This window comes from Hordeum vulgare, chromosome 4H (assembly GCF_904849725.1).
Source record: "Hordeum vulgare subsp. vulgare chromosome 4H, MorexV3_pseudomolecules_assembly, whole genome shotgun sequence".
Taxonomy (NCBI): Eukaryota; Viridiplantae; Streptophyta; class Magnoliopsida; order Poales; family Poaceae; genus Hordeum; species Hordeum vulgare.
Genome location: NC_058521.1, coordinates 92,618,642 through 92,690,730, shown reverse-complemented (window position 1 = coordinate 92,690,730; position 72,089 = coordinate 92,618,642). Strand labels below are relative to the sequence as shown.

General features: G+C 44.5%; 1 protein-coding gene across 1 annotated transcript; it reads right to left on the bottom strand.

Moving 5' to 3' along the window:
- Nucleotides 1-33,192: 33,192 nt before the first annotated feature.
- LOC123447988 (abscisic stress-ripening protein 5-like) lies at nucleotides 33,193-34,173 on the bottom strand. The gene is made up of 2 exons (XM_045124744.1): nucleotides 33,850-34,173; nucleotides 33,193-33,741 (listed from the first exon to the last, which is right to left on the bottom strand). Exons 1-2 carry the CDS (start codon nucleotides 34,078-34,080, stop codon nucleotides 33,556-33,558), a joined length of 417 nt encoding a protein of 138 aa, XP_044980679.1. The 5' UTR covers nucleotides 34,081-34,173; the 3' UTR covers nucleotides 33,193-33,555.
- Nucleotides 34,174-72,089: the final 37,916 nt, after the last annotated feature.

Here is a 72,089-nt window from a genome sequence, read left to right as displayed (position 1 = left end):
TTTGCTTCAGAATACACATCCACATCACTCTCTTTCTGCTTGGGGCACCAATGATAGTGGCCCACTCATCAATCGTAGACTCATATTTGTGATCATCAGTCATCCATACCAAAGAGACATCTCCATAGGAATGAACAGTTGAGTAGAATTTCATGATCATCTCATCAATCCATGGGGTCATCTATTTTCCAACAAAGTCTTTAATGTCCACTAGCCTGAAGTTTTCTTGGACATGGGGAAAGAAATTCTCATTCTCCTTGATATATTCCCAGTCAACATATCTCATATCACTGACAATGGGACTCTTGTCAAACAGGACAGACTCATAAAAATCTTGTTGTTCCTTGGTGTAAAACCTTGGATCAACAACAGTTCTTTTTCTGACAGCATATGGGTCAACAGCTCTCCACTTCCTGAAACTTGTATCTTTCCTCTTCCTCATGTCTTCTGCTGTTGGGTGAGCAGCATTGTGTACTGGCAGGATTGCTCAGAGCTTCCTGAGAATAGGTGCATTCTCATCTTCTACCTCCTCTACAACAGGGTACTAGAAGCATGGCCTTTCTCCTTGGCAGCTGCAGGAATATCCTTTGTAGTCTTTCGACAAGCTACAACCTTCTTTGCCTTGGATGGAGGCTTAGGAGCAGATTTCATGGCATGAGCCATGAGCTTCTTCTTCTTAGGAGGAGCTGAGATCTCATCTTCTCCAACATCTTGTACACGATCCTCATACATGGAAGTCTGTCTCCCACCAACATGAACTATCCGTTTCCTGGGTCTCTTCACACCAGCCTTCTTGGCCAGCTTGTCAATGGAAAGTGCAATGCTCTGCCTTGCAGATTCAGGTGTTCTAAGATCATCAGGTTTAGCGTATTCTTTCCTGACAGACTTCCTTGGAGCCTTAGGAGGAGCTGATGTTTCCTCCAACACAAGTTTGAGTCTTCTTCGTCTGAGTTCAGTTTCTTCCTATGCCTGGTGGCTTCCTTGGGCAAGCCATGGGAGCTGTAAGATCCAGGGTCAGAGTCAGTCTTCTCTGAAATCATTCTCGCTATTATCTGATCCAAACATCTTGGCAGACAAGCAGAAACTCAGCAGCAAACAGCAAAACCTATGATGTAGTTATTGGAAAGACAGAAGGGTTGACCATCACAAAATTCAGATGTTCTCTAAAATTTGAACAAAGAAATCCTTAGTTTTAGCTTTCTCCAGATCACATCTCGATAGCACCGAGTTTGAATTTTTGAAATGACCGAGACAAATGAACTCCTTTACAGAAACTTGGTCATCACTTCGGTGGCACCAAAACCGACAACTCGGTCTCACCAAGTTCATTCTCTGTAACCCTAGATTCAAATCGGTGGAACCGAGTTATGCAACTCGGTGGAACCAAGATGGGTTCCGCGGACGGCTAAACCTAAAAACTTCTAGTTCGCTAATCTACAGGAACTTCTGGTGGATGGAGAGGTTTGCACACTATGGCTTGTGGATAAAATTTCTAATACGCATGAGATAGATCAGGGGAGTGCAAGAGAAAGGGGGATCCATACCCTAACTCGGTGATGGTCCGGCTACGGCGGCGACGACGGTGAAGAATCCGTCAGCAGTGGCAATTACCAGCGGCGGAGACGCACGGGGAGTGAACGGCGACGTCCAGGGGTCCAGGGAGCAACTTAGGGCTTGAGCGAAACAGTTTTGACAATTTGAATTCAAAGATCCGGTCCGCTGGAATATATACCCTTTCGCTATCGGTGTCACCGAGATTATGAAATCAGTGTCACTGAGTTCCTCTACTGTCAGCTAACACAGAAACTTGGTGTAACCGAGTTTGTGATTTCAGTGGTACCGTCATGGAAAAACCAGATCAGCTTTGGAAATTCGGTGGAACCGATTTTGTGAAGTTGGTCTCACCGAGATTTTCAAAGAGGTTTTGCAAGGCAGCCTTTGACGATACGGAACTCCAAGTGCACCTTCACACAGAGGGGTCGACAAGTGCTTGTTCAGGTCTTGTGATGAAGCATGAATAGAACTTGAGATGAGATAGCATAGATAGCTAGAGAAGGGTCCTAGGCATTCTTGTCCATCCAATTGGCAAAAGATAAATCAAGAGCCAAATAAAAACAATTGGATGTCCTCGAATGAGCAAACACATGCAGACCAACATGCTCACACGATAAGAATGATGGATAAAAACATGGTGAACATGCACAAACATCTTAGCAGCTATCAAGCACTTGGGCGATGACAAAGTGATCTATATATGAGTATATTGACTTAGGAGCCAAGTAAGAATACTTTATCATAGGTCATATTCATCGTTAAGCACAAGTGGGGATACCGCTTTTACATAAGCATTAATGTGTTCATATCCTTAGGAGATGCTTATACTCAAGATTTAGAGTAAAGCTCCCCCTTGATATGACATCCCCCTAAGAGGGATCAACTAACCTTGGGTTTTTTCATAGAAGACTTCAAGTAGGTGAAGTATTGGTTGATGCTCAATGTTGATGAAGATCATCTTGAGCTGGGAGCAATCCTTGTTGTTTCTTACTCTTCTCACCTACATGGGTTAGTCCCAAAGAAAAAGGAACATATGCACAAATATCTATGGACATGGAGTGAAACACACATGGGATGATGTCCAAAGATGCATTAATTACCTTGTTCCTTGCTTACCTTTGAGGGAATGTGTGACTCCTTGAGCCAATGCATATGGTTGAGGTTGATTTCATATAGTTCTTGCCAAAATGAATAAGAGTGAATTTCATTGGCGGAGTCACCCCTCAAGAACTTTCTAGTTCTTCCTCTTGGGGATCCACATCAAATTGATGGGCATCCTTGGATTTGTGGTAGCACTTGTTGAGGTAGAGCTAGTAGTGTCCTTGGGAATCCACTTGACCTTGGCTTGGGGTTCTTCTTCAAATAGGTCAATGTCATCTTGAAGCTTTCCCTCGCCTTTATGGTCTTGTGGTAGAAGGCCATCTTGTGAGCTTGTTCCTTCGGGAGGAGTAGGATCATACTTCTCCTCTTGGGGAACAAACTTAGGACTGGGGTATGGACCTTCTTCCCAATCATCTCCGTTGATGTTGAAGTAGCAAACACCTTGTTTCTTCCGATGTCCTCCTTGCTTGCGCAAAATTTCCTCAAATTTCTTACTTCCGGCAAGACTCTTGAAGACACCTCTCTCTATAATCCCTTTTCATATATCGTTTTCTTCCTCAAGTGTAACTTGGCTAAGAGAATCATTAGTGGAATCAAGAGATCCACTAGCAACAACATTATTGGATTTAGCTTTAGCGTTGTTGTTACTAGATGAGAAAACTTTCTTGCCTTTGTTACTAGTGTTCCTAGGTTTAACTTGTGGAACAAAATTAGACAAGAGTAATCGTTTGGCTAGATTAGAAGAACTCTTCTTTCAAAGATCATCATTGATTGCTTTTAAGAACTCATGTTCTTGCTCCAAATTGAGATTCTCAAAGCGTAGCTTCTCATGGGTTCTTGCAAGCTCTCTATGATCTTCTAGAGTAGTCTCATGAGCTAACTTAAGAGTTTTTAATTCTTGGATTAGCCGTTCATTTTCTTTATTATCATCATCACTCGATTTCTTTTGACTAGCATGATAATTAGCAAGTTCATTTTCATTGCAATCACTAGTTTTATAAAAGAGCAAGTCATCTTATCCTAAAAAGTCATCCTCGTCACTATTAAATCAAGATACTCGGGGTGTGATACCTTGGGGACTTTAGCCATGAAGCAGTTTCCGAACCCCCCATTTGGTGAATCAAATAGGTCATAGGAGTTGCAGGAAACAAGTGCAATGCTGGCAACACCTTCATCATGACTATAGTCGGAGTTGGAGTGATAGCTTCTGTCGTAGTAGTCTTCTTATTGAGCTGCTCTTGGTGTATTTGTCCTTCTCTGATTCCTTGCCTCCCCGTGAGTGTCTTCGTTCATAGTGATCTTCGGTACTCCTTCTTTCTCTACGAGGTGATTCATCTCTTGATTGTCTTCGAGGTGATGATACGTCCCAAACGTATCTATAATTTCTGCTTGTTCCATGATCTTTTGGGTGACATTGTTATATGTTTTGCTACACTTTTATATCTTTTTACACATATTTGGACTAACCTACAAACTCAGTGCACCCAGTGCCAGTTTCTGTCTGCTGATGTCTTTTTTGCCGGGACTTTTACCCAAATTTTTAGAGTCCCAAAAATCCCGAGAAAAATATATGAAAATCAGCGTGACAGAAGATTCTAGAGCACCGAAGATGGGCCAAAGGGGAGCCAGGGGCTGCCCAGGCGGCCTCCCTGCGCGGCCTACCCCTGTTCGCGCCCATAGGTAGCCTGGGTGGGCCCCACCTCCTCTAACGCCCTCCTTTGGCCTATATTTACCCCTCCGATCGGAAACCCTTCCATCTTATCCAGAATCATGAATTTGCCATCGTTCCGCCGCTGCAGCGCTTCCAAGATCGGGAGCGTCACGCGACCTCTTCCCGGCACCCTACCGGAGGGAGGACTGACCTCCGGGAGCTTCTCCACCGCCATGGACGCTTCCCGGACGTGCGGTGAGGATTCCTCCTTGGACCATGAGTCCATGACCAGTAGTTATGTGATGTATTCTCTCCAATCTTGTGCTTCAATGATTAGTCCTTGTGAGCTGCCCTACATGATCAAGGCACCTATGTAATTTTCCTGCTACTGCTATGCTTGGTTTGTTGGGATCCGATGGATTATGAGATTATGTTCAGATTGTGATGAGTTATATATTTAATTATCCTTTTATATTATGTTCTTTAGTGATTCATGCATGTTCTTCGTTGCTCTTTATTGATTTGGCCGAGTAGTAGATTGTAACTCCAAGAGGGAGCGTTATGCATGATTGTGGGTTCATGCCCCCTGATGTCTAGCTTGAGTGACAGAAACATGAGACTAGGGGATGTGTTGTTGCCACCAGGGAGAAAACAACGGTGCTTGTGACCGCGGTTGCAAGGATTGTTTACCTTATGCAAAGTTCGTTAATGCAGTTGTCCGTTGCTTTGAGTTTACACTTTGGGTGGAGCTCGCAACTTAATACCAGCGAGATGTTCTGGATAGATATCTCAATATGGATGATTAATAAGTAGACACTGATGAATAAATGGTCTACTTGTCTTGGCGTATTGCCCATTACTATTGAGCCTCTAACTTTCAAGTAGCATAATTAGCATTGCGGTGCATTTATAATTCTCTCAATTGCCCAGCTGTAATTTGTTTACCCATGCATAGTTGTTTATCATCATTTGGGAGAGATACATCACTAGTGAACATCATGTGACTCAGGTCCATATCATCACCATTGCTTACACCTCCATCATTTACTGCTTTCATTTACTTTTTCGTTGCAATCACTATCACTATTGTCGCTTGTGTTTTGATCCTTTGCAAACTACAAGGCCGGAGAGATTGACAATCTCTCTGTACTCGTTGGGAGCAAAGTTATTTGTTGTGTGTGCAGGTCCACGTCTTCTGCTAGCGTCAGAGGAGAGGACACCTACTTGTTGATCCTCGGAGTCCTCCTGGTTCGATAAACCTTACATTCCCCATGTAAGGGAAATCTGTTGCTGACTACATCTCCACCTTCCACTTGGGGTAACCAACGAGGGGCAAGAAGTATATCCATCAACTTGTCATCAGGTGACTCTTCTCTTTAGTTGTAGGGAGCCGAGCACTCATTGAAGTAGTGTTCGGGCTTCGCACAATTGTAGCAATTTCGGTCACGATTGGATGAACGCTTCTCATCATGTCTTGAGCTTGAGCTTCTCTCTTTGCCTCTACTCTTGTAGAACTTTTTGAATTTTGTGACCATGAGACTTATCTCTTAATGAGTGACAAGATTTTCCTTTGAAGTAGTGGGAGCATCACATGAAGCTTTGTAAGCACCGATTGACTTGTTGTGCAGCTCATCTTTGTCCTTGAGTGACATCTCATGAGCAACAATCCTACCAATGACTTCAGTTGGCTTGAGATATTTGTAGTTTGGCATCATTTGGATCGATGTGCACACTCTGTCATACTTTCCATCAAGAGCTCTAAGTATCTACTTGATGATGAATTTGTTGGTCATATCTTCTCTTCCTAAGCCGACAATCTCATTGGTGATGAGAGCTTGCCTAGAGTATATTTCAGCGACACCTTCACCATCCTTCATCTTGAACTTGTCAAGCTCACTTTGAAGCACATCCAACTTAGATTCTCTGACAAAATCAGTACCTTAGTGCATATCAACCAAAGTGTCCCAAATTTCTTTTGCATTCTCAAGATGACTAATTTTGTTGAATTTTTGGGGCATAAACAGTTGAAGATGATGTCGCAGGATTGAGCATTGAGTTGCAACATCTTCAGTTCATCAGTTGTCGCATCACGATTAGGTTCATGCCTTTCTCCAAAGAAGTTACCTTCCACACCAACACGAATAACAACCCAAACATGAGGATTCAAGTGAAGAATATGCATTTTCATCTTATGCTTCTACCTAGCAAAATTAGTGCCATCGAAATATGGACCTCTATAGTGATAATTTCCCTCACTAGACGCCATACTCTCCTAGGTTGTGAAACCAATGCGATGGAGACCAAAGCTCTGATACCACTTGTAGGATGAAAAGTATGTCTAGAGGGGGGATGATTAGACTACTTGACAAGATATATTTTTTGCCTTTTCCCAATTTTAGTTGAGGCAGCTTTGGCAGCTATAGCAAGTCAAGTACACCCTACACATGCAGTTCTAAGAGTATAGCAGCGGAATGTAAAACATGCAAGTGTAAAGTAAAGGAGTAAGGTAGGGAGATCAAACGCATGAGGTTGACACGGTGATTTTTGGCATGGTTCCGATAGGTAGTGCTATCGTACGTCCATGTTAGTGGAGACTGTTGGAATTATGACTTCAACCCACGGAGGGTAACGGTTGCGAGAGTCCACGGAGGGCTCCACCTACAAGGGGTCCACGAAGAAGCGGCCTTGTCTATTCCACCACGGCTTCCGCCCATGAAGGACTAGCCTTACTCACGGTAGATCTTCACGAAGTAGGCGATCTCCTTCCCTTATAAACATCTTGGTTCCACTCCACATCATGAAGTACGAGGCTCTCACGCGACACCTAACAAATCTAGGAGGCACCACCCTCCAAAAGGTAATAGATGTGGTAGATTGATACGTCTCCATCGTATCTACTTTTCCAAACTCTTTTGCCCTTGTTTTGGACTCTAATTTGCATGATTTGAATGGAACTAACCTAGACTGACGCTGTTTTCAGCAGAATTGCCTTGGTGTTGTTTTTTGTGCAGAAATAAAAGTTCTCACAACGTCCTGAAAATTTACGGAGAATATTTTTGGAAAATATGAAAAATACCTGCGCAAAGATCCACTGAGGGGGTGGGCCAGTGGGCCACAAGCCCTGTAGCCGCCACCCCCCTGGTGGCGGCTAGCAAGCTTGTGGGGCCCACGTGGCTCTACCGCCCCCAATCTCAGCTCTATAAGTTCACTTTCGTCCCAGAAAAAATCAAAAGAGAATATTTCGTCGTGTTTGCGATACGGAGGCGCCGCCAGATCCTGTTCTTCATCTGGAGGGCAGATCTGGAGTCTGTTTTGGGCTCCGGAGAGGGGAAATCGTCGCCATCGTCATCATGAACCTTCTTCCCTCTCCAATTCCATGAAGCTCTTCGTCGTTCGTGAGTAACCTATTCGTAGGCTCGCTGGGCGGTGATGAGTAGGATGAGATCTATCATATAATCGAGTTAATTTTGATGGGGATTGATCCCTAGTATCCACTATGTTCTGAGATTGATGTTGCTACTATGTTGTCATGCTTAATGCTTGTCACTAGGGCCCGAGTGCCATGATTTCAGATCTAAAATTATTATGTTGTCACCAATATATGTGTGCTTTAGATCCGATCTTGCAAGTTGTAGTTACCTACTATGTGTTATGATCCGGCAACCCCGGAGTGACAATAACCGGAACCACTCCCGGTGATGACCATAGTTTGAGGAGTTCATGTGTTCACCAAGTGCTAATGTGTTGGTCCGGTTCTTTATTAAAAGGAGAACCTTAATATCCCGTAGTTTCCTTTTGGACCCCGCTTCCACGGGAGGGATGGACAATAGATGGCATGCAAGTTCTTTTCCCTAAGCACGTATGACGACACACAGAATGCATGCCTACATCACATTGACGAACGGGAGCTAGCCACATATCTCTCCGTGTTATAACGGTTGCATGATGAATATCATCCAAACAAATCACCGACCCATTGTCTACGAGTTTGTCCTACTGCTGCTATTACTTGTCTTGCTCTACTGTTGTTACTTGTCTTGCTCTGCTGCTACTGTTGCTACTACTGTCGTTTGCTACTGTTGCTACTTGCTACTGTTGTCACTACTGCTGTTCATTGCCACTGCTATTACTCGTTACACTGCTGCTACCTGCTACAATACTTTTTCTCGCGCCATTGACGGGAAAGAATATTTTCCGTCCACGGGCAACTTCTGGCGCCTTTGATACAATTGTTAGGAATAGTCTGTCGTCGACAAATCGTTTCTGACACCGTTGTTATCATACTACTTTGTTGTTACTACTTTGCTTGCAGATACTAATCTTTCAGGTGTGGTTGAATTTGACACATTCAGCTGCTAATACTTGAGAGTATCCTCTCACCTCCTGCCTGGCGATCAACAAATTTGGGTCGAATACTCTACCCTCGAAAACTACCGCGATCCCACGCACTGGTGGGCCGTCAACAACATTCTTCTAGTTTTGATTGCCGAAGAGTGCTAGCAGCATTCTTCTGGTGTCGTTGCAAGGGAAGGTTTGTTGTCACGGAGTCGGCATTTTTCTGGCGCCGTTGCCGGGGAGGTATTGCTATATTCTCCGAGTCACTTGGGATTTATATCTGCTGATCACTATGAAGAATCTAAAGGATCCAAAAACCAAAGTCTTGCCCTCAACTACGAGGGGAGGTAAGGAATTGCCATCTAGCTCTGCACTTGATTCACCTTCAGTTATGAGTAAGTTTGCGACATCACCTCCTGCTATGCTTGATACCGCTAGGATGAAATACGACCCGAAGTTTGCCACTTCACCTATCTTTATCACCGATAAGGATTATGAATTCTCTGTCGATCCTGAGATAATCTCTCTAGTCGAATCTGATCCTTTCCACGGTTATGAGTCTGAGAAGGTCGTAGCCCATCTTACCAAACTACACGATATAGCCACCCTTTTCACTAGTGAGGAGAAGATCCGCCACTACTACATCCTTATGATGTTTCCTTTCTCTCTAAAGGATGACGCTAAAGCCTGGTTCACCTCTCTTGCTCATGGATGTGTGAGTAGTCCCCAGGATATGGTATATTACTTCTGTGAGAAATATTTCCCTGCCCATAAGAAGCAAGCTGCCTTGCAGGAAATATAATACTTTGCTCAACTCAAAGAAGAGAGTCTCCCACAAGCTTGGGGGAGGCTCATCCAGGTACAGAATGCTTTGCTTGATCACCCTCTTAGGAAGAACGAGATACTTGATATCTTCTATAACGGACTTACCGATGCTTCTAGAGACCACTTAGATAGTTGTGCCGGTTGTGTTTTTAGGGAACGAACTATTGAACAAGCTGGGACCCTTCTGAATAACATCTTGATCAACGATAATGCTTGGACTATTCCCGAACCACCTCCTAAGCCAACTCCTAAGAAAAGAGGTATTCTATTCCTCAGTCCCGAAGATATGCAAGAAGCCAAGAAATCTATGCAAGAGAAAGGCATTAGATCTCAAGATGTCAAAAATCTACCACCTATCGAAGAGATCCATGGTCTCGATAACCCGATACAAGTAGTAGAAGTGAATTCTCTGCGTAGGTTTGACGAGAGTGATATTCCTTTTGACAAACCTGCTAGCCTATGCTTTGATGAATTTGACAACTTTGTTGCCAAACAACAGAGTTTCAATGATTAGTTAGCAGACATTTGGAACAAAGTACTCGTATGCTTAGCCATCTAAGTGCTTGTGTAGACAGAAATGTCAATGATCTGAAGCTTCTGAGTAAACATGCCTCTATGATTACTACTCGGGTAGAACAAGTACTTAAAGCTCAGAATGACCTGCTCAATGAATTAAATGACAACTCTGTCAGAGTCATTACTAAAGGAGGCAAAATGACTCAGGAACCTTTGTATCCTGAAGGTCATCCTAAGAGAATTGATCAAGATTCTCAAGGAATTAATGCTAATACACCCAGTCATCCTAAGGAGAAGAAGAAGGATGATAGAAACCTACATGCCAGTTCACCAAATACTGTCACACCTGAAGAATCTAATGATATTTCTGCGTCTGATGCAGAAACACAATCTGGTGATGAACATGAACCTGGTGACAATAAGGACAATGATTGTTCATAATAATGCCCAACCTAGCAATGATGAGGATGTGGAGATTGAACCTACGGTTAGTCCTGATAACCCACAACCTAAGAGATACGATAAGAATGACTTCACTGCTAGGAAGCATGGTAAAGAAAGGGAGCCATCGGTTCAGAGATCTATGCCCTTTCCTCCTAAGCCATCCAATAAAAAGGATGATGAAGATTTTGAGCGCTTTGTTGAGATGATAAGACCCATCTTTCTGCAGATGCGGTTAACTGATATGCTCAAGATGTCTCCGTATGCCAAGTACATGAAAGATATTGTGACTAATAAACGGAAGATACCAGATCTTGAGATCTCCACCATGCTTTCCAACTACACTTTCAAAGGTGGAACTCCTAAGAAACTTGGTGATCCCGGAGTGCCCACTATACCTTGCTCCATTAAATGAAACTACGTAAGAACTGCCTTATGTGACCTTGGAGCCGGTGTTAGTGTTATGCCGCTCTCTCTTTATCGTAGACTTGAATTGGATAAGTTGACACCCACTGAAATTTCTCTGCAAATGGCCGACAAATCAACTGCTTTCCCTGTCGGCATTTGCGAGGATGTGTCTGTTGTGGTTGCTAACACCACTATCTTAACAGACTTTGTTATCTTGGATATTCCCGAGGACGATGCCATGGCTGTCATTCTCGGAAGACCCTTTTTAAACATTGCAGGGGCTGTTATAGATTGCAACAAAGGCAATGTCACTTTCCATGTCAATGGTAATGAGCACACGGTGCACTTTCCTAAGAAACGATATCAAGTACATTGCATCAATGCTATTGAAAAGACTTCATCGATTCTTATTGGGAGCTTTGAATGCCCTATTCGTTGTGTCAAGATGAAGTACGATTTGCTTGTTGGGGAGATACATATCCCCATTGAGGTGACTTAGTAGCTATCCGAAAATTCTCTGTTCTCTCTTGCGATTTGAGAAGGTTTTTTCATGAGGACTTGATCAACCCCATTGACGGATTTGTTTCGATGACCATGGAATGGATGAATCAAAGAGTCACCTACCTCTATTTTGAGATTTCATTTTCTGTTGCTTAGAAGAAAAATGATAGATTTAGTTCAGTTTTCCTGTTTTCTGTTTTAGCGTCCCGGAGAAAAATACCCCGAAAATAAAAGTTCTCCGATGGTCCTGAAAATTTAGTATGAATTTTTCTGGAATATTTGAAAAATATTGGGCCTGAGAGCTGGCCTGGGGGCCAGACCAGTGGGCCACAAGCCCTGCCACCGCCACCCCCCTGGTAGCGGCTAGCAAGCTTGTGGGGCCCGCAGGGACCCCCTCCACTCATTCCAGCTCCCATACTCTTCTTCCACCTCTAGAAAAAATTGTTTCGCAGCTCAAACCCGTGTTCTTGCTCATTTGGCTGTGATTTTTGATCCCCTTGCTCAAAGCACCATTCTCCGAACCGTTTTGGGGAAATTACTCCTTGGTAAGTGACTCCTCCATTGGTCCAATTAGTTTTTGCTCTAGTGCTTTATCCTTCGCGTATTCTTGCTACCTTGGTGACCCTGTTCTTGAGCTAGAAATGTTGATTTTAGCTGGTCCCAAGTAGTTTTAGCGCGTGATACGGTCTCTAGGCACTAGTAGGAGTAGTTGCTACAAGGTGTGGTTGGTCCTCATTCAGTTTTCTCTTGAACTTCAAAAATTTCAGCAAAAGGAAATTATGTTCACGAGGAAGTTTCATGGTGGTTCCTCAAGTAAGAAGGGTCCCCGTCTTTCTTTTCGGGAGCCCGGACCTTTTCAACTAAGGGACGCACCAGTACAACCATGTGAATGGCCTTCCGATGAGTTCATGATCGAAGCAGGTTTCAAGGATGAGTTTGATACACTTGTCCGCAATGCCGGGTTAGAAGAATTCCCCTCAGATAAATGTGAATAGTATGCTATGCTCACTGCCTCTTTCGTGCGTAGATTTAAATTTTCAGTTAGCCGTGACTCATCCATACTGTTTGATCTGTACAATAAATCCTACGCCATGGATTTGGAGGATTTCAATAGGATTTGCAAGATACCTGATGGGGGTAGTATTAATGATCCTTCTAAGTCTTCGGTCAGAGACTTTGTCTCCAGTATAACTGTTGGAGAAACCAGAGATATCACGCAAGCTACCATAGGAAGCATCCATTTCCCTGCCTTGCACTACTTTGCCCTCTTCATAGGTAGGTGCATTAACGGCAAGGGTGCACATTGTCACCTATGCGCTTCCGACCTTAGTATCCTTAAGAGCACAGTAACAGGTGACAGGAGCTTCAATGTGGGAGCTATAATAGCAAGGAGGCTGAATAATAATGCCAGTGAGGGGGATTTCTTTGGTGGAGTTTATGCTACACGCTTAGCAAATTTTCTTGGAGTATCCATCCATTCAGAAGACCCTCCTCTCCGTACAGCCTACCTTGATCGTGTCGCTCTAACACGCTACCAGTTCCTTGAGAGAGATCATGGATCTCTCCTATACCGTTTTATATTTAACCGGTAGCGTGTTTTCCATATTACCCTTTCTGCTCCTGCTTTCTTTGACTTTCAGGTAAAACGAAGATACTACATAACCATAGGAGAGGCACAGGAGTATGAGAGGGAGGCGACGGTTGCTCGACTACGTGAGGCAGCTATTCAGGCAGTGGCTGCAGCACTCCCGTATAACACCCATTATGATTTTGGGTTTCGCCAGGACCATCCAAGGGAGTAGACCAAGCTAGGCCAAAAGCCTAAGCTTGGGGAGTACGTGTTCTCACCGACTTTACATTCATGCTTATGCTTTCACTTTGTTAGTCGGTGTTCACACTTTGCCACTGTATTACCCATGCTAGTTTATTTTCGTTTTCTTGTTTTCTTGTTTTGTGTCCTTTTAAGAAAACCCAAAAAGATTTTTCTTTTTTCTTTTGCTTGTTGGGAGTTTTCCCGTGTAAATAGTTTCCTTTTTCTTTGGGTTAAGGTAGAAGATATTGGTTACAATGTTTAGTGGTTCTTGCTTGTCTACCTGTTTAGCTTTCAAAGAGCCATATTACTTTGTCTTCTCCTTTGTGTTTGCCTGCAGATTCAGCTTAGTCCAATGCACGAGCACTCTTATTATTGTACACATCGTTCGATCGTGCAAGTGAAAGGCAATAATGATGATATATGATGAAGTGACTGAGACTGAAAAGATGGTATGAACTCTATCTATTTTGTTTTTGTAAATATGACTAGCTTGTCGATCGAGATTCAGCTTTGTTGTGAGAGAACCATGTTTGCAATGAAAACTTAGAGATCATAGTTTCTGATGCCATGCTTATTTAGCTAGGAGCTTATAATGGTTTGTCTTGAATGCCAACATAGATTTTGAGATGACTATGATGTAGTATGATAGGATGGTATTCTCCTTTGAATGATTCGAGTGGCTTGACTTGGCGCATGTTCATGCATGTAGTTGAAACAAAATCAACATAGCTTCTATGATGTTCGTGTTCATGGTGATTTATATCCTGTTCATGCTTGCATTCAATGTTAGTCAAACTCATTGCATCTTGACGACTGTTGTCGCTCTCTAGTTGGTCGCTTCCGAGTCTTTTGCTAGCCTTCACTTGTACTAAGCAGAATACTGCTTGTGCATCCACTTCCATAAACCCAAAAGTTTTTCCATGAGAGTCCACCATACCTACCCATTTGCGCTATCTACCTGCCGTTCCAAGTAAATTTGCATGTGTCACTCTCTAAACCTTCAATAAATAATATGTTTTGCATGCCTGAACCGCTCATGTGGTGACAGGGGGCTATTGGTAACTTCCATGCTAGGAGTGTTATCCTCGACATGTGTTTATTCACTATCATTCAAGAGAAAGGGGCCCGTAATTGGAATGCCCAGTTCCACGCTTATATCAAAAACATAACTGTAAAACAAGACTCCCCCCGGATTGATGTTAGTATGGACGGTACCCGAGGATTCGGCTACCCGTGGAGTGTGATTGATTGGTGGTGGGGGAGTTAAAACTTTACTTTTCTGTTTGGGAACCGCCTATAACATGAGTAGCATGGAAGATATTGAGAACTCTTGGTCATTGCATTGACAATGAAAGCATGCCACCCAAAATTATTATCTCTGTTTTCAAAGCTTGAGCTCTGGCACCTCTGCAAATCAATGCTTCCCTCTGCGAAGGGCATGTCTATTTATTTTCCTGTCGAGTCATCCTCCTCTTTTATAAGCACCAATTAGAGAGCACCTCTGACATTTTTATGCTTTGCTTTTGATTGATATTGAGTATGACTATGACTGGATCTTCGTTGATATGAATTACAATGTCTAGTCAGCCCTCGATCTTTGAAAGTGCTCTGCATTTATGTTTTGCGGTCTCAGAAAGAGCTAGCAAGATACCACCTATTCATGTTGCATCATGCTTGTTTTGATTGAAGTGTTGGTATTTGAAACTCATTATTATTTGCTCGTTAGCTGATTATGCCATTAATATAAGTTTACCATGAGCCCTTTGTGTCACTTGCTTATATGGTTAACTTGTGATCTTGCTGAAATTCTGGTTATGAGTCAGACATAGTTGCAACAACAAGATCAAACAGAGTTTGTCAAAGTTTTTCTTTCTCTCTCAGTTTGTCAACTGAGTTGTTTGAGGACAAGCAAGGTTTTAAGCTTGGGGGAGTTGATACGTCTCCATCGTATCTACTTTTCCAAACTCTTTTGCCCTTGTTTTGGACTCTAATTTGCATGATTTGAATGGAACTAACCTGGACTAGCGCTGTTTTCAGCAGAATTGCCTTGGTGTTGTTTTTGTGCAGAAATGAAAGTTCTCGGAACGTCCTGAAAATTTACGGAGAATATTTTTGGAAAATATGAAAAATACCTGCGCAAAGATCCACCTGAGGGGGTGGGCCAGTGGGCCACAAGCCCTGTAGCCGCCACCCCCTGGTGGCGGCTAGCAAGATTGTGGGGCCCACGTGGCTCTGCCGCCCCCAATCTCAGCTCTATAAGTTCACTTTTGTCCCAGAAAAAATCAAGAGAGAAGATTTCGTCGCGTTTGCGATACGGAGGCGCCACCACATCCTGTTCTTCATATGGAGGGCAGATCTGGAGTCCGTTTTGGGCTCCGGAGAGGGGAAATCGTCGCCATCGTCATCATCAACCTTCTTCCCTCTCCAATTCCATGAAGTTCTTCATCGTTCGTGAGTAATCTATTCATAGGCTCGCTGGGCGGTGATGAGTAGGATGAGATCTATCATGTAATCAAGTTAGTTTTGATGGGGATTGATCCCTAGTATCCACTATGTTCTCAAATTGATGTTGCTACTACTTTGCCATGCTTAATGCTTGTCACTAGTGTTGGGTAACGTAGCATAAATTCAAAATTTTCCTACGCATATTCAGATCTGCCTATGGAGAGACCAGCAACGAGAGAGGGGTAAGAGCATCTTCATACCTTTGAAGGTCGCTAAGCGGAAGCATTGCTGGAATGCGGTTGATGGAGTCGTACTCGCAGCGATTCCGATCTAGTGCCGAACTACGGCACCTCCGCGTTCAACACATGTGCAGCCCGGTGACGTCTCCCGCACCTTGATCCAGCAAGGAGGAGGGAGAGGTTGGGGAAGAACTCCAGCAGCACGACGGCGTGGTGTCGATGGAGAGACGAGGTCTCCCGGCAGGGCTTCGCCAAGCACCGGCACAGAGGAGGAGAAAGAAGAGCAGGGCTGCGCTGAGGGAGAGGGAAAAGTGTGTCTCTCAATGGCCAAAACCCCTCTATATTTATAGGAGGAGGGGGAGGGTTGCGCCACCCCTAGGGTTCCCTACCTAGGGGCCGGCGGCCACCAGATGGGAGAGGGGGCGGCGGCTAGGGTGGGAGGGGGTGTGGCGCACCACCTGGTGGGCCTAAGGCCCACCTGCGCCTAGGGTTGCCCCCTCTCCCCACCACTTGCGCATTGGGCTGGGTGTGGGAGGCGCACCAGCCCACCTAGGGGCTGGTTCCCTCCCGCACTTAGCCCATCTAGCCTCTCGGGGTCGTTGCCCCCCTTCGGTGGACCCCCGGGGCCACCTCCGGTGGTCTCGGTGGTCCCGGTACTTTACCGGTGACGCCCGAAACACTTCCGGTGTCCGAAACCATCCGTCCTATATATCAATCTTTACCTCCGGACCATTCCGGAGCACCTCGTGATGTCCGGCATCTCATCCGGGACTTTGAACAACTTTCAGTAACCTCGTATAACAATTCCCTATAACCCTAGCGTCATCGAACCTTAAGTGTGTAGACCCTACGGGTTCGGGAGACAGGCAGACATGACCGGGACACCTCTCTGGCCAATAACCATCAGCGGGGTGTGGATACCCATGGTGGCTCCCACTTGCTTCACGATGATCTCATCGGATGAACCACGATGTCAAGGATTCAATCAATCCCGTATACGATTCCCTTTGTTTGTCGGTATAGAACTTGCCCGAGATTCGATCGTCGGTATACCTATACCTTGTTCAATCTCGTTACCGGTAAGTCTCTTTACTCGTTCCGTAGCACGTCATCGTGTGACTAACTCCTTAGTCACATTGAGCTCATGATGATGTTCTACCGAGTGGGCCCAGAGATACCTCTCCGTCACACGGAGTGACAAATCCCGATCTCGATTCGTACCAACCCAACAGACACTTTCGGAGGTACCCGTAGTGCACCTTTATAGTCACCCAGTTACGTTGTGACGTTTGATACACCCAAAGCACTCCTACGGTATCCGGGAGTTGCACAATCTCACGGTCGAAGGAAAAGATACTTGACATTAGAAAAGCTTTAGCATACGAACAATACGATCTAGTGATATGCTTAGGATTGGGTCTTGTCCATCACATCATTCTCCCAATGATGTGATCCCGTTATCAATGACATCTAATGCCCATGATCAGGAAACCATGATCATCTATTGACTAACGAGCTAGCCAACTAGAGGCTTGCTAGGGACACATTGTGATCTATTTATTCACACATGTATTACTGTTTCCTGTTAATACAATTATAGCATGAATAATAGACGATTATCATGAACAAGGAAATATGATAATAACCATTTTATTATTGCCTCTAGGGCATATTTCCAACAGTCTCCCACTTGCACTAGAGTCAATAATCTAGTTACATTGTGATGTATCGAACACCCATAGCATTATGGTGTTGATCATGTTTTTCTCGTGGAAGAGGTTTAGTCAACGGGTCTGCAATATTCAGATCCGTGTGTACTTTACAAATATCTATCACTCCACTCTGGACATGGTCCTGGATGGAGTTGTAGCGGCGTTTGATGTCCTTCGTCTTCCGGTGAAACCTGGGCTCCTTGGCTATGGCAATGGCCCCAGTGTTATCGCAGAAGAGTGCCATTGGACCCGACGCGCTTGGAACCACTCCAAGGTCGGTGATGAGCTCCTTCATCCAAATTCCTTCATGAGCTGCTTCTGAAGCAGCTATGTACTCCGCTTCACATGTAGATGCTGCCACGACTTCTTGCTTGCTGCTGCACCAGCTCACTGCCCCACCATCAACAGATATACTTATCCGGTCTGTGACTTAGAGTCATCCGGATCTGTGTTGAAGCTAGCGTCGACGTAACCCTTTACGACGAGCTCTTCGTCACCTCCATAAACGAGAAACATTTCCTTAGTCCTTTTTAGGTACTTAAGGATATTCTTGACCGCTGTCCAGTGTTCCATACTGGGATCACTTTGGTACCTCCCTGCCAAACTTATGGCAAGGTTTATATCAGGTCTGGTACACAGCATGGCATACATTAGAGAGCCCACGGCTGAAACGTAGGGGACAGAACTCATCTTCTCTCTATCTGCTGCCGTGGTCGGCGACTGAGTCTTACTCAATCTCATACCTTGCAAAACTGGCAAGAACCCTTTCTTTGAGTTTTCCATATTGAACTTCTTAAATATCTTGTCAAGGTATGTACTTTGCGGAAGTCCTATGAGGCGTCTTGATCTATCTCTATAGATCTTGATGCCTAATATGTATGCAGCTTCTCCAAGGTCCTTCATTGAAAAACTCTTGTTCAAATAGGCCTTTATGCTCTCCAACATCTCTATATTATTCCCCATCAATAATATGTCATCCACATACAGTATGAGGAAAGCTACAGAGCTCCCACTCACTTTCTTGTACAGACAGGCTTCTCCGTAAACCTGTATGAACCCAAACGCTTTAATTACCTCACTAAAGCGAATGTTCCAACTCCGAGATGCTTGCACCAGCCCATAGATGGAGCGCTGGAGCTTGCACACTTTGTTAGCACCCTTAGGGTCGACAAAACCTTCTGGTTGCATCATATACAACTCTTCCTTAAGGTTCCCGTTAAGGAACACTGTTTTGACGTCCATTTGCCAAATTTCATAATCATAAAAGGCGGCAATTGCTAACATGATTCGGACTGATTTCAGCTTCGCTACGGGAGAGAAAGTCTCTTAGTAGTCAACTCCTTGAATTTGTCGAAGCCCCTTTGCGACAAGTCGAGCTTTGTAAACGGTTACATTACCGTTTGCATCAGTCTTCTTCTTGAAGATCCATTTATTTTCTATGGCTCGCCGGTCATCGGGCAAGTCCACCAAAGTCCATACTTAGTTCTCATACATGGATCCTATCTCGGATTTCATAGCCTCAAGCCATTTGTTGGAATCCGGGCCCGCCATCGCTTCTTCATAGTTCGAAGGTTCACTGTTGTCTACCAACATGATTTCCATCACAGGGTTGCCGTACCACTCTGGTGCGGAGCGTGCCCTTGTGGACCTTCGCGGTTCAGTAGTAACTTGATCCGAAGCTTCATGATCATCATCATTAACTTCCTCTTCAGTCGGTGTAGGCGCCACAGGAACAACTTTCCGCGCTGCGCTACTATCCTGTTCGAAAGGGGGTGTAATTACCTCATCAAGTTCTACCTTCCTCCCACTTACTTCTTTCGAGAGAAACTCGTTCTCTAGAAAGGATCCGTTCTTGGCAACAAAGGTTTTACCTTCGGATCTAAGATAGAAGGTATACCCAATAGTTTCCTTAGGGTATCCTATGAATACGCATTTCTCTGCTTTGGGTTCGAGCTTTTCTGGTTGAAGTTTCTTCAAATAAGCATCGCAGCCCCAAACTTTAAGAAACGACAACTTAGGTTTCTTGCCAAACCATAGTTCATACGGTGTCGTCTCAACGGATTTAGACGGTGCCCTATTTAAAGTGAATGCTGCAGTTTCTAATGCGTATCCCCAAAATGATAGCGGTAAGTCGGTAAGAGACATCATAGATCGTACCATATCTAATAAAGTGTGATTACGATGTTCAGACACTCCGTTGCGTTGCGGTGTGCCAGGCGGCGTCAGTTGTGAAACGATTCCACACTTCCTTAGGTGTGTGCCAAACTCGTGACTCAAATATTCTCCTCCACGATCAGATCGTAGACATTTGATTTTTCTGTCACGTTGATTCTCAACCTCACTCTGAAATTCCTTGAACTTTTCAAACGTCTCAGATTTGTGCTTCATCAAGTAGATATACCCATACCTACTCAAATGATCGGTGAGAGTGAGAACATAATGATAACCACCACGAGCTTCAACGTTCATTGGACCACACACATCAGTATGTATTATTTCCAATAAGTCGGTTGCTCTCTCCATTATTCCTGAGAATGGAGTCTTAGTCATCTTGCCCATGAGGCACGGTTCGCATGTGTCAAATGATTCAGAGTCAAGAGACTCTAATAGTCCATCAGTATGGAGCTTCTTCATGCGCTTAACGCCGATATGACCAAGGCGGCAGTGCCACAAGTATGTGGGACTATCATTATCAACTTTACATCTTTTGGTACTCACACTATGAATATGTGTAACATCACGATTGAGATTCATCAAGAATAAACCATTCACCAGCGGAGCATGACCATAAAACATATCACTCATATAAATAGAACAACCATTATTCTCTGACTTAAATGAGTAGCCGTCTCGCATTAAGCAAGACCCTGATACAATGTTCATGCTTAAAGCTAGTACTAAATAACAATTATTAAGGTTTAAAACTAATCCTGACGGTAGATGTAGAGGTAGCGTGCCGACGGCGATCACATCGACCTTTGAACCATTCCCGACGCGCATCGTCACCTCGTCCTTGGCCAGTCTCCGCTTATTCCGCAGTTCGTGCTTTGTTGCAAATGTGAGCAACAGCACCGGTATCAAATACCCAGGAGCTACTACGAGCGCTGGTAAGGTACACATCAATAACATGTATATCACATATACCTTTAACGTTGCCGGCCTTCTTGTCCGCTAAGTATTTGGGGCAGTTCCGCTTCCAGTGACCCTTTCCCTTGCAATAGAAGCACTCAGTCTCAGGCTTGGGTCCGTTCTTTTTCTTCTTCCCGGCATCTGGCTTACCGGGCGCGGCAACAGTTTTGTCGTCTTTCTTGAAGTTCTTCTTACCCTTGCCTTTCTTGAAACTAGTGGTCTTGTTGACCATCAACACTTGATGCTCTTTCTTGATTTCTACTTCTGCAGACTTGAGCATCGAGTACAACTCGGGAATGGTCTTCTCCATGCCTTGCATGTTGTAGTTAAGCACAAATCCTTTGTAGCTTGGTGGGAGAGACTGGAGGATTCTGTCAATTATAGCATCATGCGGAAGTTCGACTCCAAGTGAAGTCAGACGACCGTGTAACCCAGATATTTTGAGTATGTGCTCACTGACAGAACTGATCTCCTCCATCTTGCAGCTAAAGAACTTGTCGGAGACTTCATATCTCTCGACACGGGCATGAGCTTGAAAAACTAGCTTCAGCTCCTGGAACATCTCATATGCCCCGTGTTGCTCAAAACGCCTTTGGAGCCCCGTTTCTAAACTGTATAACATGCCACACCTAACCAGAGAGTAGTCATCACTCCGCGTTTGCCAAACGTTCAGAATGTCCTGGGCTGCTGCGGGAGTGGGGGGGTCACCTAGCGGCGCATTAAGGACATAAGCCTTTTTAGCTTCTTCAAGGATGAGCTTCAAGTTGCGAACCGAGTCCGCATAGTTGCTACCATCATCTTTCAGCTTGTTTTTCTCTAGGAATGCGTTGAAATTGAGGTTGACGTTGGCCATCTACAATATTTATAAAGACAACTTTTAGACTAAGTTCATGACAATTAAGTTCATTTATTCAAATTAAGTATGAACTCCCACTTAAATCGACATCCCTCTAGTCATCTAAGTGATACATGATCCATGTTGACTAACCCGTGTCCGATCATCACGTGAGACGGACTAGTCACCATGGTGAGCAACTCCATGCTGGTCGTATTCAACCATACGACTCATGTTCGACCTTTCGGTCTCTTGTATTCGAGGTCATGTCTACATGCTAAGCTCGTCGAGTCAACCTAGGTGTTTCGCGTGTGTAAATCTGGCTTACACCCGTTGTATGCGAACGTTAGAATCTATCACACCCGATCATCACGTGGTGCTTCGAGACAACGAACCTTCGCAGCGGTGCACACTTAGGGGAATACGTTCTCGAAATTTAAGAGTGATCCTCTTATTATGCTACCGTCGTTCTAAGCAATAAGATTTAAAACATGATAAACATCACAATGCAATCATATAGTGACATGATATGGCCATTATCATCTTTGCTCTTTCGATCTCCATCTTCAGGCATCGCATGAACATCATCGTCACCGGCGTGACACCATGATCTCCATCATCATGTCTCCGTGAAGTCGTCACGCCAACTACTACTATCACTACTACTATAGCTAACCGTTAGCAATGAAGTAAAAATAGTAAGCACATGGCGTTGCATCTCATACAATAAATTAAGACAACTCCTATGGCTCCTGCCGGTTGTCATACTCATCGACATGCAAGTCGTGAAACCTATTACAATAAAATGATCGTCTCATACATCATACATGCAACATCACAACTTTGGCCATATCACATCACATGCCAAACCCTGCAAAAACAAGTTAGACGTCCTCTAATTGTTGTTGCAAGTTTTAGTGGCTGATTTGGGTTTCTAGCAAGAACGCCTTCTTACCTACGTGACAGCCACAACGATGATATGCCAAAGCTATTTACCCTTCATAAGGACCCTTTTCATCAAATCCAATCCGACTAGAGTAGGAGAGACAGACACCCGCTAGCCACCTTTATGCACGGTGTGCATGTCTGTCGGTGGAACCAGTCTCACGTAAGCGTACGTGTAAAGTCGGTCCGGGCCGCTTCATCCCACAATACCACCGGAAAAGAATAAGACTAGTAGCATCAAGCAAATTGACAAATCATCGCCCACAACTTTTGTGTTCTACTCGTGCATAGAATCTACGCATAGAAAACTTGGCTCGGATGTCACTGTTGGGTAACGTAGCATAAATTCAAAATTTTCCTACGCATATTCAGATCTTCCTATGGAGAGACCAGCAACGAGAGAGGGGTAAGATCATCTTCATACCTTTGAAGATTGCTAAGCGGAAGCGTTGCTGGAACGCGGTTGATGGAGTCGTACTCGCAGCGATTCCGATCTAGTGCTAAACTACGGCACCTCCGCGTTCAACACACGTGCAACCCGGTGACGTCTCCCGCACCTTGATCCAGCAAGGAGGAGGGAGAGGTTGGGGAAGAACTCTAGCAGCACGACGGCGTGGTGTCGATGGAGAGACGAGGTCTCCCGGCAGGGCTTCGCCAAGCACCGGCACACTGGAGGAGAAAGAAGAGCAGGGCTGCGCCGAGGGAGAGGGAAAAGTGTGTCTCTCAATGGCCAAAACCCCTCTCTATTGATAGGAGGAGGGGGGAGGGATGCGCCACCCCTAGGGTTCCCTCCCTAGGGGCCGGCGGCCACCAGATGGGAGAGGGGGGCGGCGACTAGGGTGGGAGGGGGTGTGGCGCACCACCTGGTGGGCCTAAGGCCCACCTGCGCCTAGGGTTGCCCCCTCTCCCCACCACTTGCGCATTGGGTTGGGTGTGGGAGGCATACCATCCCACCTAGGGGCTGGTTCCCTCCAACACTTAGCCCATCTAGCCTCTCGGGGTCGTTGCCCCCCTTCGGTGGACCCCCGGGGCCATCTCCGGTGGTCCCGGTGGTCCCGGTACGTTACCGGTGACGCCCGAAACACTTCTAGTGTCCGAAACCATCCGTCCTATATATCAATCTTTACCTCCGGACCATTCTCGAGCTCCTTGTGACGTCCGGGATCTCATCCGAGACTTCGAACAACTTTCGGTAACCTCGTATAACAATTCCCTATAACCCTAGCGTCATCGAACCTTAAGTGTGTAGACCCTACGGGTTCGGGAGACAGGCAGACATGACCGAGACACCTCTCTGGCCAATAACCATCAGCGGGGTCTGGATACCCATGGTGGCTCCCACTTGCTCCACGATGATCTCATCGGATGAACCACGATGTCGAGGATTCAATCAATCCCGTATACGATTCCCTTTGTTTGTCGGTATAGAACTTGCCCGAGATTCGATCGTCGGTATACCTATACCTTGTTCAATCTCGTTACCGGTAAGTCTCTTTACTCGTTCCGTAGCACGTCATCGTGTGACTAACTCCTTAGTCACATTGAGCTCATGATGATGTTCTACCGAGTGGGCCCAGAGATACCTCTCCGTCACACGGAGTGACAAATCCCGATCTCGATTCGTACCAACCCAACAGACACTTTCGGAGGTACCCGTAGTGCACCTTTATAGTCACCCAGTTACGTTGTGACGTTTGATACACCCAAAGCACTCCTACGGTATCCGGGAGTTGCACAATCTCACGGTCGAAGGAAAAGATACTTGACATTAGAAAAGCTTTAGCATACGAACAATACGATCTAGTGCTATGCTTAGGATTGGGTCTTGTCCATCACATCATTCTCCCAATGATGTGATCCCGTTATCAATGACATCTAATGCCCATGATCAGGAAACCATGGTCATCTATTGACTAACGAGCTAGCCAACTAGAGGCTTGCTAGGGACACATTGTGATCTATTTATTCACACATGTATTACTGTTTCCTGTTAATACAATTATAGCATGAACAATAGACGATTATCATGAACAAGGAAATATGATAAAAACCATTTTATTATTGCCTCTAGGGCATATTTCCAACAACTAGGGCCTGAGTGCCATGATTTCAGATCTAAAATTATTATGTTGTCACCAATATATGTGTGTTTTAGATCCGATCTTGCAAGTTGTAGTTACCTACTATGTGTTATGATCCGGCAACCCCGGAGTGACAATAACCGGAACCACTCCCGGTGATGACCATAGTTTGAGGAGTTCATGTGTTCACCAAGTGCTAATGCGTTCGTCTGGTTCTTTATTAAAAGGAGAACCTTAATATCCCGTAGTTTCCTTTTGGACCCCGCTGCCACGGGAGGGATGGACAATAGATGTCATGCAAATTATTTTCCCTAAGCATGTATGACGACACACGGAATGCATGCCTACATCACATTGACGAACGGGAGCTAGCCACATATCTCTCCGTGTTATAACTGTTGCATGATGAATATCATCCAAACAAATCACCGACCCATTGCCTACGAGTTTGTCCTACTGCTGCTATTACTTGTCTTGCTCTCCTATTGTTACTTGTCTTGCTCTGCTACTACTGTCGCTTGCTACTGTTGCTACTTGCTACTGCTGTCACTACTGTTGTTCCTTGCCACTGCTATTACTCGTTACACTGCTGCTACCTGCTACAATACTTTTTCTCAGGCCGTTGACGGGAAAGAATATTTTCCGTCCACGGGCAATTTCTGGCGCCTTTGATACAATTGTTAGGAATAGTCTGCCGTCAACAGATCGTTTCTAACACCGTTGTTATCATACTACTTTGCTGTTACTACTTTGCTTGCAGATACTAATCTTTCAGGTGTGGTTGAATCTGACACATTCAGCTGCTAATACTTGAGAGTATCCTCTCACCTCCTGCCTAGCGATCAACAAATTTGGGTCGAATACTCTACCCTCGAAAACTGCCGCGTTCCACGCGCTGGTGGGCCGTCAACAACATTCTTCTAGTTTAGATTGTCGGAGAGTGCTAGCAGCATTCTTCTGGTGCCGTTGCAGGGGAAGGTTTGCTGTCACGGAGTCATAGATCAATGAACTCCTTGCTCTTGTGCTTCTAAAGATAGTCTCCTCAACACAAAATCACTCTCTCGTCGAATATGCATGGGTAAGAGAGATTTTGATTTGGTGGAAAACAGTTTCGGGAGGCTATATATCAAGTTTCAAATGGTTGGATTGGAATATCTTGGTCTCAACACATGAGTAGGTGGTTCTCTCTTACAAAATGAATCTGGCAATGAAGTGTGTGTTCTGAGTGCTTCTCTCACGAGTGAGAGGTGGTGAAGGGGTATATATAGGCAGCACACAAAATCCAACCGTTACACCTAAAGTGGCAAACTCGGTGACACCGAAGTTACAAACTCAGTGGTACGGATTAGCACAAAGGGCAGAACTTCTGAATCTCGGTGAGACAAATATACACAACTCGGTGGCACCAAAAAGTTGGCTAACAGTCATATGCCCAAACTCGGTGGCAGCGATACTCAAACTCGGAAATTCCGATTTTGTCTACCGATGCAACAGAATGTTGGTCGCACTGAACTCGGTAGCACCGATATGGATTCGGTTGCACGGATTTGGTGGGAATGGAAAGAGTTTATGTGTGAGTTCAAACTCGGTGGGTCCAAAATGTGAAAGTTGGTGACACCAAACTTGAGTATGTGGAATTTGACAGCATGGATATGTGGGAAAATGACTGAGTATTTTGGTGACTAACTTTGAGCACTTTGAGCAATCAGTTCATTTTACTACCTCACCCCCTTTTAATAGTATTGGCTTTTCTATGGACTCAAAAATGATTTCTCACAAATATAAAATGAAGAGTCTTCTAGCTTGAAGCTTGAGCCAGTATTATTCCTTTCTTGCATCAAGGGGCATCTCCACATAAGCCTATAGCCATAGCATCTTTTGAACTTTTCTAAAATATACTTAGAAAACATATTAGTCCAATGATGCATATGTGTGATCAATTATCAAAACCACCCTAGGGAGCAATTGTGCTTTCAGCCTCGTGAGGTATCCTCAAACACTCCTCGTTGTGATGCCTTCCTCGCGCCCTCCCCGTCATCTGATCTTCCCACGCGCTCCACACCGCGTCTATTTCCTCAGGGTCCATGGCACATGTCACCTAAATCCGATAAATCTCTAGGTAGAGGGTCCCAAGCTAGATGTCTTGGAACGGTGGTAATAGTGACACAAAATTTAACTATGAGCAATCAACTACTATCAGAGAGTACAACTTATACAACATGGGAAATACACTTCACGTATAAGAAAAATGTGACCAAAACCTATCTCTACGATATCTAGTGTCAAAAAATCTATCCAGGGGCACAATGGTGAAAAATAGTCAGAATTTGAGTGCCCGTTTTAAATATATTTTAGTTTAAAATTTAAAAATCCAAACTAGTTACAAACAACGGCATGTCCATCTCCTACTAGTGGGAAAATCTTACGAGATGACCCCAACACATTTTGGAGGGAATGACCCTAGCACCATGAAGCGACCACATAACATAACTACAGCGCATCGTGCCCTTGGTCAGTGATTACAAAAAACTAATATGAAAGGAAATAGGAATTATAAACCCATAAACCTTCCTTTATTAGGTCGGCCGGATTAGCGTTGGCTAACAAAGTCTCCTTCAATGTGGCGAGTCGAAACAAAATAGAGCGCTACAATTGGCATTTTTGATAGTTGGATTGTTCACACATCTCATGCCATCTGTCTTCCTGCATTTTGTAGACATTTTTAAATTCATTATTTTTTAAATAAGTGAACATTATGCAATGTTTGTGAATTTTTTAATCCACAAACCAGATTTTGCCGCACGATTTAAAAAATAAAAGATTGTGGCTGGTATTTAGAGCTCGAGCAACAAAGCAAAAGGAAAGCCGAAAATAAACAAAGTAAGAATGGGACCAGGCAGCGAGCGGGCATGCGAGAGGAAGTTGGTGCTACTAAGCAGGCGCTCATGAGTTATTAGGGGCGAATGGCCCCATAAAATATGAAGTAGGAGCTTCCCTTCAATATGGGAGTCCTATTCTCCACGTACAACGGGGGATACCCATGTATCACAAGATGTTGATTTACCTCGCTTCTAACGAGACCGAGTGAAACGTCATCCAAATACAATCACGAAATGGGCTGGCCCGGGTGCCCGGGAGGCCTTCGCCTTGCATTTTTAGGTTTTTATTTTGGTTTTATTTTAACTTTTTTATTTTTTTTACAATTCCAAATTATGTAAATATACTAAAAACTAATTCTGTAAAATATTTGAAAAGAATGTTAACAATGCATTTTACTAATATTAAATGTGTATAGAGAAAATGTTTCTTATGTATATAAAAAATACAATTTATGTGAAAAAATTGACCATGTATTTTCAAAATATTAATAAAGCATTTGAAAAGTAAATTGTATTTTATTTTTTAATCAACCATTTGGAAAAAGTTCAATATGTATAAAAAAGTGTTGACCATATATTCCAGAAATGTTAATCTTGTATTTGAAAAATGTTAATCAAATGTTTAAAAATATTAAATGTGTATAGGAAAAATGTTAACCATGTAATAAAAATGTTAGTATCCTATTTGAAAAATATTAGCCAAGCATTTTTTAAATGTGTATGAAAAACATATCTACCATGTGTTCAAAAAATATTAATCTTGTATTCAAAAAAGTTAAATGTGTATTAGAAATGTATTAGATATGTACTCTAAATATGCAATTTATATGGAAAAACGAAACATCTAAAATTATTTTCTAAAAATTAAATCATTTATTTCAAAAATATTTAACATGTATCTACACAGGGTTTCTGATGTATAATAAAAAATATGAACATGTACTCAAAAAAGTTAACATATGCTAAAAATGATGATGTTCCAAAAAATTACAAAATTGACAAAAAGAAAAGCAAAGAAACAAAAAATGAAACAAAGAAAACCATAATACAACGAGGAAATATGTAAAAGCGGAAGACGGAGAGTGGAAAAAGAAAATAAAACCAAATTTATAACAAAGAAAGAAAAAAATGTTGAAAACCCAAAATGAAGCAAAGAAAAATCAAAAACAAAAAAAGGAAGAAGTAAACCGGACCGGTGCAACTATTGTACATGAAAGGAAAATACAATCCCTAGAATGAGCTAGTGACCGAGCGAGGCAAGTAAATGTGTTACTCGGCCGTCCAATACGTGCGTACTCTTCACGCGAGACGAGAGTTACACTCATTATCACTGAGATCAGGATGCCATCTAAGGTCAAGATTTTCCTTTGGAGGTTAGCTAGACACTCTTTGCCAACCATCGACGTTCTTGAGAAGAGGAACATGTCTCCATCTGATGCTTGTGCACTATGTGGTTGTCAGAATTCATGGCGCCACGCGCTTATGGGCCGCAGTATGGCTAGATGTATTTGGGCGCTCGCACATGAGGCCCTAGTAGAGAGTATCACCGAGAATCATGAGCCTAGTGCGAAAAAATGGCTGTTTGAGCTTCATGAGAATCTAAGCAACGATCAATTCACAAGACTAGTAGTCACCCTTTGGTCCATCTGGTATGCACAGAAGAAGGCAATATATGAGTTTGTATATCAAAGCCTGCAACAAACAGACTCTTTCATCAAGTACTATTTGCACAACCTAGGAGTAAGTGCAGCTCCAGAGAAAAATCAACCATCCAATGCCCAAGTGGCTCCAGTGGAACGTGGAAGGTGGTTGCCACCTCCTACAAATTCTTCAAAGTTTAATGTTGGCGGTGCAGTCACAACAAACGGCCAGCGTGGAGCAGCCGCTGTCATATGCGGTGATGAAACGGGCACGTACTTGGGAGCTTCAGCGGTACTATTTCATGTATCCGACCCAACCAGGTTCGAGAATTTTGCTGTCAGGGAAGCTCTTTCTTTAGGGGAAGACTTGAATCTTTTTTTTTTTTGAAACGGGCAAAAGATTTGCCGTATATATTAATTAAAGAGTAAATATAATGTTTTTATTACAAGCCCGCAGACCACAAGGATGTTGCTCTCCCGAAATGATGCTCCCTAACTTTTTGGCGTCGACGCTCACCCAAAGCCTAGCTTCAATTTGGATGTTGTTGAGCAAGATTGTTGGTGGTGAGGACTTGATGCGGAAGACCATTGCGTTTCGTTCATTCCACACAACCATGATATTAGCATGGTAAGGGGGGCTCATGCCTTGCGATTTGGCATGGTGACGATGGAGCGGTTAACCCACCATTCTTTGATCGATTGCTCAAGATGCCATGTAAACGTGTCTAGGTACTCAATATGCAGCCATTTATTGACCAAAGTCCACAGGCAAAGAGTAAACCTACACTCGTAGAAGAGGTGAGCATGTGTCTCTTACACTCTCTTGCAAAGGGGACAAAGGTCGCAATTTGGCCACCCATGCTTTGCCAATCTGTCGGCAGTCCAAATACTATCTTGGATAGCCAGCCACGTGAAGAACTTAACTTTAGGTGGTGCCCAGGCTTTCAACACCGCATGTGGCATCGAAGAGTATGTGGTGCCCAATAATTGGGTCAAGTAAGCGGTGTCCGACAAGTATTCTCCATTCTTCACATGCTTCCAGATGATCTCATCCTCGACGCGCTCCTCAATATGGAATCCATTGATGAGATCCCAAAGATTTGTGAATTGCCAAATGTGCTCAACGGTGAAGTTTATTGTGACCTTGATCTTAGAGATCCAAGCATCATTGAGGAGTGCATCCTTGACTTTTCAATTTTTCCTCGTGGAAGCCTCGAAGATAAGGGACGTGATTTCCTTTGGCTTCCGGTCTTGTGACCAAGGAGCTTCCTAGAAGGGGGTTCTCGCCGCGTCACCAACCGTGATTGTTGTGTGTGCGTAGAAGAGGTTTAGGTCCATCTCGTCGTGAGGGTTTCCAATGAAATTGCACATTCTCGTTGGTTCTTTCCACTCGAAGCAAGGACATCTCAGTCTTAGGGCTCTTGCAAATTTTGTTGTGTTAAGTAGTCCAAGACCCCCCCCCCCTCTCGAAAGGCCGGCATACCATGTCCCAGTTGACCTTGCACTTGGCACTAGTCATCTTGTCTGCTCCAGACCAAAGGAAAGCCCTCTTAAAATTTTTTTATATTTTGCAGGGTGCTCGGGGGACTCTCAATGGCATGATACAGTAAACCATTTGCGATGCGAGAGAAGATTTGACAAGCGTGGTGCGCCCAATGGTGATGATGTTGTTACCCTCCCGAGGAATGAGCTTGGCCGCCACCTTGTCCTCAAGAAATTGAAAGTCCACTTTCTTGAGTTGCCACACAGAGAGTTGTAGGCCCAAATATCTCATGAAAAATATGTCCTTGCCGCCGGTAAGCTTTGGGTGATATGCTCGAGGTTCAGGTGTGTATATTTGATTGGAACGATTGAGCTCTTGTTGAAGTTGGTTTGAAGACCTGTGACCTCAGCAAAGCCTTTGAGAATGGCAGCAAGGTTATCAATGTCTTTTTTAATGGACGACATGAACACTCAACATTGTCCGCATATAGGGAGGTTCGCATAATAGTGCCTCTATCCCGAATCAACGATTATATGTTGCATTAGACTGCTTGGGAGTCATCAATGATATCTACAAACGAGCTGGAGGAAGCAATGGAGCAATCATAGCAGAAATTGTTGAGCGGTCAACCTTTTTTCAGTCATGTACTTCTGTTCATGAGGGTAGGAGTTTAATTTTCAAGCACACAATCTCGCAAAAATCACACGTAATGTAGATATGGTTGGGTTCTCCCCCGGACCAGCTTGTACCCTTGAACATTATTCAATAAATAGATGCGAGATTTCTCAAAATATATATTTATCAGTGTGATATAGCACTAGCATTTTTTTAGAATCAGCTCTACCGCATATCGCACACCCTTCAATGGTGCCGCTACATCAGTTGGCCCGCCCAACTAGCTGGGTCTTTCGGGTTCTGAGAACGTTCTATCGCTTTTCTTTTCTTTTTCTCTTTGGAGTAATTTTCATTGTTTTTGTTCTTCTTTTATTTTCGGTTGTACTTTTCCTTTTGTCAATTTGTGAACATTTTTAAGAACTTTTATGGTTTTTAAATGCTAGGACATTTCTGTAAATTCACAAAATAATTTTTGAAATCCAATGATATTTTTTGAAATCACGAACATTTTTGGAAAATTCTCTAAATAATTTTTGAAATCCAAGGCTATATTTTGAAATCATGAACATTTATCAAAATGTGTTAACATTTTTGAATCCTAGAACATTTTTTAATATTCAAGAATTTTTCGTATATTTTCAAATCCATGAATTTTTTTTGTTTGTGATTTTTTAGTTTACAGAAAAAAAATCAAATTACCACCCTACGCAGGAAATAGTAGCCCCCTGCAATAGGCCACCTATAGTGGGCAATACACCTTTCTGCCCACGCCTTTGAGATAGTTCAATACTAAAAGTTGGCATCAAAACAATTATGCTTTAAAAGTTTCAGAACTGTATGGCCATCAGAAGGTAATTTTTGTATCTATTTTATTTGTTAAGAATTGATTATTGTAGAAATTGTGGTTTTATAAATACGTTCATGTATTTTTTTAAAAAAAATTATGAAATCTAGAACATATTTTAAAGATGTTCATTAAAATGTATTTACCTATTTTGAGAAAGTTGTTCATTCATTTTTAGAAATATTGCCCTGTATTAGAACATAATTTTTAGTATGAATTAGTTATGAAGTTTTTAAATTGACGATCAAACGGTTAAGGAGCAAACGCATAAGAACTGCAAAGAAGTTTGGACAGACCATGTGAGTTTCTGGAATTAGGAGTAAAACAGCCGATGGGGACACAACTAGGGGCATAAAACTAATTATCCCATTTAAGAATGCTTAAGGGAATTTGGAAAAAGTTCATGTATTTTTACAAGATAATTCATGTATTTTGAAAATATGCTCATAAATTTTAAAAGTGTTCATCTTTTAAAAAATAGGCATTTAAATTTTGAAGAACTTTACTTGCTTTTAATAAACATACCACTGCATTTTAAAGAAAATTTGTCATGTCATGTAGAAAGAATGTTCTTGGAATTTGAAAAACTGTACACATATTTTAGAATTACTCGTGTATTTTTATGAATTATACACATGTTTCTAGGGAATGTTTATGTAACTCAAATTGTATTTTTTGTCCAAAATTATCTGTATGCGAAAGTGCTATCCAATCAGTCTGTTGCAACAAAATCATTTCTACTTTTGGAAAGAGTGGATGCCCTGTCAAGCTTGTCAAACCAATCGATTTGCACAAATTTCGCTTTGTTTATGCAAAAGTGCTAAGCAATCAATCTTTGTCTCTAGGATTAGGTGATCTTCGTGAGGTGATAAAAGAGTCTGACTAAACAGAAAGTATGAATCTCCATTAGGTTATAATCACCATGTTATTTTGTCTTCTTCACGTTGATGCTGATTCCAGATGACATGGAGAAATACATGGATTTTTTATTCTTGCGGCGAGGGACACGTGAATTAACACTGACTCTACATTCGTGCACTCGTCGTCTAATTAATCAGTTTTTGATTTGGTAAGCAGATTGCTCTGTAACAAAATTTATTGTAGGCATGAACTCAGTTATACTCCCCACAAAAACAAAAACTAAACTCAAGTATACAAAACTTACAGCAAAGAAAATCAGTATCCGAATTCGAACACACATATGCAATTTGATCCGATAACATTATGAGAGCAAATTTTGAGATAGATGGGCCACAAAAGTTTCATGAGGACTGCATCATAAAGTGAAGTTACAAATCCCCTGAAAGAAAAAAAAAAGGTGAAGTTACAAATACAGGGCGCCGGTAGAATTGAAACACACACACCGACACGCGACAAACACCGACGCATGAGGTGTGGGAGCCACTGCATGAACAGCAACCCCGCTTATTCAGCACGCGGAAGATAGCACGCAGAGAAAATCACGCACAGGCGAGCACGAGACCGGGCCCACGTCCCAGCCTCTCTCGCTTATGGAACACACGTAAGCACACGCACGCCGGCGGCCCGCGCGTCGGCGACGATCTAGCCGAAGTGGTGGTGCTTCTTCTCGCCGCTGGCCTCCTTGGCCTCCTTGTGGTCCTGCTTCTTCTCGTGGTGCTCGTGGAAGACGAAGCCGCCGGCACCGACGGCCGCGGCGGCGGCCAGCTCCTCCTCGATCTTGTGCTTGTGCGCGTGTTCCGGGTCCTTCTTCGCCTCGTGCTTCTCGTACTGCACGTGGACAAGCAGTTCATTAGCCAAGCCCGGAAAGACATGAACTACGTATATATCTATATACGCGTATGGGTAAATAGTTACGATGAGAGAGAGAGAGCGTACGAGGGCGAAGGCTCCGGCGGCGACGGCGCCCATCTCGCCGAGGTGCTCCTTGTGCTTGTGGTGCTTCTCCTCCTTGGTGATCCGCTCGTACTCGCCCTCGTTGCCGGTGCCGGTCACCACCGTCTCGGTCGAGTACCCGTACACGTCGGCGCCGCCATCAGCGGCGGGCTGGAAGTCCTCGCCCTCCTTCTTGTGGTGGAACAGGTGGTGGTGGTGCTTCTCCTCCGCCATGGCCGCCGGCTGATCGATTAACTAGCTTGTATGTGTGCGTGTATGTGACAGTGGGACAGCTTCTTATCTGCTTGGTCTGTGTAGGCTTCCTACTGGCCGGGTTTTATAGGCTGAGGCGACTGTTGGAATGGACGGTGGAACTAACCGTTCCGTTCCACGGGTTATGGATACTGGATCCATCAAATATACAGTACGTATGCATACGATTGTGATCTGCTTTATGTACGTGTCCCGGAGTCATTGGAGGCTTGGAGCCCAAGCACTCAGGCAACCACAGGACAGGGGGCCACGTTCTGATGGCCAACGGTGCAGCGCCCCACCACCTTCTTGGCACTTGGCAGAGTTGCAGCTTGGGGTAGCTTACATGTGAGTAACAAAAGTTTAGAGAAGTGTCGGCATGCACGGATTGGCTGACGGTGATGTGGCACCGCGCACGCCTTTCCCTGCTCCCCGCGTCCACTATCCAGCAACCTTTACTCGTATGTAATTACGTGTGCGCATTATTACTTTTTCTTTTTTGAGAAGTACTCCGTAGTACTATTTGTGAAAAGTAAAAACGAGAGAGAGGATAAAAATGATGGAACCGTTGCTTTCATTGATGGATTGGGAGTATATATACCCCTGATACAAGGCAGTTACAAAGAGGCAGTTGCTACTAGTAGCAACCGACATAGCGGGGATTAACCCTTTAATTAATCTAATTAATTTATTTCTAACACTCCCCCTAATCACTGCTTGTCTTGGATATTTATTATCTTGATAAAGACTCCTCTTTGTATGTGTCTTTAAGAATGTCCATCATCTTCGTGAAAGCCTTTGTATAATCTTGAAAGTCTTCCCAAAAAACCCTGTGGGAAAAAATATGAGGAGAATAGTGTAGGTATGTTGCTAAAACTCCTTTAAACCCGGTGGGAAAATAATAAGGAGAAAATAATGCAACATATAATGATTATTGTCTCTTGATAACTCAATCGAGAAAACCTTTGAAGAAGGAGAAAAATCAATTGTGAGTTTAGAGAACAATTAATATGTCTTTAATACTTTCTTTAAAAAAACCCAATAGGGAAAATAGAAAGTATGGCATATGATTTTGATAATATATTGCCTCATTAAAAACCTTTTTATGAGAAAACTGATGCAAAACTCATAAAGGAAAAGAGTACAATTATTATCTGATGATAATTAATGGGTTATGAGTCTAGGAATTTCTCCCCCTGAAATTTGCAAATCTCGAAAACGTCTCATACCAATTCCATGAATATATTTCTGGAATGTTGAATTTGGTAAAGACTTTGTGAACAAATCTGCTAGATTGTCGCATGATTTGGTTTGCAAAATATCAATTTCTCCATCCTTTTGTAATGCATGAGGATAGAATAACTTAGGAGAAATGTGTTTTGTGATATTACTTTTCACATAACCCATTTGCATTTGAGCAATGCAGGCTGCATTATCTTCATATATAATAGTTGGTGATCCTAATGAACCAACACCACATGAAGTTTGAATATGGTTAATCATCCTGCGAAGCCATACACATTCTTTAGATGCTTCAAATAATGCAATAATTTCAGAATGATTAGTGGATGTTGCTACGAGAGTCTGTTTTGTTGACTTCCATGAAAAAACAGTTCCACCATATAAGAATACGAAACCTGTTTGTGACCTGGCATTGTGAGGATCAGATAGATAGCCAGCATCAGTATATCCTACCATAGTCATATCTTGGTTTTTCTGATAGAATAAGCCAAGATCTTTTGTGCCATGTAAATATCTAAGGATATTCTTTACTCCCGTCCAATGACGTTTTGTTGGAGCAGCGCTATGTCTAGCTAGTAAATTTACCGCAAATGCAATATCAGGCCTGGTGCAATTTGCAAGGTACATTAGCGCACCAATGGCACTGAGATACGGGAACTCAGGTCCTAATATCTCTTCGTCATCATCCCGAGGTCTAAAAGGATCTTTATTCATATCAAGGGATCTGACAACCATGGGTGTTTTGGTTGGATATGATTTATCCATATTAAATTTTTCCAAAACCTTTTGAATATATGCAGGTTGGTATACTAAAATTCCTGAGGGAAGATGCTCAAGCTGTAAGCCTAAGCAGAATTTGGTCTTTCCCAAATCTTTCATCTCAAATTCCGCCATTAGATGATTGCGTGCTTCTTCGATATCAGGTCTACATCCAATGATATTGAGGTCATCAACGTACACTGAGATGATGCAAAATCCATTTGGGGATTTCTTTATAAATACACAAGGGCAATCATCATTATTTGAGTAGCCTTTTTGAATAAGGAACTCACTCAGCCGGTTATACCACATTCTACCCGACTGTTTTAAGCCATATAGTGACTTTTGTAATTTTACACAATATGCGTTGCGATTTGCTTTTGGATTCGGCATTTTAAGTCCTTCAGGGACTTTCATATATATATCCGATTTGAGTGACCCATATAAGTATGTTGTCACTACATCCATCAACTGCATAGATAAATTCATTTGTACTGCCAAAGATATTAAGTATCGAAACGTTATTCCACTCATTACAGGAGAGTATGTATCATCGTAATCGATGCCGGGTCTCTGCGTGAACCCTTGTTCTACAAGCCTCGCTTTGTATCTCACCACCTCATTGTTTTCATTCCTTTTTCGAACAAAAACCCATTTTGCTCCAACAGGGAAGACATTGTGAGGAGTAGGTATTACTGAGGAAAATACCTCTCTTTTGTTGAGCGAGCGCAGTTCTGCCTCAATTGCTTCCTTCCATTTAGGCCAATCAGGACGCTTGAGGCACTCCCTGACGGTCTTTGGTTCTGGATCCAGTTGAAGGGTTTCAGCAATTTCAGAGGCGAAATATATGTCGACAATTGTAGTCTCTCTATTATATGATTCTCCTAATTCTGTATAGTTTATGGAAATTTCTTTTATACCTTCAGACTCTATGTGATTTCCCACAACAATAGAATCATGGTGTTCCGATGTCCCAGCAATTATGTTTTTATGCGCATTTATGCTTGGTTCAAGATGTTGAGCATCTGGTTGGTGTCCTTCAACTTGAGGTTGAATTGCATTTACTGGTAGAGGATTTGATTTCCTCTGTTTCCGCGGAGGCTTTTGAGAAGCTATATTCCGACTAACCAGATTTCTCCCCCTCTTACTCTCATTTGGGGTTTGAGTGGTTTTAGTTGGTACCTCCACTCGTTCTGGTGCATTAACAGCGGGAATATGTGATTTAGTGACACCTTTATGGTGAGTAAATGCATCTGGCAGATTATTTGCAATGTGTTGCAAATCTATGATCCTGTGAACTTCAGTTTCAGATTCTTTAGTACGTGGATCTAAGGACTGAATGCCTGTTACATTCCAATCTATTTCCTGGCATTCTTTGTGGTTTGATTCTCCCCCTAATGCCGGGGAATGGTCCTCATCAAAAATAGAATCAGCGTAACGGGCAGTAAACAGGTCCCCTGTAAGAGGTTCAAGATATTTAATAATTGACGGAGAATTATAACCCACATAGATCCCTAGTTTTCTGTGGGGGCCCATGGATGTACGCTGCGGTGGTGATATCGGTACGTATACTGCGCAACCGAATTTTCGCAGATGGGAAATACTTGGCTGAGTGCCACGTACTAGTTGTAGCGGGGAGGTTGTATGATATGCAGTTGGTCTGATTTGTATCAGATCTGCGGCGTGTAATACCGCATGTGCCCAACAAGATGCTGGTAAATTACAATTCTGTAATAGTGGTCGAGCAACTAATTTTACTCTTTTGATGAGAGATTCAGCCAAACCATTTTGAGATTCTGCGGCGGTTCTGGCGGTGGTTCCCGGCGAAGAAGCGGCGATGAGGGCCACTCCGGTTCTGGCGGTGGTTCCTGGTGAAGGAACGGCGGCGAGGGCCATTCCTTGCACCAAGGCCCTCACGGCGACGTGCAATGCGGTGGCGCTGCGTGCGAGTGAAGCGGCTGTCTTCTTTCTGCAGGAAACGTGCGAAAGCAAAAGCAAGCGAGGACAAATCTCTCCCTGCCATTCTCACCTTTCTCTTGGCTCTCTGTCGCTCTCGGCAGAGCAAGTGCTGATAACGTGTGAAAAGTAAAAACGAGAGAGAGGATAAAAATGATGGAACCGTTGCTTTCATTGATGGATTGGGAGTATATATACCCCTGGTACAAGGCAGTTACAAAGAGGCAGTTGCTACTAGTAGCAACCGACATAGCGGGGATTAACCCTTTAATTAATCTAATTAATTTATTTCTAACACTATTATTGGAAAACATGCATACACATGCAGATGTTTGGATTTTTTCACTGTTTTGACCTTACATGTAAACATGAGCACAAAATGAACTCAGTCTGAAAATATTTTTGGATCTGACCTTTCTTTAAAACGCCAGAGTCCGTCGCGTTGCTGCTCCACGTAGAAACGCCAGACTAACGTGGCGTTTTTGATCTACATTCAAACGTCAGTCTACTGGACGTTGCAGCATATATAGAAACGCCAAGTTCAGTCTGTTGTAAGTTGAATCGAGAGAAACAAATGAATCAATTGTCACTTTATTCCTTGATGATTGAACACTTTATATGCCAGGGAAAGACGGTTCCCGGAGGCGACGCTCCAGGAACAATACGCCGGTTCCGCATCGTGGGGGGAATTCACGTGCGGTTACAAGTAGAGATTAATTTAACTAATTACATAATTAATTAAATTCTAACACTCCCCCTAATCTATACTTGTCCATGAGCGTGTCCATCATCTTGAAATAGTCTCCTCCAAAAACCCTGTGGGAAAAATATAAGGAGTGGTGTAGTATATGCGGCTAAAACTCCTTCAAACCCTGTGGGGAAATAAGGAGAAAATGATATAGCATATAATGCGTATTGCCTCTGTTAACTCTATATGAAATGTATCCATAGAATAAGAGGACAATAAATATGTCGTATATACTTTCCTAAAAACCCCGGTGGGGAAAACAGATAGTATGACATATGATCTTATGTTGATATTACCTCATTAAAAACCTCGATGAGAACCTATAAAGTAAACTCATAAAGGGAAAAGAGTGTAATATGATGCTTTGAACAGGAAGAGTTCAGGAAGAGACTCCCCCTGACTCTTGCAAATCTCGGAGCCGTCGCATACCAATTCCATGAATGTATTTCTGGAATGTTGAAGCTGGTAGAGACTTCGTGAAAAGATCAGCTAGATTATCGCATGACTTGACTTGCAAGATGTTGATTTCACCACTTTTCTGGAGTTCATGGGGATAAAACAACTTAGGGGCAATATGCTTAGTGATATTGCTCTTTATGTATCCTGTTTGCATCTGTGCAACACAAGCCGCATTATCTTCATAGATAATGGTAGGTGATTTGATAGAACCAATTCCACGTGACTGTTGTATGTGGTTTATCATTCTGCGAAGCCACGTGCATTCACGTGATGCCTCATATAAAGCAATTATTTCAGAATGATTGGTAGATGTTGCAACTAGGGTCTGTTTTGAAGACTTCCATGATATAGCAGTTCCACCATGTAGGAACACAAAGCCGGTCTGCGATCTGGCATTATGGGGATCAGATAAATAGCCAGCATCTGTATATCCAATTATACCAGAGTCTAGTTTTTTCTGGAACTGAATAGGCCAAGATCCTTTGTGCCTTGGAGATATCGAAAGACATTCTTGACTCCCGACCAATGGCGTTTGGTGGGAGCTGCGCTGTGTCTAGCAAGTAGATTTACTGCAAATGCGAGGTCAGGTCTCGTGCAATTTGCTAGATACATAAGCGCTCCAATTGCACTGAGATATGGAACCTCGGGTCCAAAAATCTCTTCACCATCATCCCTTGGCCTGAACGGATCTTTCTCTACGTCTAGAGATCGAACCACCATGGGAGGTTTAGATGGGTAGGATTTGTCCATATTGAATTTCTCCAATATTTTCTGGATATAGGCAGCTTGGTGTACCATTATTCCTGAGGTAAGGTGCTCGAGTTGGAGACCCAAGCAAAATTTGGTTTGGCCCAAATCCTTCATCTCAAATTCCATCTTTAGGTGATTGCGTGCTTCATCAATATCTGGTGTACAGCCGATGATGTTGAGATCATCAACATACACAGAAATGATGCAAAATCTTGTAGACGACTTCTTGATGAAGACACATGGGCAATCATCACTATTGGAGTAACCTTTCTGAAGAAGGAACTCACTTAGTCGGTTGTACCACATCCGCCCCGACTGTTTTAAGCCATACAATGACTTATTCAGCTTTACACAATACATGTTGCGTTTTGCATTGTTACTCGGGACAGAGATTCCGTCAGGAACCTTCATATATATGTCCGAATCTAGTGACCCGAAAAGATATGCGGTCACGACGTCCATCAACTGCATGGATAGACGATTTTGTACTGCCATAGATATAAGATATCGGAAAGTTGTTCCACTCATTACTGGAGAGTATGTCTCATTGAAATCAATGCCGGGTTTCTGCGTAAAACCTTGTGCTACGAGCCTTGCTTTATATCTCACCACCTCATTGTTCTCATTCCGTTTCCGGAGGAAAACCCATTTGAATCCCACAGGGAAAACATTGGGAGGTGTAGGTATTGCTTCAGTGAATACCTTCCTTTTGTTAAGCGAGGCAATTTCTGCTTGGATTGCATCCTTCCATTTAGGCCAGTCGGAGCGCCTTTGGCATTCGACGATAGACCTTGGATCATGATCAGTGATAAGGATATCTACAATCTTTTCAGCAAAATATATGTCGACAGTCGTAGTCTTGCGGTCAAATGATTCTCCAGAATCAACATAGTTGATGGAAATTTCTTGCACCCCTAGAGACTGTTCGTTATTTCCCAATACGATTGAGTCTAGGTGTTCCGATGTTCCAGCTAGTTTGTGCATACTGGAGCTGGGTTGTGAAGGTCTCCCTTCCACTGGGTGTAAACTACCCATAAGGTGTTCATCAACGTTGAGTTGACTTGCATTTACTGATTTTGAGGATCTTCTCCTCTCTCTCCTTTGCTGCTTGCGAGAAGCAGGTTCCGGGTCAGAGGTCGTACTACTCCCCCTCTTTTTAGGAACAGGGAGTTGAGTGGTTTTAGTTGGTACCTCCACTCTTTCGGGCGCATTTCTGGCTGGAATCAAGGATTTTGTAACACCTTTTAGATCAGTAAATGAATCTGGCAGATTATTTGCAAGATGTTGCAAATTGATAATTTTCCGAACTTGTAGTTCGGTCTCTTGAGTACGTGGATCAGAGGCTGAAATGGCAATGGCATTCCAATCAATTTCCGAGCATTCTTTCTGGTACTTGAAATCTCCCCCTAATGCCGGAAAATGTTCCTCATCAAAAATGCAATCAGCGTGACGGGCTGTGAATAGATCCCCAGTAAGGGGTTCCAGGTACTTGATAATCGACGGCGATCTGTACCCCACATAGATCCCAAGTTTCCTGTCTGGGCCCATGGATGTCCGCTGTGGTGGTGAGATTGGGATGTACGTAGCACATCCGAACTTACGCAGATGGGAAATGCTGGGAGGATTTCCACGTACCAATTGCAGAGGGGAAGTACTGTGATATGCAGTAGGTCGCAATTGGATTAAGTCAGTAGCGTGTAAAATTGCATGACCCCAACACGAAGTTGGTAAGCTGCAATTCATTAACAAAGGTCTTGCAATGAGTTTGATCCTTTTAATTAGAGATTCGGCCAAACCATTTTGAGTATGAACGTATGGGACAGAGTGCTGAACTTCAATCCCCAAGGCCATGCAATAGTCATTGAAAGCACGTGAACAAAATTCTGCAGCATTGTCCATGCGAATTGATTTAATTCAACTTTCTGGATAATGGGCCTGTAACTTAATTACTTCCCGCATTATCTTGGCAAATGCATGGTTTCGTGTGGATAGAAGGCACACGTGTGACCATCGTGTAGATGCATCAATCAGAACCATGAAATACCGAAATGGTCCAGATAATGGTTGGATAGGACCACAAATGTCACCTTGAATGCGTTCAAGGAAGTGAAGTGGTTCAGCTTGTATTTTAAGGTGTGATGGCCTTAAAATTAGTTTCCCTGTGGCGCAGGATGTGCACACAAAGTCTGATGACTGAGGAAACTTTGACTCGAGCAAATTATGACCAATAGAATTGCTAGTAATTTTCCTCATCATCCCAACACTGGGGTGGCCAAGGCGATCATGCCAAGTTTGGAATGCATTAACATTCTGAAAAATTACCTTGTAAGCAACATGTTCTACGGGCTTGATGTACGTATAGTACAGTCCGGACGATAGTGAAGGAATTTTTTCAAGTACTTGCTTGCCATATCCGTAATCTTTTGTGAAGAGTAGAAACTCTTCTGTGTTGTCCTCATGGGTTTCAATGTGAAAACCATTTTTACGGATATCTCAAAAACTGATTAGGGTACGGGATGAATCAGGATACAGCAAGGCATCCTCAATTGTCACTTGTGTACCACCTCGGAGGGTAAATATGGCACGTCCAGTGCCAACAATTACCGTATCGCGTCCAACGATTGTCAAAATATCTCCATTCATCTTTTTCAGAGTCTGAAAATATTTCAACTCCCTTGGTATGGAGTTTGTGGTAGCACTGTCCACAAGGCATAATTCCTCTTCCATCGGATTGTCCCCATAGAAAGCTATATATAAAAATGAGGAATTTTCAATAAGAAAGCCTTATTTCAATACATAGAATACAATCTTATTATATCAAAGTGCTGATACAATATATAAATGACAACAATACTTATGTTCTATTACAATCATCACACATGGATATGATTTATTTAATAAATCGACCACTAAGGAGATAATGGGACTAATCGAAGTCTCCAAACATGTCGGTTGAGGTGTACTCAACCATCATGTTCTCCGTGTCTGTAGGATCCTCTAATGTATGGAGTGTCATGGTGTTGCTAGATCCGGGAGGAACATCTTGCGAACAACCAGCTCCATTGGTGCCATCTGGATGAAGGTTGAAGTTGGCTTGAAACCTTTTCCCTTGAGGTACTTTGCGTCCCTGAGATTGCTGATACAGAATTGCCAGATGCTTCGGGGTCTTGCACTTATTGGTAGGATGCGTGTAGCATCCACACTTGTCACAAAGCTTAGTTTGGTCAAACTTGGGCTTTGCGGTGCCTTTCCCATGGTCCGAGTTTCTAGGCTTTCTGTTCCGGTTGCGCTTGCATTTACCCTTGAAGTTCGATGGCTTGCCATGGGACGCACCATCAAACTTTCGTCTGTTCACGACGTTCATATGAACTTCAGGCAGAGGTTGGGAACCAACCGGACGCTGAGAACCATTCTTAGCGAGTAGCTCATCATGCTTTTCAGCCTGAAGTAGGATATGAATGAGGTCGGAATAGACTTGGTAGTCATGAGCGCGGTACTGTTGCTGGAGGACCCTTTCATATGGGAGCATAGTAGACATAGTTTTTTCTATCTTTTCCGCATCAGTAGGTTCCTTCCCGCAAAAGCGTAATTTGGAACATATCTTATGAACCTCGTGATTGTACGCCCCGATGGACTTGAAATCCTGGAGTCGGATATGCGTCCAATCATGGAGTGCTTCCGGCAGGACAACTGCCTTTTGCTGTTCATACCTCGTCTTGAGGGCCTGAAACAGAGTAAGTGGGGATTCCTCCTCCAAATATTCAGATTTGAGATCTGGGTGGATATGGTGCCTTATGATGTATAAGGCGGCATATTTCTGTTCATCTCTCAGCGGCGTGACTCCATCCGGAAGAGGATCTTCCGGAGTCTGGATTGCACACACTAATCCACGAGATGCAAGAGCGATCTTGATGTCCATGGCCCAGGTAGGATAGTTGTGGCCATTGAGGTCGGGTGCATCGAACTCTCTTCCAGCCATTGGTTACCTACATGGGTAAACCAGAGATTATTAATTTACACCAGGTAAATTAAAACCTTCATGGTTACGTTGTATTGAACGTTGCAAAATTAATGATAACTTCAAGAAATGGGCTTGAAATCATTAGTGTGACTTTCAAATTGTGAAGTTTGACACATTGTAGATACGCCCCAAACGAAAATTCGGGGTCCATCTCTCAGAACTAGGGAGTATAATCTGATAAAATCAGTAGATACTCATGTTTCTAGTACCTTATGTCATAACTTAATAAAATGTATCGGAGGGCACAATATTAAGCAATCATCATATCAATATGATAGAATGTAGGCTTAATCGTAGTGGCGATAATCTGCTATGCATTAGATCAACACACTTCTTTGTGGTCCCAAAACATCAATTTGAAAGAAAATCACTTTGGAATTTTGCATATCAACTCGTGCTCGTATTAAGCCAAAGGCTCAATTAAGACGAGGGGTTGATTTTTATTTGCAAGAAATTTGAAATCTCAATTACAAATAATAGAGGTAATAAATCTCAACATGTAGCAAACATGGAAATATATATTACATCACATATGTTCTAGAATACAAAGTACTCTACAGAAAACAAAACAGTACTAGAAATAGACGTACTGAAAACAGGAATTAAACAGGATCTAAGACAGGGATTAGTCTACTGCTAGATCTACTGTTGATAGTACAGGAAGTAATCTAAAACAGAGAGCAAATAGTGCTGGAAAATACTACTAAAGTGTGCTGGAGTGCTGCAAGACCACATGTGCCATCGAACCAAGGCCACATGTGTCCCAAGGATGTGCACATGTCGTCTGCAGCGTCCACTTTATTCAAATCACGGGAGGATAAGGCAGAGCCAGCTCTAAAAAAACAAGAGCGGCACCGCATCAGGCAGAGCCCCGCGCCAGGGAGAACTCCGCGTGTGCTGCTTCACAGCGTTCACCAGGGACGGGCGAGAGAGCCTCCGCCGCGCTCGTCCTCGTCTTCGTCGGAAGGCCCGCCCGGGGGCAAGGAGCGAGGCGAGGTGCCGTCCACGAGCCCAAGGGCGGCCGGGCTCCAGGATCCAGCGCGCGGGGCGCGGCCGCTCGACGGAGGGCTCGAGGCCGCGAAGCCAAAGGGCAACAGCCTGCGGCGAGGCGGAGTCGCGGCCGGCGCTGCGGATGGCAGGCGCGCGGGGGTGGCCGGCGTTGGAGACGGCAGGCGCGGGGGCGTAGCCGGCGTTGGAGACGGCAGGCGCGGGGGCGTAGCGGGCGCCGCGGGCGCGATGGCGTCGACGGCCGCCGCGCAAGAGAAGCTCCGGGCGGCGGAGCCAAAAGTGAAGGCGGAGGCCCCGGTCTGCGCAGGCACGTGCGCGGAGGAGCCGCTCCCCATCTCGACAACCGCGAGGGTCAGAGACGGGAGGCGCGGCGCGACGGCGTTGGAGTTGGCAGCCGCGGCGCTGGTGGAGCCCAACTCGAAGACGGGTCCGGGCGCCTGCTCGACGGTGGCGGCGTCATCCCCATGAAGTGGGCAGATGACCCACCCATGGGCAGAGCACCAAAAACCCGGCGGCGGTGCTCCCTGTGCCGCGTCGGCCCCGAGCATTGGCGGGGCAGGGCCGGCGAGGAGCCAGTCGAGGGCATCCAGCGCGAGCGGGGCAAGGGACGCGGCGCCGTCCGCCGGATTAGCACCGCTCAGGGAGCGGGTGCCCAGGCCGTGGAAACGGGGCACTCCTTGGCGGAGCGCACGGTAGCCACCGGCGCCGTGGCGGCAGCCGATGTAGCGACCCTCTCCGAGGCGCCGACCGTCGAAGCGGCGGCGCTCTCCAAACCTGCGGTGGAGAGCAGCGAGGCGGCGACGACGGACGTAGTTCTGCTGCAGGCGGCGAAGGTTCGTCGGCGTTGAGCGAGGCATCCTTCTCACCTTTTGCTTCTTGCCTGTCGATCTCATCGATCTCGTCGAAAGCACTCTGGAAGAGCAGTGCTGATAACGTGTTGTAAGTTGAATCGAGAGAGAGATAGCGAGAGAAACAAATGAATCAAATGTCACTTTATTCCTTGATGATTGAACACTTTATATGCGAGGGAAAGACGGTTCCTGGAGGCGACGCTCCAGGAACAATACGTCGGTTCCGCATCGTGGGGGGAATTCACGTGCGGTTACATGTAGAAATTAATTTAACTAATTACATAATTAATTAAATTCTAACACAGTCTACTTAGCGTTTCAGGCTATGTAGCAACGCCAAGGCGCATGGCGTTTCAATGCATGCGCTACTGTTCGCAGCATGCAGGCAGGCATGCACGCATGCGCCGCTGTTCGCAGCTACTGTTTGCTACTGGTCACTGCCCCTCTCTGCTCGTTTTTGAGTCTTGCATGCCAGCTACACTGTGTATGGAGTCTTGCATGCGAGCTACACTGTGTATGGGAGAAAAAATAATGCCCAGTAAAGAGGATCGGAGGGAGTACACTGCATCCATGCATGCAGGCAATGCAGAGGCAGGCACGCACACACACATAACTATGGGATGTGGCTATGGTGTGGCGTAGAGTAGCATGGATGATGAGCAGGAGTAAAATAAACTATTGTTGCTCCTACTGGCACGGTGACACCGGCACAGTAGCTCATGCATGGTTATTTGCCTCAGAAACGCCAACTCGCATGGCGTTTCACTGAAGGCCAAAAACGCCACACTATACAGGCATTTCTTAATAGGTCTGCAACGCCACGTTAGAGTGGCGTTTCTTAATAGGGCTGCAACGTCACGGACTATGGCGTTTTAAGAAAATGATCAAAACGTGAAATTGTTTTCAAACGAGTTCGTTACGTGATTATCGTAGCCCCCTCGGATCAAAACAGTGAAAAAACCCCAGATGTTTCAAGCTACTGGCTTCCTTTAATCCTTTCCAACATGATTTTTTAGGAACTTAAAAGCAAACAATTTAATTGCAAATCAATATATATATGGATGGTCTGAGCATCTACAACCACGGATCCACCCCTCAAAAGTCCGCGGACGCGTCCGCGGACATAGACCGGGCGCGTCTTATTTTTTGCCTTTCACATCTGCGTCTCTCATATTCGAAACCTCATATCCATACAAATGCATGCAACGTCACGTAAAACAAGAGATAACCATTCTCCATTGGATTGGATTGATTCGTCGAACAAAAGCATCATAGTTCATCGAACTTCATCGGCAAATTAATACTAGAAACTACTTAAGCATAATTAAAATGTACACAACACGGGGCGCTCACGGTCGAACGTCGCGCGGCCAGCGCCTCCCCCTTTCCCTCTCCCATTGCCGCTCTAGACGCGCTGCACGCGTCTTGGACTCCGACGTCCTCTCGCGCCCCGTCCCCGACACGGGCACGAGGACCTAGCGTGGCCGGGTACCGCTTTCGAAGCAGAAGGTGGTGGAGGTGGGCAACGTACCTAACCTGGAGCGGACCGGCCGGAGCGGGAGCGACCAAAGCTGTATGCCTTGCGGGAAGGGCCTGCTACGTCGGCGTGCGATGAGCCCGAAGGATGTAGGACCACAGTCGGGGCCGCCTTGGTCCTGCAGCAACCGGCGTAACGCGATACGGAGGGCCACCTCCTCTACATCGACGTTTGATCCATCAGAGTTGCTTCTGTCGCCGATCATCGGGTCGGAGGGTGGGGGATTTGAAGTGGAGTGGACAGAGAGTGAACTGCTGGATGTCTAGAGTTTTTGGATTGGGGTATTTAGTGGGTCCGTGGTGGGCGGGCTAACATGGCCACGGGGTCGACGGTGGGCCAGACCTGACAGACGGGGCATGCCCAGGCGCGCCCGGGCTTTCCCATATCCGTCCTATATTTGAAATGGACATGAGGAGTACCGCTCAGTCTAGACGTTTGAGACGAGTTTGAGAGACTCGTCTGGATCGAATTTTTGTGACCGGACAATGACCGGACGGCCAGCCCGATATTTTAAGGAGCATTTAAAGGGTCTGGCTATAGATACTCTAATACTCTCTTGGACCCTTTTATACGTTTTAAAAACCATAAAGTTGATCGTTCAATTTCTGGGAGCAGTCGTTCATATGAAAACACCCTCGTTATCGGACTAAGGCGGCCACCATATTCTTTACCAAAGTGTTCATGTGTTTTCCTATTTTTTGTATCACGTTTCCTGACTTATCCGTCCTGGTGCGGCCGTCGTGGGTGATGCATGAGAGCCAATGGTTTTAGTACCACATATGGTGTTCTTGTGGATAGGTATCTTATGTTTAACTTGTCTTGAGAGATGTGACGGTGTTAATGATGTCTACATGCTCTTTTTTGTCCGTTCTTCCTTTTTTCTACTATGATATTTATCTTTTTCCTTAATAATATGAAGGTAAATTTATTGATGCCAGTTTGCCATGTGTGGGATGTCTACCTCACAACAAAATATTCAACGGCATTAGTTTCCCCAACTCTTAGGGCAGATGGCTCATATGGCTTGAAGACCTATGAGGTTAGTCGAGGTTATGTAGGTTTTTTTTTGGTTTTAATTATTAGGATATACCTTGTGAGGGCTTCGGTTGCCTTTGTTATTCACTTCAATCAAATGTGCCATTTTTATGAAACAAGCTCCTTATGTTCTTCTTAATAACAAATGAATCGAGGTGGTCTTTGAAGGCATCTTCGGGTGGAATGGACGATGCGGCTTGGTGTCTTGGTCCTATGGCTCCTTCACGAGCGGCGATGTTTGGCATGCTTCTAGTAGCTTGTGGTGTAATCTCACTTCATATCTGTCTGGTGTAATTTGTAGTAGTCGCTCTACCTTCTTCGTCCTCTTCTTCTCTAGGATGGCGAATTATTTCGCAGATCTTGCTGGCGTTGGCGTTTGCTTCCTCCGACCATCGACTTCCTAGTTGTTGCTTAACAATGTCCTCCTGACATTGATGGGTTTTGAAGGTAAAGAGAAAGCATCGAGCTTTTCTCACGGTGCGCCGCTCGCGAGTTCACCAGAAAGATGACGACGATTTGTCCAAAGACAAGTGTGTAACTATTAATTTCTATAAGAATGACCTTTAAGGGTTTGTGGACTTCAATATATGGTCTTTGGCCTTCTTATGGAATTGTTTGTTTGAATATGCCGAAAAGAAATCATAAACTTGTGGGTCACACACATATTTCCCCAAGGAATTAAGCTCCACGAAATTCCATTTTGCAGTTCGGAGCAAAGCCACAATGCAAGAGAGAGATCTAATACCATGTACCAAACAATCTAAGAATGAAAATATGATGGTCGCACTTGAAAGCAAGTTATAATTATCATAACATGAAAACTATTAGTGCAAAAGCCCCTCAAAGGTTATAAAAGTCCATAAACCGCCTAATCGACACCACCATGTAAAACTTTCTTGTGCTTTCACTCCCACCCTCCTTTATTAGCAACAAAGAGTGTTAAACAATTGAGAGCATCTCAAACAGCAGCTGCAAAAACCGCACACGCGGGGAAAATAGTCTTTTAGCACGTGTGGGGCGGTTGCGTGCGCTCCAGCAGCCGCGGAATAATCGGCCGCGCGGGAAAAGGTAGCCCGCCGCGCGATAGATTTGGCGTGCAGCGCTCGGCGCGCCCTATAAATGCAGTACTCGACCACGCGTCCTTCCACCGCTCTCACTCGCCTCTCTCCCGCCACGCGTCCTCTGTCGATGTCTCTCTCGCCTCGTCGCCCTCGCGCCGTCGCGGAACTTCGGGATACCGTGACGTCCGTTCTGCGCTTCGCCAAGATCCGCTCCGGCGACATGCGCCTTGGCCTCGACACGTTCGACGCCGCCGACGATGACGTCCGTGCGTATGACGCGGCAGCGTTGCGCCTCAACATGCCTCTTAGGGAGATGAATTTCCCCGAGGTGATGACGCTGGAGTGGGCGCAGAACCCCACGCCTCGTCCATAGGTTGTCACCGAAGAGGACCATCGTCGGAACCGGAGGCGGGAGCGCCGCCTCAGCATTGTTGAGATGGACGAGCATGCCATGACAGAGTGGCGCCGACAGTTCCTGCAGGACGACCTCGATGAGCGCTAATTCTTCACGCAAAGGAGGATGGAGCAAGCCGCCTATCGTGAAGATAGGCGTACGCGGAAGCAAGCTGCACTGTTCTAGATGGAGCTGAAGGAATCGTCGATTTGGCCCTCCGACGATGAACGCTGGGCTGACACCTTCATCATGACGGAGGAATAGGATACCGGCCCGTCGGAATCCGATAACGACGACGAATAGTCTTCTATCTATCTAGACTATCTATGGTTTGTATGTACCTTTTTTTATCGTTTTCTATCTATCTAGGCTATCTATGTTATGTATCATTTATTAAAAATTATGCTATGTATCGTTATGTATCGTTTAAAAATATACTATGATCAAAAATGCATATTGCAAGCGCTGAAGTTTTTACGCGTTTGCTGGAGTGTCCCGCGCGCGTCAAATTTTGCGACTTACGCTCGAGCCAGCGTTTGCTGGCGCGCTAAAATTTGTTGTCTACATGATGTAAACTCACTTTTTATGCGCCGTGCGTTGCGCACGTGTTGGAGATGCTGTGACACAGATAGAAACTATGCAATTAAGAAATTACAACCTTCCAAATTAGAGCTGAGCAATCCATGGTTATACCACGAAGTTACAATAGTTATCTCTATAAACCAACCCACTAAAAAATAAACAAAAGGGAAAAAGCAATACGCCAGACCATCCTACAAAAATGAGACGGTCTCTTGATAATTAGTTATCCATAGTATTAAATAGATCTTTTTTTTCTTTAGGAACTCTACAAAGGGCTATAAAAATTACATTGCCATGTTCATTTTAGTTATATTATTTTCAATAATTTTAATAAAAAAGAAGAAAATCCTGTTTTTTCTTTCTAAAAATTGGCATTGGCCGAGAGTGAATCAAATGAATTTTCTCTTTAGTTGGCATTTCTATATAGAACTTAATATAATAAAACAATCAAGTTACACATAGAACACTTTTTTGTCGATTATATTCATCAAGAAAGCAAAACTGACCAACTTGTGTTGTAACAGATCAGCTAAAACAATAACTAACTCAGACTAGGCCCATATATATATTGTTTATTATACTGTATATGTCGATATCATCTGAATGCGGATTAAAGTTACTTCGAGAAAATAAACGAATAATGGGTACGGGCATACGGTACCTGTTGTGGCAGAAATAAAATCGTTGCATGTGACTGAAGTAATCGTCGGCTATTGGAGGTGTGGGAAAATTGCAGCGAATCTGATCTGCTGAATAATTAAAGCATCATTTTATAGCAAAGTTGATTTAGTAGTGATCACGATGTCCAACGACTTCAAGCTAACAGCGATATGCTCCACACATATATAGTTTCTTTTGGGGAAGAATATACACACTAGTGAGGACGGGGCCTTTAGCCCCGGCCCGTAAGGGGCTTTAGTTCTGGTTCACCAATCGGGACTAAAGGGCGGGACTAAAGGGCCAACCTTTAGTCCCGGCCCTGTAAGGTGCTTCACGTGGGCGCCTCGTAGCGCTTCATGGGCAGACCCTTTAGTCCCGGTCCGTGTACGGACCGGGACTAAAGAATTTCAGATTTTTTTTTTTTGAATGAAATTAGTTTTGGGTTTTAGGGTTTTAGGGTTTAGGTGTTCGGAAGATTAACGTGATGCCTCGTTTGGTGTTCGGTAATTAGTTTTCATACAATTTAAATAGAAATAATTATGCATATATATATATAAGATTTACTTATCTTACAAGCGAGCATATATATACAATTATATGGAGATCTGAATTATCGGGACTAGAGCCCGTCTATTCGATTACATGGACGAACATCAGTAATGGCCCCTAGCTACACTAAATCGTCTATAGCTCCGTCCTCAGAAAGGTCGCAAGCTCCTCTGCAACAGCAATCGCGCGTTGCTCTGGTAGGACCTTCGTCCTCATGGCCGTGTACTATATAAGAAGAGGAGATGAATATGAATATCAATCATGACAACAAAGAATGACGGGTAAAAATAGAGGTGTGAATGTTCATTGCTTACGTCGAATCTGTGATCCTTGTGCTCAGAGGTAAACGTACGAATGGTCTCGCAAACATAGTATCCGCATAGATGCGTTCCCCGTAGCTGCTGGTCGCACTTTCCGAGAATAGAATATATATAATCAAAATAATAATCTAGCATCATAAATGTATTGAAAATAGAAGTATATCATACTACTACTTACCTGGGCCACTCTAAAGGTCAGCTTCTCAGGCTCGATACCGGGAGTCACGCACTTGAACCGCTTCCAAACCCTGCCCGACAAGGATAATGATTTGCTAAGTTTTTCATTAATTGATATATCAGAAAATCATCGAAAGAGACCGATAGAGCGCAAGAATGATTGAAATTACCCTTGGAGCATGTCCTGCAGGCTTTGGAACTGTTCCAAGGGTCTCGATAATGGGTCGAAGGCATCGACTCTTCCCTTATCAACTTGAGCATAGTATTCAAAGTAGGAGTACTTTTCCAATTTGAGCATTCAATAAGCAAAACCAAATCCTAAAATAAAGTAGTATTCAAATTAGCATGCATTCAATTATAAGCAAATACATCATCTCTTTTGTCCGTACATCGTCGAATATTATCACTAATACTCCTCGAATACTATCATACATATAGCATCACTGATACATCTAGAAAGTAGCGCCCGACGGGTATCGGCGCGGGCGGTGGACACCCAAAGAGAAGGAACCATCACAGGATCATAGCTCCAGTGAGATCCCCGAAGAACCTGCCAGGTATGCTCGAACCTGCCCTCCAACGCAACCATGTAGCGACGGACGTGCTCATCCTCCTCGCTGACACGGTGACGTACCACCTCCGCGGTGTCCGGAAGCCTCGGCACCCTCACTGGCCCACGCGACCGCCACCAAACAAGGATCGGGTCAACGACGGGCTGGCTCCTCACCAACCTACGCCCCCGGAAGGTAGCACCTCCCAATACCAGCCGGGCGGAGCCCAGTCCCGGACAGGGCCCCTCTGATCAAGCAGGTGTCCTCCGCCGAGTCGACGACGAGGATGCGGGATAGGCATTGTAAAATAAACTAAAAAATAAACTAGTTCTATTAATTTTCTTGCTAAAAATAAACTATTAACACTTAAGCATGTATAATAGCAAAATTAAACTATTAACACTTAATCATATACAATAGCAAAATTAAGCAATAATCTAAGAAACACTATTAACATTTAGGCATATACACTATACAATAGCAAAATTAAATGAAAAAAAAATATTTCTTCTTCTTGTAACCCTAAACTAATTTTTTCTCTTCTTCTATTTCTCCTCTTCTTCTACTTCTCCTCTTCTTCTACTACTTCTCCTCTTCTCTTCTTCTACTTCTCCTCTCCTCCTCTTCTAATTTTTTCTCTTCTTCTACTTCTCCTCTTCTTCTATTTTTCCGCTTCTTCTCCTCTCCTCCTCTTCTTATTCTCCTTTTTCTTCTTTTCTTCTCCTCATCTTCTTATTTTCCTTTTTCCTAATTCTAAATATTACTAACCCTAATAATCTAGCACAAACCTAATAACAATAGGAATTAAATGACAAAAAAAATCTGTTTCTTCTTTTCTTCCCTTTTTCTTCCTTTCTTCTCCTTTTTCTTCCTTTCTTCTCCTTTTTCTTCTTTTCTTCTACTGGCCGGAGTGTTGGGGAGGAGGGGGCGGGGGGCTTACCGGCCGGAGGTGTCGACGGCGCGCGGCGAGGAGGACGGCGGCGCACGGCGAGGAGGACGGCGGCGGCGAGGAGGACGACGGCAGGCGGCGGCGAGCAGGACGGTGGGCAGCGTGACGGCGTCGTCGAGTTCGTCGCTGTGCCGCGCCGGGCAGAGAACGAGAGGAAGAAGAAGAGAAATGGACGATTTGGGTGGGAATTTTTCAAAGTCCCGCTTATATAGGTGGATCTTTAGCCCCGGTGCGTGGCTCCAACCGGGACTAAAGACCCCCTTTAGTCCCGGGTGGAGCCACGACCCGGGACTAAAGGCCTCTTTTCGGGCAGACCAGAAGGCGGGAAGCAGGGGCCTTTAGTCCCGGGTGGAGCCACGCATCGGGACTAAAGCCCCTCCTCGGCAGGCGGCAGGCGAGGGGCTTTAGTCCCGGGGCGTGGCTCCACCCGGGACTAAAGCCCCTCCTGGGTTGCACGATAAGTTTAGTCCCACCTCGCCCAGCGAGGGGGACTAACACTTGTTTATAAGCCCCGTCGCAGCTTCTCCATCGAGCTCCTCTCTAAAGCAGGCTTACGGACCTAAACTCACTGAAAATTGAAACTATATTCGAAATTATGGAGAAAATTCAACCTGAATTCAAAGTGAGTTCAGTTTGAATTTAGATTGAATTTTCTCTATAAATTCTCATATAGTTTCAATTTTTTTCTATTTTCATAATTAATAATTTTGACTATCCAAACTATTATCTATTTTGTTATTTTCAATTAAAAACTATGTTTATTAAAAATTCTTTTTGCATATTTGAGAATTTGACAAAACTATGATAATGAAAAGTGTTTGACATTGAATAAATAATGCAAAACTATTTTCTATTTTCAAAAGTAATTATTTTGACTATCCAAACTATTATCTATTTTTCTATTTTCAATTAAAAAATATGTTTATTAAAATTCTTTTTGCATATTTGAGAATCTGACAAAACTATGATAATGAAAAGTGTTTGAAATTGAATAAATAATGCAAAACTATTTTCTATTTTCAAAAGTAATTATTTTGACTATCCAAACTATTATCTATTTTGTTATTTTCAATTAAAAACTATGTTTATTAAAAATTCTTTTTACATATTTGAGAATTTGACAAAACTATGATAATGAAAAGTGTTTGAAATTGAATAAATAATGCAAAACTATTTTCTATTTTCAAAAGTAATTATTTTGACTATCCAAAATATTAACTATTTTGTTATTTTCAATTAAAAACTATGTTTATTAAAATTCTTTTTGCATATTTGAAAATTTGACAAAACTATGATAATGAAAAGTGTTTGAAATTGAATAAATAATGCAAAACTATTTTCTATTTTTAAAAGTAGAAGCGACCCCCACAATAAGAGACGACATTCTTCTTCTCTCATATATGGTGGACACTAGCTCAACCATCGATGATGGTCGCTACTCCTACTTCCCCTAGTGCATAACCAATATCTAGCACAAGGAGAAGAAGGAGAAACGACCCCCACAGCAACAGTCGACATTCTTCTTCTCTCATGTATGGTGGACACTCCCTCACCTGATTTTTCGACCGTCGATGATGGTCGCTACTCCTTCTTCCCCTAGTGCATAACAAATATCTAGCACAAAGAGAAGAAGGAGAAGCAACCCCCACAACAACAGTCGGCATTCTTCTTCTCTCATGTATGGTGGACACTCCCTCACCTGAATTTTTGACCGTCGATGATGGTCGCTATTCCTTATTTCCCTAATGCATAACAAATATCTAGCACAAGGAGAAGAAGGAAAAGCGACCCCACAACAAAAGTGGTTCCGCGGCACGCCACGTGGTTCCGCTGCACGCCACGTGGGACTAATGGTCTTTCATTTTTAAATGACTGTTTTAATCAAAAACAGATCTGTTACAAAAGGGATTTCATTTTTTAAACTTATTTGAACTGAAGACTTTTTGTATATATATGTGGTCGAAATGCATGATACCATGAAGTTAGAAAGGGCTAAACCATTCAAAAGTAGTAAATGAAGTTAGAAAGGGCTAAACCATTCAAATTTGGAAACTATAATGGCACAAACAGAAACTAGACATATATAAATTGGTCCAAGCAGCACATGATACTAGTCCAAACAGTACATAATAATAGCTATCATAGATATATATATTCGAGGTGACGCTGGTCATAGTTGACGACTCGAATCAGAATGTCCACCTTATTCGAGGTGACGCTGACCATAGTTGACGACTCGAATCTTGCGGTACAACTCGTATGAAACGTATGCATCTTTTGCTGCATACTCAATGTTGATACGATCAAGTGGGGCCTTCTCCCAAAGTTTGTGCTGAGACTTTGGGAAATTGGTCTTCATATTACCATATTCCTCGTCGATCAAGGCAACTGCCATATGAGCCATCGAAGTCCTGATATGTCGAAGCCTGAATACCGTTTGGAGATCAATGAGGCAACCAGTTGGTATCTCAATACCGAAGCTGTACCTCATCTTCAGCTTGTCGTTCGTTATGTCAACGGTAGCAAACGTGATGCCGTTGCGAAGGAAGTCCATGAGTTCTGGACAATGCTTGTCACTACTGCAACAGAAACAAATTAAAATGGAACAAATGTTACATACTGCTGCAATAAGGAAACATGTTTCACTACAACTAAAGAGAAAATTATCTTTAGGATTCAAATAGAACATATTGCTATCCTATGCAATTTTCATATCCTACGAATTGATCAAGAAACCGTAAATTAACTATGATATATATATATATATATATATATATATATATATATATATATATATATATATATATATATTCTCCCACGGTTTTGCAAATATTCAATAAGCTAGACATGTTGCATATTGCTATCCAATGGAACCTAGAGAGATCACTATATCTATCCAATGAAACCTAGAGAGATCACTAGCTATATGCAATTTTCATGACTATGACATATCATATTGCTATCCAATGGAACCTAGAGAGATCACTAGCTATATGCAATTTTCATAACCTTGGATCAAAGAACACCGCATAAAATTGTATCACTACAACTATGATTTCAATGGAACATATTGAACCAATCAGATTTTTCAGATTATGGAACACTATTCCAATGGAACATATTAAACACTAGTCCCTTCAACTATCACTACAACTATTCCCTTCAACTAATCAAAATTGTTTCACTACAACTATTTGAAGCGAACCAACTATGATTCCAATGAAACATATTAAACACTAGTTGATTCTAATACGATTTTTCAGATTATGGAACACTATTCCAATCAGATTGTGTTCCCCTTCAACTAATCAAAATTGTTTCACTACAACTATTTGAAGGGAACCAACTATGATTGAAACAAATAAACTTACAATGTCATTACCTTGGATCAAAGAAAGCCTCAAAACTTACCTCGCCCATTGGAAGATCAAGACATGGTGTGCGAAACATAGTTGGATGACGGCAACACCGCGTTGATCAGCCATGTACTCCAGATCAAGCCCCAAGAACTTCTCATGATCCACTGCGGCTTCAAGCCATCGTTCCTTCAACTGTCTAAGAAAATGCGGCACCTCCCTGCTCTCGTTCGTGTACACGACATCGAGCTTGGTCTTGCCATGTGCGAGCACCTCTCCAAAGCGAGTTGGCATGGTGGAAGAAGAGAACGGAAGAAGAGAGGAGAAGAACAGGGCGAGAGCGAGAGAGGAAGAAGAACAGAGAAAGAAGGGCGACGCGACACAGACTGTGTTTCGGTTGTGGTTTTGTGAAGCGGGATGCAAACCGTTTCGGGCCTTTAGTCCCGGTTTGAGCCACCAACCGGGACTAAAGAGGCATACCAACGGTTGCCACCACTACGGCATGCCACGTGTTAGGCCTTTAGTCCCGGGTTGAGCCACCAACCGGGACTAAAGGGGGATACGAACGGTTGCCACCACCACTGCCCACCGCGTACCCCTTTAGTCCCGGTTTGGGACACGAACCGGAACTAAAGGCTCCTTACGGGCCGGGATTAAAGCCTCGAGGGAGGCATTGAGAATTGGGGCGACGTGGCCGGGCCTTTAGTCCCGCCCAGAGGCAGGCCGGGACTAAAGGGTCCCGATCAAAGGCCCGTTTTCCACTAGTGACATATATACTCCCTTTGTACCTAAATACTTGTAGTTGAGGAGAACTAGTCTAATTCACCCCAACTACAAGTATTTAGGTACAGAGGGAGTAGTTTCCTGCATATACTGTTAGCTTTGAGCGATTTTTGAAATATATACGACAAAAACCAAAATTTAACAAAAAGTAAAAAAAAAAACAAGGTTGAACGCTTATATATTTGTTTTTGTCAACTGTAAATTCCATCGTGGGTCATGGCATGCATGCGTGTGCTCCATATACATCATCCGGAACTAGAAAATCACAGATTTACTTTAGAAAACAGATCACAGCATGATATTTTATCTTTCGGTAGTTTATTATGTTTATTACTCGCTCCGTCTTAAAATAAATGTCTCAACTTTATATTAGCTTAAGTATAAAATTATACTAAACTTGAAACATTTATTTTAAGACGGAGAAAGTATTAAACTATCATAGTTTTCCTTGTGTTTCCCTTTCGGTAGTTTATTATGTTTATTATTAAACTATCACAGTTCTACCCGTGTTTTTTGTCATTTACATATCTGTCTTTTCTGTGAAGATTTGTTCGATTCAAGCCACGAGCAGAAACTGTCGGTCACTTGGATGACGAACACCAACGACATCAATAGATGGGCGGTCGCCATGAAGGCGACCCTTCTCCTATATATCATCGTCAATCTTTCGTCAATCTTATTACTTGATCAACCATAATCAGCAGTGTCGTTGTTGCTAATGAATTCGTGGGGCGCTAGAGCTAGTTTCAGCCAAACAATTGGGTGTTTACCTCCCGTGAAAACACAGTGATCAGGTGGCAAATATCAGTGTTGGCCGCCTTCTAAACTGCAGCAAATAGCAATATATCTGGTCCTAAGCGCAGCAAAGGCCACAATAATAAGTTCAGCATGTAAATTAGTCAAATCAAGTCCATCCATCTCCCATAGCCCGTGATGTGGGGCGTAACAATGTCGACACCCAAAGGGCGTAATAATGATAAATAAAAAGCAGAAGAAAGGAGAAACGAAATCGCGATCATCCGGTGACCGTGCCTTGCATCCAAAGCAAGCTCGGCCGATCCGGATATTCCTCTTTTGCACCGAGCAATAATGCGGACTTGCAAGGACAACCACTCCACGATTCGCAGCGCCCCGACGGAGTAAGTACATACACCCTACAACTTGGATGCGAGCTTTGACGTTTCTGCGCATCCTGAAAGTGATTCCGCGGATATGTTAGAGCAACTCTATCAGGCCACGCAAAAGAGTCAAATCCGTAAAATTTTGACGAGTATGCGGGTTTGATCCATTTTTTCATCAGAACAAAGCTCGCATACTCGCCCGACTCGTAAAAAAGTTTACCGGGGCCCGCAAAACGCACGTCCCGACCATTATATCTACGGTTCCGCGACGCGTTTGCGGGTCGAAACCATATCCCCCGCCGTCGCCGAGCCCCCGCGATTCCCCACCCCTTCTCCACATTTCTCGTCGCCGGCGACCACCTCCCCCGCCTCCAGCCGCAATGTGGAGCTCCAGACGCGGCTCCGGCAGCAGATCCGACGGCGGAAGCGACCCGAAGCGCGAGCGGCGCGTCCGCTCGGACGCCGCGAGGAAGCGCGGGGCCCGGAGGTGGACCAACCGCGGCATGTCGCCGCCGGCGAGCTTCCTCGTCCGGGAGACGGAGGAGTACGACTGTCGGCATGGCTCGTCCTCGGTCGCGGGCTCGTCCTACGCCGGTAGCTCCTCCTCTTCCGGCGCGCGCCCTCTCCCTGTGAAGAGGCAGTGGTCGGAGGAGCCGGAGGAAGTCATCGTCGTCAAGAAGGAGCCCGAGGAGCTCGGCCGCCGCAGAGTTATCGGGCTGGAGGACTTTGTCGCCGACGTGGACGCAGTTGAGGCCGCCATTGCCGAACGTAGCTTGCACGATGAGGCGGAGCGCCGGCGCCACGACGAGGAGATCGAAGACCTCCAGTTGCGGCAGGCGGTCGAGGCCAACCTCGCCGCCAAGGCCAAGGACGAGGAGTGGCGGCGCATCCGCGAGGAGCAGAGGACGATGTACATCGATCTCTGCAGCTCCGGCGAGGAGGACTGAGCTCGTACTGATGTAGTATGTAGTATGTAATATATGTAGTATGTAGTATGGACTTCCTACGAAACTATATTTTCAAATCATGTAGTTTCATCTACGGTTTCTGTTCGGCCACGCTAATTTTCGGCCCGTAAACGAGATCTTCGTGAACCTGCAAACGCGTTTTGCCGGTCGAGATTTTGCGGGGTCCGCTAGTGTTGCTCTTAGCAAATTCGACTCCTCAAACGTTCGCGAACGCAATGAGGCGCGTCAACGAACACTGATCAGTCATTCTTAAATTTTAAATTTTAACTTTTATAATCCTTCCGTCCCAAAATAAGTGTCTTAATTTTATACTAGCTTTAGTATAAAGTTGTATTAAGTTTTAGACAGTTATTTTGAGATGGAGAGAGTAGTTATGTTTCTCATTTTTTTTTTCTGTCATATGCATAAAATTGATGGAGACAAAATGAGAAAAAAAGAATAAACAAAAACAAAATGTGGGTTAAATTCTATGTGACGGATGCAGAACCACTGATCGGATATGTTCGGACTCGTTTCATATTCATCGCATATATGAGAACAATATGAGGGTTGCCGGAGAATTCAGACATTTAAGAAGGCTATGAGAGGTTCGGTTGGGTTAATTTTTCTCTTTCTTTCCTCCCGCGAGTGATCTCCGCGCTAGTTCAGTCAATACGAGGCGTCCGACTATTGGCATCTCGAACCGACGCCTGCAATCGCGTCTCGACGCCCGCAACCGCGGCACGCAAAAAGATAAAAATGAACGTTGAAATAGCGTTTTAGCGCTCGCAGACACATGATAGCTTTTCCAGACACACTAAAATTTAACGCGCCGTTGTAGCGCATCAGCAAGCACGGTAAAATACAACGCACGTCCGACCGCCGCATGACACATATGAAATTTGTGAACAAAAAACAACATGATTTTAAACATTTTTTTTACAAAATGAATAGGTTGAGCAACATAGCGTAGTTCAAATTCATGACATAGTTTAAAATCATCTACACAAGCAAGTTCATGACAAATAAGTTTACACAAATGAATAAAATATCAAGAATCAAGCTACATCATCTTGCTTCTCTTCTTCTTCCTCTTCATCCTTCCCGTCCTCCCCTTCTTTTCCCCCCTTTCATCATCTTCAAGCACCTGCGTGTCAACGAAAGTACTCCTCCATCCTATCCCAATATGTATCTCTAGTTTGATCACCTGCAACGGTGGTATCTATAGACACATTCAACCATGTGTTGCATAGCAAGATGTCTTCGTCCATGACGTAGTTTCACGCCCTTCCTCTCGGTGCATCAACCATACCCTCATCCTTCTCATCCACTTCATATTCATGATCATATTGATGCACTTCATTGGTTTGAGACCAATCAAAAATGTTGGAGCCAACACCCATAGTTGACAAATATGATCATCATTGAAGTATTCACTACAAAGTATGATAAAGAAAACTATATCAAGCTATTCATATGTACACATTTCTAGCAACAACAAAAAAGGAAAAAAATTCTTACCTTGTGGCCATTTTATCGAACCCCATTTGAGCATCGGTCGTTGACGCACCAAATTACGGCTCTTCAGGCGCTTTCGACGACGGCGGCGGAGGCGGGACCAGGGGCGCTACCGCCGCTACCGATGCCAACGCCATTGTCGCCGCCGCCAACACCATCACCATCGCCGCCATCGTTCACTTGATGACGGAGCTCCGTGGCTTCAAGGAAGGCGGCGACGCGAAGCCACCCTGAGGGTTCGTCCGAGGCACCATGAAAAGGCAGTGCGCAAGACTGGTGCTTCGAGCCGGTGCTTCGACAACGACAAAACTGGAGGTGAACCCTATGCAAGGGTTTGCGGTGGGAGCGGCGGCTGATGGGTCGCGGGCGTAGGGATTGGTCGATGCGATGTCGGTGCGACTGTCCATCATCGGCAGTTGAAAGTCACGCGTGATTTGTTTTGTCCATCGTGCTGGAGCGGATACACCAAATTTACTAGGCATGATGTAGTTTTTTTCTAACGCGCTGGTGTCTTTTTACCCTGCTCGGCAATATTACGCGCTTGCTAGAGCGCTTTTTTAGGCCAACTCCACCGCGCGACCCCAAACGGACGTCCGGTTTGGCCGGATTTTGTCCGTTTGGGGCGGCAGTGGGTTCGCCCATGTCCGTTTTTGTCCGTTGGGTTGTGCGTGCGCCCACTGCGCGGTCGCAACCCAAATCGTGTCCGTGTTGAAGGTGATTAAACAAAATAGAAAAACTTAAATTAAAAGTAAATAAACGCAGTTAAAAAAACTTAAAACATAACATTAAGGGTCACGGCCACAAAACGGCCCAGTTTCACCGTCGTTGACATAATTAACATGAAAAAACGCTCGTCGATGCCGTGGCCGTCGCCGTCATCAGTGGCCGCCGGTGTCGTCGTCGTCGCTGACGAGGTCGAGTAGGCCAGCGGCATCCAGAGGTGGGCCGGCGGTCCGTGGTGCGCGGGGCGGGCTGGAAGCTGGCAGGTGCGTGCATCACCTCCTCCCGTGGCGAGGCGTCCTGCTTCGGTGAACGCGGCGGCGTGGGGCACCAGTTCACGCCCCCACTGTGTGCGCCATCTCCGACGTCGTGCATGACCAGCTCCACTGCTGGCCCACCAGATCCGAAGGTAACGCGGCCACCGGGGCGTCCTCCATCACCTCCTCCTCCTCCATGAGCTCGGGAATGGCGACGTCGCTGGCCGCAGAGAGGGCCATCATGTCCTCTAGGCCTGACCATTGGCGTTCATCGTGCGTGATCATGGAGTCCTCCATGACACGCTGCATGAGTCGGACCTCCTCCTGCGCTGTCATGCGAGGAGGTGGAGGTGGTGACGGAGACGGGGAAGGCGACGGCGTGGGCGTCAGGCCGCACACCCGTGTACGCTCGCGTACCTCCCGTGGCGGCCGTGGCCCTGACACCGTGCCGGCAAAGTACGAGGCGCGCCGCATGTCGTGCTCGTCCCTGAGCCACGTGTCCCAGAGCACGGAATCGGCGGCGTACCAGTTGTCATAGTACAGGTCGTCGGGGAGGAGGCGTCGGCGGCGCTCGATCTCGTCGCGGCGCTCACGGCCGCTTGTCGGCACCGGGGGGATCGGGACCCGGTCGACGGAGAGGTGCCAATTGTTGGGGAGGTGGACGTCGCTCCACGGGACCGACGTCCTCGTCTCCCAGTAGCGCCGGCATACCTCAGCGCTGAGGTACTGTCGGTCGCGCTGGCCGACGGGCCTAGGGCCGATGGTGAAGGGAGCAGGCGCGGAGGCCTGACGCGGTGGCGATGCGGCCTCCTCCTTCACGGAGCCGCGGTGGCGTCCCGACGAGGAGCCAGCCTCGCGGTCGTGCTTCCCCTTGCGGCCGTAGTTCCAGAGCCCCATGGCTGCGAGGCGGCCGGCCGGCGAGTTCGAGGCTAGGGTTTGGGGTGTCGGGTTTCGAGAAGGCCGCGGGGCGTAGTGGGAAGTGTGGACGACGACCGGTCCACGGCTTCCCCATTTAAGAAGGACCGCGACCGTTCCTTGGACGGATGACAGGCGGGCCCGGCCGTTCATGCGCATTGATGTGGGCAGATGGGAGGTAGGTGACCGCGTGCCACGCGGCCCCGATGCGGACGAGCGCGCGTCCGTTTGCTGTCCGCCGCGACCCAAACCCCGCGCAAGTTTGCCCTCGAAATGGATCGCCCTAAACGCAAAACGGACAAGATGGGTCCGAGCCGTCTCACGTTGGGCCGTTCGGTTTGTTCCTTTTACCCCCAAACGAACGGACCGGGCAGGACGGTGAAGTTGGCCTTACCTGCGTGTCTATGATCGTTGTTTTGGACGCAGTTTATTTAACGCCTCTATTGCAAGATGCTCTGCCCTCTTTGATCCATACAGATTCATACAAGTGGATCGAGTGGCGAGAGCGACGCACACTACGAAGCACCGATACGGCGACACTGATACGGTGATACGGGTACGTCGATACGGGATACGGCAATTTCTAAAAACAGCAATACGGCGATACGTCAAGCATATATAAATAATGATAAAATAACATGTAAAAAAGTTAACATAATAAAATGTATGAGATGAGATTAAAATACGGCATTACTGGTTGCCTAATTGATTACATACCTTCGTGTTTCTCATTCTAAAAATCGCATTATCATCAATGGGGTAACACACTCAATCGATCATAGACGGCCACAATTTAATTTGGATTGTAATACATATTAATATGAGAACATAAAATCAACAAATCTTTTAGAGTTAAAAACTTGAGATTGTCAAATGACAAACATATATAAAGAGCAACCTTAGATTGCATGAGTTGGCCAAATAATGAAGGGATACTACACTTCTTCTAATATTTTAAAAGTTTTTCCTTAATAACGATATAGAGAGCACAATATTCATTCAGCTCTTTATTCTCATAATAGTAAATATATAGAAACTCTCATCTATGAACATGATGATAATTAAAATCATCAAGCAATACACATCAATAATGCTCAAAGGATGATGCAGAAAGTTAAAAGATGCCATGATTTATACTTGTATCTTCTTTCCTAGCAATAGGAGGCAGCAATAACATCAGCAAGTAATTTTACGCCACAAAAATCAACAAGTAACAAGCCAATAGCATCAACAAGCAATTTTATCCAACAAACAACGTCCTTAGGAAGCACTTTTATCCAACTACAACATCAATATAAAGTACATGTACACTATCTATATGAACAGATCAACGATACATCAAGTTATGAGCAATACTCAGTGACGATACTTCAAGGATATCCGTATCGTCATTTTCTTATTTTATTTTTAAATTAAAAAAAGCGATACTTCGGGGATACCCGTATCGAAGACGTATCTCACGTATCAAAGTATTGGTGAAGTACGGCGATACACAGATTTCTAAAGTATCGATGCTTCGTAGGACCGCACATCTGCCTCTCGCGAGGGTCGTACATGCCCGGCCTGGCCATTTTCTGCAAGGACCACAAAGTGGTTGGTGTCTAATCAACGACATCATCACTCCGGAGCCGGACAAGTTTGATTAACAGTTGCTGCCGTTTGCCTCTAGGCTCGTGGATCGTTCGTCCAATCAAGGATGCTCCACCATTTGCCGTCGCCGTAGAGACACACAGGCAGATCAAATAATGCGAGTTGGATATCACACACACACAAAAAAAAAATAGATCGCAATATCCGGGAAGCATTTTCTAGGAGTGTTTTCTTTCTCCGAGCGAAGTTTGAATTGTCATGCAATTTTAACTAAAGTTGTCATACAATCAAACACATTAAGCATTTGGCAATGGGATTTTTTTTTATTTTTTTAAGTTTTCTTAAAAATGAAAGTGAGACTTCTTTTTTTCTTTTCAAGAAAAGTTTTTTTTTGTTTCTTTTTTCTTTTTGAGATGGATGTGATGTTAACATGACATGTATATACATTTTTAATTTCGAGATGAAGGTATCATGCGCACAACTTTCTCATAAATTGTCCGCAATGATGGCCCCAACCACTAGTTTTATAACAATTATCATGCTGGGAAGTAAAAGTTGTCAAGCAATTTCTATATTTTTTTTTGCGATCATTACATTTATTAGTCGATTCGAATGTACGTGCCCAAAAAATAGGATCTCTTGCTCCTCCCGAGTCGCCCTTGCGTGGTGGCCGGGAGGCAACCCCAGATCCCACCGTCCATCCTCCCTCTATCCTCCTTCTCCTCCCTCGCCGTTGTCCGAGGGCGCGCCCAGGCGAAGCCTTGCCGTCATCGACGGCAGCGGGGACTTGGGGTCCTCCCGCTTGGGTGGGACAGGCTCGGGCCGATGCCCCCCCAGCAGGAGCGTGTCGTAGGCAAGACGTCACAGAGGGTAGCGGTGGCACTCCGGCGATTCCGCTCTTCAGCGGTAGGCGGTTACGTGGTCTGGTGCGTTACGGTCATCATGGAAGGCGGCGGCGCGATCGGATTGGTCGGCTGCGGCACGACTGGATCTGGGCCCATTCACCAGGTTATGGTCACCGTGATGGTGGGTGCGACACGCCGACAGCTGAGCAGATGTTTTCTACCCTTGTCTGTTCCTTGATAGCATGAGTAACTCCACGAAAAACCCTATATCTCCTTGGGATCGAATGATGGCGGTGCTTTTGCGTCGTAGTCCCTCTTAAGGGCACCGTTTCTGGAGTTTTCTCTGGTTGAAGGGACCAGTGACTCCGGCGATGCAACTGTCGATGAAAATTGTGCCTACTATGGTCATTGCGAACGATGACGTCGTCTCCGATGTTGTTCCCTTGTCAAGGCATCATCGTTGAAGATTGCCTCATCATGCTCGGGATGCTCCTAGGGAAACTCTAGATCTGGGTCTCCTGGATCGAACGATGGAGGCATTCTTAGTGTCGCTTTCCCTCCTGGGGGCATCTTTTTGAAGGAAGTGTTGGCTGGAGGGTACAAGAGGAGGAGCGGTGTTACATCTACCACAAGGCTGACGGCAGATCCCGACGGCATGGCGTCGCGGAGTTTCGGCGACGACCGCATGTGGATGGATACATGCAGGATGATGGTAGTGTCCAACGTCGTGGTGATGTCGATGGCAGGGCTATCATGGTTGGTGCGTTAGTACCTGTTCTGGAGATGGATGAGTGGAAGACGATGGTCGCGACCTCTGAGAGTGTGCTGGGCCGGTGTGTGACCGTGTCCCGACATAGTGGTTTGGCTGGGTCATCCGGAGTTAGATGTTTGGCTCTAGTGCAATGTCTATTTCGTATTAGGCTCGGACATTTGGCACCCTTTCATCAAGGGGATAGGAGTAGCGACAGGTGTGTTGCCAAAATGGTGACTTCAGGCATACTAATGTATTACTTTGTGAGGTCTTTGTGAATAATTAATAAAATGGCTGCATGCATCATCCAGATGCAAATGCCTCGAGTATATCCTCCTTTTCTAAAAAAACATTTATCAGTCAAACTGATGATACAGAGATACATGCCTGCCTTATAAACTGAAGAAAGGAAGTGTAGTATTATTGCTTATAGCACCAACACAGACTCGTAGTCTGCACTAATCAACTCTTAGGGCATCTCCAACACTAACCCGCAAACCTGTTGGAAACATGCCCTAGCGACAATACTAAATTGATTATTATCATATCTCCCTCTCCACGATAAACATTTATTATTCATGCTAAAGTTTTATTGACCAAAAACTTAGATACGTGTGTGGATTCATAAACAACACCGTGTTCCTAGTGAGCCTCTACTAGACTAGCTCGTTGATCAAAGATGTTTAAGGTTTCCTAATCATAGACATGAGTTGTCATTTGATAATGTGATCATATCATTAGGAGAAAGATGTGATGGACAAGACCCAACCGTAAGTATAGCATTCGATCGTATCATATAGTTTATTGCTAATGCTTTCCTCATGTCAAGTATTTGTTCCTATGACCATGAGATCATGCAAATCCCTGACACTGGAGGAATGCCTTGTGTGCTATCAAACATCACTTCATAACTCGGTGATCATAAAGGTGCTCTACAGGTACCTCCGAGGGTGTTTGTTGGGTTGGCGTGGATCGACACTTGGATTTGTCACTCCGCATGACGCAGAGGTATATCTAGGCCCTCTTGGTAATACAACATCACAAGAAGCTTGCAAGCAATGTGACTATGGAGTTAGTCATGGGATCTTGTATTACGGAGTGAGTAAAGTGACTCGCCGATAACGAGATTGAACTAGGTAAGGAGACAACGACGAGCGAATCTCGGACAAGTAACATGCCGATGCACAGAGGAAACTGCATACGGGGTTGATTGAAACCTTGACATCATCGTTCGACCAATAAAGATCTTCGTGGAATATGTAGGAACCAATATGGGCATCTAGGTCCCACTATTGGTTATTGATCAGAGAGGTGTGTCGGTCATGTCTACATCATTTTAGAACCCGTTTGGTCCGCACACTTAACATTCACTAACGCTAGAGTATTATTGGGATATGTACGTTGGTGACCGAATGTTGTTTGGAGTCCCAGATGAGATCCCGGATTTCATGAGGAGCTCGAGATTGGTCTGGAGGTAAAGATTCTTATATGGGAATTCATATTTTGGCTATCGAAAAAGTTTTGGGTTTTGCTAGTATTGTACCAAGGAGCTTGTGGCAGGTTTCAGAGGATTCCAAAGGGGTCCGGAAGTCCATGGAGGGTTCCACCACACCCCTTAGGATTGCATGGGATGTAGGGGGCACCCTAGCGTTATTGGGACAGCCCCCCAAGGGCCCATGCGGCTAAGGGGCTAGAAACCCTAAGGCGCAAGGCACCTAGGGGGGAGGGGAGGAGAAGGCTGAATATAACAAGTCCTCTCTCTTGAGTCAGTCCTCTCCCTCCCGTTTCTCTCGTTCTTCCTCGTTTAGTTCTGGAGGCGTTTGGTGTAAAGCGCATGAAAAAACTCCATAATGATGGATCTTTGGACTCGCTCGATTTTGAATCGTTTGAGACATGTGAACCATGCCTCATGGGCAAGATGACAAAGACCCCGTTTTCCGGTCCAATGGAGTGGGCAAGTGACTTATTGGAAATAATACATATTGATGTATGTAGTCCAATGAGTGTTGAAGCATGCGACAATATCGTTATTATCTTACCTTCATAGATGATTTTAGTAGATACAGGTATATTTACTTGATGAAACACAAGTGTGAAATTTTGAAAAGTTCATGCAATTTTAGAGCGAAGTTGAAGATCATTGTGACAAGATGATAAAATGTCTATGATATGATCATGGAGGTGAATATTCAAATCACGAGTTTGGTATGCATTTAAGACAATGTGGAAATTGTTTCACAACTCACGCCACTTGGAACACCACAATGTAATGCCGTGTTCGAACGTCGTAGCCATACTCTATTGGATATGGTGCGTTCTATGATGTCTCTTACCGATTTGCCACTATCATTTTGGGATTATGCATTAAAGACAAGTGCATTCACTTTAAATAGGGCACCATGTAAATCCATTGAGATGTCATGTTTGAATTATGGTTTGGCAAGAAACCTAAATTGTCGTGTCTTAGAGTTTGGGGATGCGAGAATTATGACTGGTAAGCTCGAACGCAAAGCGGAAAATTGCATCTTCATAAGATACCCTAAAGCAACAATTGGGTATACCTTCTATCATAGATCTGAAGGCAAGTTCCTTGTTGCCAAGAATGGATCCTTTCCAGAGAAGGAGGTTCTCTCGAAATAAGTGAGTGGGAGGAAGGTACAACTCGATGAGGTTATCGAACCTTCACTTGAATTGGAAAGTAGCGCAACACAGAAAGGTGTTCATCTGATGTGTACACCAATTGAAGAGGAAGCTAATTATGATGATCATGAAACTTCAGGTCAAGTTACTACCAAATCTCGTAGGTCGATAAGCATATGTACTACCCCGAGTGGTACGATGATCCTATCTTCGAAGTCATGTTGTTAGACAACGATGAGCCTACAAACTATGAGAAAGCGATGATGGGTCCGGATTCTGACAAATGGATAAAGCCCATGAAATCTAAGATAGGATCCATGTATGAAAACCAAGTATGGACTTTGGTAAACTTGCCCAATGATTGGTATGTCATTAAGTACAAATGGATCTTTAAGAAGAAGACAAATGCTAATGGTAATGTCGCCATTTATAAAGCCCGACTTGCCGCAAAGAGGTTTTCGACAACTTGAAAGAGTTGAATACGATGAGACTTTCTCACTCGTAGAGATGTAAAGTATGATGGGATTATCTTAGCAGTTGTTGCATTATTTGATTATGAAATCTGGCACATGGATGTCAAAACAGTGTTTCCGTAATAGTTTCCATGAAGAAAGGTTGTATGTGATACAACCGGAAGGTTTTGTCGATCCTAAGGATGCTAAAAGGTATGCAAGCTCCAACAATGCTTCTATGGACTAGTGCAAGCTTCTCGGAATTGGAATATATGCCTTAATGAGGTGAACAAGGCTTTTGGGTTTATACAAAGTTTCTGAAGAAACTTGTATTTACAACAAAGTAAGGAGGAGCACTATAGCATTTCTGTTAAGTGAAAGGATCAATATGGTTGACTAGAGGGGGGGGGGGTGAATAGGCAACTACCAATTTTTAGCTTCTCTTAAAAAATTAGGTTTAGCAACAAATAGGTTGTCTAGATATGAAACTATGTGAACAACCTTTATGATGCTAAGAACATTAAGGATACAAGCAAGCAAAGGATACAACACAAGTAAAGCTTGCAAAAAATAAAGGTAAGATATAACCGTAAGTGGAGCCGGTGAAGATGATGATGTGTTACTGAAGTTCCTTCCCTTTGAGGGGAAGTACATCTCCGTTATAGCGGTATTTAGGCACAATGCTCCTCAAGATGCCACTAAGGCCACCGTATTCTCCTCACGCCCTCACACAATGCGAGATGTCGTGATTCCACTGGTGGTGCACTTGAAGGCGGCGACTGAACATTTACAAACAAGGTTAGGGAAATCTTCACAACTTAATTGGAGGCTCCCAACAACACCATGAAGCTTCACCACAATGGATTTTGGCTCTGAGGTGACCTCTTTATCTAGGGTGCTCAAACACCTAAGAGTAACAAAATCCACACAAGAAAGTATGGGGGAATCAAGTTTCCTTTGGTGGAAATGTAGATCTAGATTTCCTCCTTCAATCCCTAGGAAATCAACAAGTTTGGGTAGATAGGAAGAGAGATCAGGCAAGAATGCTTGAAGGGCATTAATGGACGAGAGAGAGAGAGGTAAGAGGTAAGAAGGTAGGTGGAAGAACCATCCTCTTATATAGTGTCCCCCATTTACAACCGTTATAACCATTTTTTACACAGCAACGGTACAACCGGTATGTGCACCGGTACAACCACTGCACACAGGTATCCAACAGAAAACCGTAGAGAGCGGTGCAACCAATGGCCGGGGTGGTAGTATCGGTCGCAACAATAGCTCGGAACAACTGCTCCACCATCATTGAACCATTGTTTTGAAACAGAGAGGAGTCACCCTCGAGCGATGGTTGAGGCGGTGGTTGCCCTAGTGCAACCGCTAGGACAAAGTATGGGAGGTGGCTAAATCTTGAGCAGTTCAACCGCTCACGACGCTGGTAGTACCGGCCAACTTAGCCTGACCGGAACAACCGACCCAGAATCGCCCAAGTACCGCACCATAACACAGACTTGCCCGATGGTAAGGCGGTATTGGGCCAATACAACTGTCTAAAGCCACTTCCTAGGGTTGACCACATTGTTGGCGGTACAACCACACAGAGGTGGCGGTACAACCGCTGGAAAGTTCCCGAGAGGAGCAACACTAGGGTTTCTTGTAAAATCCCGAGACTGACGCTCGAGGAGGTTCCCTTTTTTATTTCTTTTTCGCCCTATGATTCATTTGGTTGTCGCACTCATCATCTCATCATTATCATCATCTTCGTAGCATCGACACTTCATTGCCGTCGTTTTGAAACTTGCATCCGTTCGTAGTTGCCGGTCCTCTCCGTTATTGTCGTTGACCATTTCGAGACCAATCACACACGCACGCGCCTGTGACATCATAAAATATTGTTTTTAAAGGTGGGTATAAATCATTTTTGGAATAGGTCGAAACTTGGCAAGCGTCCAATTATATTGTAGGTAGATCACCTACCAAATTTCATCGCATTCACACATTGTTTGATACCCCAACAGAAAACTCTAGCGTCACCGTCATCTGTTTAATTAGGAGACGTTTTCGGTGTTTTAAAACTTCTTCATAGGTTGCAAATCTCCCTCTCTTCTCAACCCACAACCCCCCATACATAGACCACTAGCCCAGCACGCCCCCTTCCGCTTCTGGATCGTCCGATCGGGATCAAATGGTCTGAATTTGGGTAAAAGCCCCTAACCTAGCCCCTCCCTATAAATAGAAGGGCAAACCCTCCTACTTAGGAAACCCTAACCCACTACCTGATTTACCGTGCCACCCCAATAACCAACCGCCACCATCCCCTCGAGATCCGGCGCCCCCAGGTCGCAGTAGCCAGTTGAAGCCGTCCCACTTGCCACGCCGCCACCTCATCGATGGCCGGCCAACGGCAACTCGTCACGTCGCCCCGCAGCTGCCCCAGCACCGCTACGGTCCGCTCTGGCCCAGGCCAGGCCCGCCCAGGCCCAATTGGCC

Bases quoted from the DNA above. Each gene is read 5' to 3' on its own strand.
- LOC123447988 (XM_045124744.1), bottom strand. From the start codon at position 34,080: ATGGCGGAGGAGAAGCACCACCACCACCTGTTCCACCACAAGAAGGAG. The intron at 33,742-33,849 runs GTACGCTCTCTC...GTCCACGTGCAG, and splicing joins CCGCCGGAGCCTTCGCCCTC to TACGAGAAGCACGAGGCGAA.